This window comes from Morone saxatilis, unplaced genomic scaffold (genome assembly GCF_004916995.1).
Source record: "Morone saxatilis isolate NCDOM2014 unplaced genomic scaffold, NCSU_SB_2.0 Contig11, whole genome shotgun sequence".
Lineage (NCBI taxonomy): Eukaryota > Metazoa > Chordata > Actinopteri > Moronidae > Morone > Morone saxatilis.
Genome location: NW_023339663.1, coordinates 15,334,466 through 15,401,815, shown reverse-complemented (window position 1 = coordinate 15,401,815; position 67,350 = coordinate 15,334,466). Strand labels below are relative to the sequence as shown.

The window sequence follows — 67,350 nt, the reverse complement described above, 5'->3', positions numbered from 1 at the left end:
TAATCCATACACATGTGTTGCACATGCACTGAAGCGTGCATGCTTAGGTGCGTGTGCAACACAAATTCAGAGTGGGGGTAGTGTGGTGGTGGGTTTGTGTGTCGACCTATCGTATACTACTGTATATGTTGCACATGTTGTGAGTAGCTAATGAGGTTGCATTGATGCCAAAACCAAATTTTTGTGGTATTAACGACTGGGAGGTTTTATTCTGCAGTGTGGTTGCTCTATTTTTAGAGGACCTGACTCCCAGTAAGCTGCTCTGCTGTCAGAATGTGCACTTGGATAAAAGATGTTGCTGCTTTGCTAAAGAAGAAGAAAACCAAACATGCTGGATTTTCAATTACATGTTTCTATTATAAGACAGACTAATGTTGTGTATTCAAATGCATATTTTTGTGCTTGGAGTTTTTGTTAGTGAAATGTTGCAAGGTGGCTGATGGGATGGATATTATTCTCTTGTATTTGGTATTTATTTTAGTAAATAAATGAATAAAATAAATAAAGTTTATTATTATTATTATTACTATGAACTGTTGTATATGTATAACTGTAAATTATTAATTTGTTTGAGAGCATTCAATTGTTTATATTACAGTTCTATGTGAGTACAATAAACAAGCTTTAGAACATTTTAATAATTGCGATTTTAAACACTCTACATGGTAATGTAAGGTATGGCCTTTTCATTTTGTCAAGTATCATTTATAATAATAAGATTTTTATGAGAGTCTTCAAACTAAAAGCACTGGCAACTTGTATCTTGCTTAAAACATCCCTCATGTCAAACTAACTTTGTCTATTAAAACATGGCCATGAAAGTCAGAGACTGTGGTTTTAATGTCACAGTTTTATGCATGAAAATACTGAGCCCTTTATTTTCCAGAGAGCATTGGCAGGTATCACGCGCAAATGTTGAACAACGCCCCTCTAAGCAGGCTGAGCTGAGCAGTAGTTTGAGGAGGCATTGTGTCTGTCGTGCACACTAAGCCTTGTAAGTGTGTAAGATTTGGACTTGAAACAAAATGCCCCAGAGATATGGTTCAAATCCAAACGATGACATACAGCACAAACCGGGCCCGCCATTAAGAGTGAGTTTGAACCCTTTTCTTTTGAGCTTGCTGGCCATTAGCCTGATTTTTCCTTAGTATGATTTTTTTCTCTTCATTCCCTGTTATTATGTTACATCCTTAGTGTAAGTTGACAGATTGTGTTTTAACATTTGATATTTCGATCGGTGTGGCATGAACTTCAAAGGCGGTGCGCAAAGGTGTGCAGGATATATCCACTTCTCAGTCGAGTGCTGTTGAAAGGTGCAACCAAGTTACAGAACTTGTTGTCACATACAGTCTCTTTTACTGAAGCAGGGTGTTATTTTACCATGACTAGCTTAAGTCATAAATTTTCATAGCTTATCATTCTTTTATCAGGAGGTAGAATTATTACTTAATTGTTTGCTTTGCTGACAATTTAGGCTTGTCTTTGTGATTTAATTCATACATTATTCTGCAATTTCTTATTTTTTATATAGAAGCTAAGTGAATGCAACTTTGGTGTTGACTGTTTGAATTGATTTTATTATTGAATATTTGGTGCAAAAAACAGAACTCTATTGCAAGGATACTTTTTTATGCTAGTGAGCCTCAGAATATAGAATATGTGAACTCTGGTGAACGACAGGGCACAGAGGGGAATTTATTTGTTAATAAAAGATACCCGCTGATGCTCAAACAACTGGTTTAGGTCTGTGTTGGTGTGCTGATCCGTGTGAGTGACGGCTTTTAATTAATGGCCTTGTAAAAGGAAACCCAGGCGAGCCCTCTCTTCCATAGGCTGGCGGAATGAGGCACCCAGTGTTAGGGATGGTTTATTAATGCTTTGACTGGTTAGCCCAGGGTAAAAGGGACAATTAGCATTATCCGCTGCCATATGCTGCCCATTGAGCGTCTGACAGAGGCAAAAGACAAAAGCCCAGGCTCCTGTGTGAGGCTAACCTGAGATCTCCATGTAACTACTATCAACCCTGGTCACATGTGTAAGCCAGAAGACCCATGAGAGCCCCACCCTGCCCACAGCACTTTAATTACACACCCAGACAACAACACGCTGGAGTCCAGCTCACTCAGCAAAGCCCAACAGCACTGAGTCTCACTTAAGCTGCCTTCTGTATTGATATTATGTTGACGTGTGCGCAAGCGAGTGATTGAATTTATATACTTTGGTTGTGTGGCATATTTCCCATCAGCGCTGTGTCATAAAACAACCAAGTAAACAACCTTTGTGGCCGTAATTGCATCCACAGGCATTACAAACTGATCTTTGAGGAGTGAGCTGTCTTAATGCCAACATCTGAGTGCGATGCGTGGCCATTAAAAAAGTGCTGAGCACGGGACACATGGGCTTGAAATGTGCAGGTGGAATCTAGTTGGCAGGTCTGGCTCTGATTAGTGTTACATGATGGTGGGGTCATCCAGCCCTGTCTGTGGGAGGGGGAACTTGTTCAAACCTTCTTTCCTCCCTTGTCTTTCTCCTTTACCCTCACTCCCTCCATCTGGAGTGGATGAAGTCAGAGACCACATCACTGGTGTTTGGCCTCGAGTCTCTTTGATCCTCCCGCCCTAGCTTGGCACACACACACAGCTGTACAACAGCATGCCCATTGTGCCTCTCCTTTCACTACCACCACCAGCGTGCAGGTACAAATATAAAGAAAACAAAGCAGGCTTTTTTGTACCACTTATTTGATTTCTGCCTCTCTGGGAATGCTGTAATTTGCTAGGCATTTAGTCTATGCATGTAAGCGGGTATCATTATACTTCCATTAGAGGTTGAGTTGATCTGAAATGCAAATACCCCTGTTAATCCACTCCTCCCTTCATGAGCCTGATTGCTTGCTAGTCATTAAAGTGTTTGCGTGTGTTAAATCACATACTTTTATGTACCCAAATTCTTAATTGTGACGGTACTTTGCATTTGTGTTGAAAGTGTTTACTGAATGTCCGTTTTTATAGGTTTCAGCATCATCATACTTGGCAGTACTATGTGTGACAGCCATGCCTCTGTACTCTTTACAATAATCTTCTGGAAAGACCCCACAATGCTTTGCTGCATGGCGGGCTGCAGGCTATCACACTAATCACATTTATGTTTTCACGGCAGGTGTACGCACCATCTCCAAACTCAGAAGACTTCAACAGAGATTCACCGTCTTACTCTTCTCCTAAACCCTCCAGCAGTATGTTTACAGGCACTTTCTTTGGTAAGTACAAAAGCATATTCCCATGTTTACTCTGCAGATAACTGTGCGAAGGTGCAGTTGAATAGAGTTTAACATCATATTTTTATTCTTAATGTCCTCTTACACCACAGGTTTCAAAATGATATTCTTATACTTATTATTATCTTCTGTTTTGTCTACAGTAGTCGGCATTGAAGTAGTGTTTTTATTCACCTGGCTTTTTTTGTCTTTTAAGAATGTAATTTGCCATGTTCATGTGTTTTGTGGCAGTTATCACAATGAATGTGACATCAAAACTACTTTCAATACAGATGTTTTGATGTTACCAGGAGTTGTTTTAGAAGTTTATTTCAGTATGATTGACTCCTAGATCGAGACAGAAAAACAGACTTCTTTGTTGTTTTTAGCTTTGTGTTATCTCAGCTGTGTTCAGGACAGGGATCATGTTTCAGTCCCAAGACCAAAAAAAAAAAAAAAAAGCACTCCTTGGATGACCCCAAGTTTTAAGCGTAGGGTTGGAGGTTAGCCGCTGTCTGGCACTGTATCAAAGCTAAAGTGCATGTTGTCTACAATAAAATGCTGAAAAGATTCCTTTATTATCTTTAGACGGTACCCACAGTTCTTCTGACCCCTGGAACTCATCCAATGGGATCAGTCAGCCCGGCTATGGGGGAATGCTCGCAGGATCCTCATCTCACATGCCACAGTCAGGAAACTACAGCAGCCTGCACTCACATGATCGTTTGGTAAGCAGCACCTCTCAGCTGGTGATACCTCAGTGTGGTGATGAATTTTCGTTAGCAACTCTGTTTTGCATCACACTTAGGAAAAAGATCTAACGTGTACTGTTAAGCACATACAGCACGTAAATCCTTTTTCAGCCCTCCACCCGCTCAGCACAGTTGGAGTGGGTGTATGCGTCTTAAGTTGTTGTCTGGTTATTATCAGTGAAGACACTGCTGACCCTCTTTGTGTCAGTGTTTCATCTGGTCTTGTATGCCTGCCTGCCTTCAGCTGGCTGGGCATCACAGGGAGCCTGCAGATGCTGCCTACCCTCTCTTTATCTCTGCCCCCTCCCACCAGTAACTTTTGCTTCATCACAGCCTGGGAGATGTCAAAGGAGAATATAAAATTCAGTGAATAAATCAGCTCTTTCTTTCTGGCGCACACACATATGCATTTGTGACTTAAAATAGTGTTTCTGTTTCTCATCTTCCAGAATTACCCCGCACACTCAGTCTCTCCAGACATCAATGCCAGTCTTCCTCCCATGTCCAGCTTCCACCGGAGCAACACCAGCACTTCACCATTCGTCACCGCGGCACACACCCCATCCGCCAACACAGCCGATGGGGTCATGGGTACGTTCTCGTGTTAACTGTTCAGCTACCTGCTCAGAATGACTAATTCAATACCCCCCGGTGTAATCATTGCTGAACATCCATTCTGTAAAAAGTAGTGAGTCAGGCAGTTGGACAGCTGCTTTGTGTACCGTGACCACACTTCATTTGTCTGAGTTTGCTGTTACAAAGCCTCCCTCTGTGTTTTCTTAGCTGCTGCAAATCGGGGGAACGCCACTGGAAGCTCACAGACTGGAGATGCACTGGGCAAGGCTTTAGCCTCGGTGAGTTACAACCCCACATTCAACTTGGACTTGACTCGGACACTCCTGAAAAAACCTGATGATACTCGTACACATGAAAACACTCTCAATCTGGCTCTAAGTCTCTACAGTACACATCCCCTGCAGTCTGACCTCCTTTCAGGGTGTGAAGCTCTTGTCTAACTTCTGTGCACCCATACTCTCAAAATAATTTTAGATTCTTCTGCTAAATAAAATAATGGTCTGTTTCTGACTCTAAAGAAGGTGACCTGTGTAATCAGGCGAGGAATTAAGTGTTTTACTGACGGCTGATTAAAAAAGCCCAGAGGACATGTTTGTAGTTGTTTTTTGGCCTAAGCCTGGATAATTGTAGGCTTAAACTAAGAGTATTCAAGAAAGAGAATTGTACATTGAAAATGCTAAAGCCAGTGGATTACATTTCACTTTGGAAAACCAGCCCTGAATATCTGTGACATCCTGTAATGTATCATAGTAAGTGTTTAATTTGCTCAAAGAGGTTTATAATGGAAATAAATATGTCTTACAGTTCTACACACATCAGCTGATTGATAGACTATTAGTTTTAGTTAAATTCAATCTCTATTCGGTATAATGGTGACCTGATCATCTCATAGTTACAGTATAAGAGAGACTGTATAACAATAAACTGTAAGTTGGCCTGAAGGTTCACATAGTCTAACCTTGGCACAAGACTTGTTTCCGAGTATGATTGAAAAGAAAGCTTAGCTCAGTTTTTGATTTTCACCTAAGAGCGGAATTTGTCTATTAAATAAAAATGGAAATTGAAGAGAAACCATCCAGTAGTTTAACATTTACCTTGACCCTTAACATTTAATGAATGGACAGATGTGACGAAGACATACGATCTGTAACATATGCAGTAACCGGATTGGATATTTGATTTAGATTCTGCTTTATTACAAGCTCCTTTTCATTTTAATACTCTAAAACTTGATATTTTAGAAAAAATATATTGAAATATTCTAAAACATGTGCGCACGGACATATTGCTATTTGATTTTTACTACATTTTTATTTCGCACACCATTACACAAGCTGTCCGTGTAGGAGGAATATTTTTTTTACCAGTGTAAAGACAAAATATGAGAGTTTAGGGATGGTAATAACAAATTAAGTCCTTTATATTTGCAGACTCAATTCTATTAGCATGACAAAGCTGGAGTGAAATGGACACGGTTGGACTGGGGTGGGGGTGGGTGGATGGAGCAGGGGGCACAAGGGAGTTTATAACTGCTGTGGCTCAACTCCACGGGCCGCCCTTTGTAGAGCTTTTGTTCTCCGCCCTTTTAAATTGGCCGTGCTTATTGGCCCTATGCCGCCTGCGGGAGCGTAACTGATTATGAGGCGGAGCTTCATTTATTCCAGTAAAATGAGCCATGTTTCACTTTGAATGCACCGTTAGTAGCCAGTGAGTGAAAAGAATGGAAAGTCATATATTGCCGGGTCAGAAGTCACGGTCGTAAACGGCTTGCTTTTGAGAAACTAAGAAATATTTGGAAATGTTTAGAATCGTATTGGTTCCCAACACAGTCATGATCACACTATTAATCCTCCTTAAAAACACAGAGAATGAAAATGCTGTGCTGAGAGGAACACTGTGCTGAAAAACATAAATAGCCATTCTTCACTTTCACAACGGTCGATCCCTCCTCCTCCTCCACACTCTGTGACACACTTCAGTGAAACCTCTATCCTGGTACTCCAAGTTGATTGAAAAACTAAAGCCCAGAGATCAAGATTGAATAAGGAGATTATTAATAATGAGTGTGCTCCATCATCCCTGCAGAAGTCAAACGGTTTCCTGCAAGCTCAATTTGATCTTAACTTGGAGAAGAAATCTCTGTGGATCTGCTGTTTTTTTTCTCTGCTAATTATTCAGGATCCACCAGTAATACCCTCAGTTCTGTGAGACATGTTCCATTATGGCACAATATCCTCTTATTACGGAGGGGGGGGAATCAGGGATGTGTTTGTGCTTTAATCCAGCGTTTGTTTAAACAAATGAAATCCCTGTGGAAGTTCTGAAGAGGTAATCTCCTGGTTCCCTTGTGATTGACATGTCATCCTTAAACTCGGTGACCTCGGTGTAACCTAGCAGAGGATGCATGTTCACATTATAGCTACCGTGAATTGTCTGTTAAACTTCACTTGTGGCATCATACAGAAAACCAAGGCATTCGGCTTAGTTGTCCTAGAGAGTTTAGAAACATACAAAAATAAACAGCAGTTAAATCATACTAGAATCTGATATATGGTTCTTAATACATTATCTGGTGCAGTCTGAAATGCAGCCCTTGAGATTTACTATGGTTGGCTTAACGGGGTTTCCAGGTTGGGCGTCTGCACTTTTTAAAGCCACAGAGGAATAATAACTGGCCTGACTTGTACAGGCACTGGTTTTTATACAAGTGAAAAACAAATTGTTCCCCTGTAAAACTGAAGATTTACAAGTAACTATTAGGAAGAGAAAATGCTTGTTTTTAGACTCATTTTGTTTTAATTTGAGCCGGTGAAACACAGACTCCTAACTACAGGTCATTTTCAGAGCGCAACCTTAATTCAACCTGTTACACTTATGCAGGCTTATTTAATTGTTAAGATTTATCCATTTTATTATTCAGAAATGTGGAAATCTGAACTTTCATTTACTTCTTTGAATTTCACTTTTACTTCATTGCAATAAATAGTTAATATTTTGTTGGTTTCATCCATAGATGTACATGTAAAGAGCAACTTTTTATATTTTGTGTTACATATACAATACCAAAGATTAATATTTAAAAGTGTGGATTCACAATTGACATACAGAAATGGATGCAGAGTCAGACATCAAAGTGAATATTGTTTATGGTTCATTTTGTTAAGGCCGTGCTCTGAGCACAGATGACTAACGGCTCATATGTATGCACTGAGCATTTTTATTACATCCCTGGCAGTAAAATCCCCATAATTGATGATATATTTTTGGCTTGAAGATGGTAACAGCTGTAAAAAATATGAAGAAACGGAAACTAGTGAACTATATTTTATTTTTATTTACCACTGCTTGTGTTGCATTAATGATGAATCTTCTCTCACTCTCTCTCTCTCTCCTTTACTCAGATTTACTCACCTGATCACACTAGCAGTAGTTTTCCATCCAACCCGTCGACACCTGTGGGTTCTCCTTCACCTCTGACAGCCACAGCAGGTGCTGCCTCAGCAGGTACCGTGGTGACTGCTGCCGGCACCCCGTCTGGAAGGCCAGGTAGAGCACCAGCATTTAATCTCATGAGATATTATCTGTATAATTGAACATGCACTTTACCAAAACTACATTATGTAGGCTTTTTATAGACAAAGAGCCTGTAACAGACACACATCAGATTGTATTATAATTAGGTCTTGATCTGGAATAGCCATGCTAATTAAAAGGCATTCATGAATATGATTTTAGCTAATTTAATACTAATACTACCCTAACTATCCGGTGCATTAGTTGGATCTATTAAAGCCTAAGCAGAGTGGCGTGTGGAGTTTCCCTAAAACTTAATTTAATACCTCTTTTAGTCGTAAAGTTGCTCTAATCATTCTCACTCTCCATTCTTAATCTGTGCCAGGGCTGTTAATGCCATTTTCTTTTTACATTAATCCATTGTAAAAGAAAGATTAGTTTAGTCTGGGTTAAGGCTGCAAAACCATGTAAACAACAGCTATGACAAGTATTTGAAATGGTACAAAAAAAAAAGGTAATTTTATTAAATGTACAAAAAACAGTAAGCTGCTTTCTATCTGCCGTCCACAAGCACACAAAGTGATGGGAGTTGTTCTAAAAGCATCAAATCAAGTTTGTCCTGACTGTAACAATACAACTGCACCTTAAAACGGTACCTTACTTGCCGGTCCAGTGTCCACAACATGGGCTTTATTTACGTGGCGAGAGACCAACTTCACATAGACTCCCGGTGACATCACACACCAGTTTTGGCTCTCAGCTTTTTAGGAGGGTCTTTGTTCTTGTTCATAAATTTAGATCGAGCTGACAAGTGCTTTCAGAATAAGTGTTGACTGAGGCTGGAATCTAAGTGATGGAAATTAAGTTTTAATGACAAGGTCCCAGTGCAAATGAAAAAGGGCTGTGGCAGTGGCTTTTAAGGGTGCTTAAGGATTTGAAACTCTTGTTATGACAATGTTTGAAGTGGGTCTTGAAATACATTTTTGAAAAGCTTTTCATATTTAGTTAATTTTGTTACTGTTGTCCAAGTTTTTATGGCTCATGGCCCTACTTTGTAATAAGACACAAGTTTAGGGAGTAGATTTATTGTTACATATTGTTTTCCAAACAAGTGCTTGGCAGTTTGTGTTTTCATGTCAGCTTCGTTTTTGAGGATGGACAGACAAGCCTGCCTCTGAATTTTATTCATTGTGTGCAACAAATGCAGAGAATGAAAACAGAAAATCAGTTAATAAACAGCCTGTCTTCCAACCCATTCAGTGGCGACAACACCTAAAAGGAGGCTCCTATTTGTATGTTTTGGGTTGTTAAATACAGTAAAAAAAACCATGGATTGCCAGACATGTTAAAAGAGGTGAGCAAGTAATGGAAAGTGAATGAGTGGAGACAGTAAGGGAAAGCCCAGTGTGTTGTTTGAGCGGGCAGTTGTGTCATGTGTGGTAATGGAGTGGCGACAGCTGTCTCTACGTATGCCCCCCTCATCCTCAGCTGTTGCCCTGCCCCATGGACAGCTGTTCCCCCCAACACACACGCACACACACACAGACAGACCAGGCTGCAAAAGGCCTTGTTTATCTGCCAGTGGGCGAAGGAGGGTGGCTGTGACTCAGCTGATGAGGACTATGACAGCCTCACATAGGGAGATCCCCCTCTTGACCTATTTACAGTACAGCATGCCACACCTGGCAGCATAACAATGTCATTTATAGTCCATTAAGCTATTATACTGTGACACTGTGTTTGTGATGTTACTAGATATTATAATAAGTTTTTATGATGAAATCTAATTTATAAAGTGAACAAATTCAGTCATTTTTTATTAATGAAATTCATATATGTAAGAAATAAAAAATAAATACATCTGGGATTATAGGAAATTAATATGATTTTGCTAATTATTCCCCCTTATTACACTTCTGAGGTTAGAAAAAGAACGATATTTTGGAAATTGGCACAAAATTTGGCTCGCTGTTGAGAATCCATTCATCATTAGGATTACACCAATATACAGCAACATTACTCAAGAGCGGTTTGTTCAATTAGCCCTCTCTGGTGCACGTGGGGACTAGAGCCCCAGGCTAATTTTTCATAGCCACCAGCCAGCAGAGGCTCATGTGGAGCTCCTGTCTCATTCACCTGGGAGAAAGCTCAGGCACAACAGAGGCTGTTTCATTTCCTCTTCCAGAGTCACTTGTAATAGTCTGTTAATTAAAGTCTGATTTTTTCCAAGGCTGTGAGTCTATAGAAGACCACAGAAGTCTAGTGAGACATTTCCGTGGAATGACTTAATGGAAAAACGTATTTTAAACAGTTTCTTGAGGTTAACGGGGGTGTTATTTTTTCTTGTGTTTGTCAAAGAAATACATTAGGTGCTCATTCTCTTCTCTGTCAGTGTAATTGTGCTGCTATTGAAAAACATGGTGTCAAGTTCGGTTGTTTACTATGTGTTTGGTCTGACCACATAGGCCTTGATTTGTAAAAAACAAACACGGAACAATTAGGAATAAAAATATTGCATCAGTCTACTCACAGATGAAACTGTAGTAGCTTTTGAAATACTAAATATTAAATTTATGAATAAAGTTTGATCCCAGTCAGCGCTCCCCAGGCCCCTCTGCTATAAATGATTCCCCTCCTCCTGGTGTGCATTTTCATTGCCTTGCTATTAAGAGAAGTCAGTACAGTACCAAAAAATGTGTTTTGAGATACACCCTAAATGATAGATAACCAAAACAAAGTCTCCATCTGTAGAGTGTGCTACAGTGGGCTCCATTTAACAGGATGTAGGCTGGCCTTGGCACCCTTCCACCATAATAGACACCAGAAGAGCACTGAGAGTCGTGAGCTGGAGAGGCCCACAGACATCCTATCCTGTAAATAACCTGGAAAGGTTTCATGATTGTCAAAGCCCATTAGGGTTATTTGATGGTATAAACCATCGTCTCTTGTTGCGCATGGCAGACAGGTTATTTGGCTGATTGTGCTTCAGAAAAAGAGAAAGAAAGAAATGTTGTACTGAGACTGAAAATGTGATGAGCAGATGTGGATTCCTTTTTCCTTTGCACTAATTTTCACCAGATCAAATCATCTTGATTTGCTTTCCTGTACTGGCCTCTAGATTAACTTTTTGGCTCAAATAAATGTAGAAACTCCACTATGAACTTCTTCCAGTCAAAGGTAAATTGTAATCCGCTATAGAGTATATTCAATTTCTCCATAGTTAGATTACATGATTAAAATGTATGATTTTTTCATTTGAAATGAAAAGAAGAAAAGTGCCATAATAGATTTGGCTTTATGGGACATATTAGTATAAATGAAACAATGGTACAACAATGGTTTCCAGATGTAAACACAAACTGACTGCCAGTCAAATTGAAGTTTGACTGTCCAAAAGCTAAAGAGAAACATAACTCTGCAACACTAGCAAATATTGCGGAAGAGTATAAACTTGATTGAACTCAGATGCTTAGCATATTTCCTCCATCAAAAACTGATGAAAGCCACGTGCGGAAACATTCTTTAATCACGTTGCATTTTTTGATCTCCCTGATCTGTTTCTAGAAACTCAAATGTTTCCAGCAAAGAGTAAGTGTGAAAGAAAACTAGAGTTTCAAAATCAGACATGTCAGTGCTGCTTATTAACGTGCAGCCTACATTTCAGGGTGGAAGTGTGCTTTAGACAAAACCCTCCGCTGGCCAGGATGCAGTCCAGCCATCAGGAAGTGATGCAGTAGAGCACTAAAAGATAAAAATATCCCATATGGAACAACAAGAAACCAGAAAATTAGGATGTCAGTGTGTTATGACTGCGTGTTATTGTGTTTGTCAGTTAGGTTTTATAGTACTGTACTCAGCAGAGCAGGATACATCTATCAACCATGTTAATATGAGACTGAATCATCGCTAACACTGGCCTCCGCTACATCTCTTTCTATCTCATCAGGTACCAACCACTGGCCCCGCACGAGTGGACAGACCCCCTCCTCTCCAAATTATGAGAACTCCCTTCACTCGCTGGTAAGCTCCCTCACTTTAGATAAGTTACCCATGGACTGACTGAGCTAGCATTACTGGGAGATTCCTGTTTGACAAATGTTTTGCTGAGGAAGGTGGGGGTAGAAGGATAACCAAACCGAACAATACCTGTCCCTTGGGGCTTGCCATCTGTCCTCTACTCCGTGGGCCAGGACGGGGATGACAGTTGGGGGATGGGTTTAGTTAAGGGGGCTGTTGTGGGGGTGGCAGCTGTTTGCTGAACCACTTCTCCGGGATTCCTTCGCTGCCATGCGACCGGAGCTACAGATCAGCTTTCATCCAGCCTGCTACCTGATGCACATGTCATGCATTTACATTTTCTGCTAGGAGGTTTATTATAGGTCAAAATACTGAATTATAAAGCACTATTATGACAGAAGTACAAACTGATTTTCATGATAAATAGAAATGTAGCAATAAAGATTCATTAAAATAGTGTTTGCTCAACAGTGTATTTTCTCATTGACATTATTATACATGAAGTTATTAACTCACACGTGTTTGCCGCAGTAAAAAGCTTCTTACTGTCTGGCTCTCTGCTGGTCTGCCAGACATTTTGAACCCCAAATGTTTTGGTTGCTTTTTTTAATCAATTAAAACAGTTTTCAGAGACATGCTGCTGCATAATCCACATTTTAAACAAATGTAGTCTACAAAATTGCTCAAAATGCAGAACATGACTTTATAAGGCCGCAATCACTCCAGCGGCAATCTTATCACATGGCTCCATTCAGTCAGCCAAGTGCATGTGAGGACGATATTGAACATCACCATGTACATGTTTCCTCCCACTCTGCCTCCAGCTTTGTTTTGTCTCTTCATGGCCACCGAAGATAAGCGAGAGAACACAAGTGAAGCTAACAAAGCGAGTGAATGATATCAGATAACCTGAAAATTAGCTGCTGATAAAAGTAATGTAGGAACAAAATACACAATTCAGGTCCTGTTTGACATAATGTATAACATAAATGCAGCATAAAGTATGTTTGTACAACATTTTTATATGTTATATTTCACAGTTTTACACTTTTGGTGAATAACATTGGTAGATTAAGACTTGACAATACTAAATTTGATTCAGATACTCACTGACCCCTAAATTTGGACTATGGGTTATTCTTTTCAATGTTAACTTTCTCATAAAGTATATTCAGAGCTTTGCTTGTTCAAGAAGGTCCCATGGTGGAAATACATTTACTTTTTTTACTTTTTACATTTACACGTCACTGCATATTTTTTTAATTTAAGCTGTAAAAACAAAAAACCTTTTGGATGCTTAAACTTTATGCCTAAGGACTGTTTTATTGAAAAAATTATTCCACAAACAGGGAGCAAAGGATGATATTTTATCATGATTTGTTTACCAGTGTGTTGGAATAAACAGATGGATTACAGTTCCTAGGTAGCTGAGTCAAAAAATACTTGTGAATTTGGAAAGCCCCATTAGTTATAAAAAACAGTGAACAACTGTCCAAACATGCAAGTTGAGCCTTAGATTACAGTCAAAATGACTAATCTTGTTCGTGGGCCACCAACAGTAGTTCATATCAGGCTAATACTAATCTTTATCCATTCCTGTAAAGTGGCCTGTTGCCTCATATCCCTTGAAAAAGCAAAAGGCACAGCTGGATATAATGAATATAAAAATACAATAAAAAGTAATATGATGCTTTATAATTGTACCACTCAAGGGTGATACTGGACAACGGAGAAGGCCCTTTTTTTATCAACAACTATATTTATTACAACAAAGAAATAACAACACACACAACTTGGGAGCCAATGGTGTAAAACGTTTGTGCATTGTATTAAATATGATGTGGAGGATGTGAACCTTGTGTAACACCTCCTACAAACCCAAAGAAAAGACCAACACTTTAGAAGGGGTTATTAAATGTGCAAACAATGAACATTTTCATCCTTACAAAGTGAACAGTCAGCAGCTGTGTGCTTCCTTCCAAATCCTGCACTTCTTGTCTGTGTGTCTTTTACAAAAACAATTTCTATCCACAGGGTGTTTCTAGTATTTATAGATACTGATCTTTTTCCATAATCCTGTCTTATTCTTATTTGACTTTGCCAGAAAAACAGAGTTCATCAGCAGTTACATGAGCATCTCCAGGATGCCATGTCTTTCTTAAAGGATGTCTGCGAGGTACTCTTCAGATGGAGTCTTTACTCATCACGTGTCCCATACGTCTTTCTTCATTTTGTTTTCTCTCACAAGTTTGACTTGCAGTCCATATTCCTCAAAGTGAAATGCAGTTTCTTTTTCCTTTTTTGTGCCTGTTTTGCCATATTGTCATGTTATGTTGTCTTTTTTAGCCGTCCTAGCTTGCAGTAATCAGCTTAGGTGCAGATGTTAAATTCTAAATTAATTGTTGAAGCACTGCAAGTGGCTGTTTTGCATCTGTCATTTCTTTAAGTTTAACCGCAAAGGAAGGCATTTGTTGACTTTTACAACTCAAGCTGAAACGGCTCAATTCATCTTGTATTTGAATTGCCTTCTTTATCTTATGTTTCAGATGTTTTTTTGTTTCTTTTCAAGTCCACACCATACAATCAGTGTTTTCATTTTTTTTTTCATTTTTGGCCTAATGTGCTTATACTAAGCTGCTCTGTCCCTCTTCCCCTCTCTTCTCCCTCTCCCTCTCCCTAACCCTTCACTCTTCATCCCTCTGGTCCTCCCAGTCTCGAATGGAGGATCGTCTGGACAGACTGGATGATGCAATCCTTGTTCTGAGGAACCATGCAGTGGGCTCCACCGCCAGTCTGCCCAGCGACATACACAGTCTGCTGGGACAGGCACAAAATGGGCCAATAGCAGCCATTGGTGCAAACTTCCCCGCCTCTGCATTGGTTCCAAGTCGGACAGCAGCGATGGTATGAGAACTTCAAGTATTTAGATTTATATTTATTCAGGATATTGCATAAAGTGATGGAGAAAACATTTTTCTTTGGTGTATTCTTATATGTTATTTGTCCAACTTTGCAACACAAAAAGCTTCTGCCACCTGTTCAAAACAGGTCTGCTGCCGTGTATAAAAACTAGACATTTTCCACACATGAGCAGTTTTTTATCCTGACATATTTTCCATAAGTGTAATGGTTGGCCTAAGCCTCACCCTCCTTCTGAGAGCGGCTGTATACACAAGGGTGAAAGAAAAATGAGAAAAACAGGCGTAATGGAGTGAAGTTTTGCTTTGGATGTAGGAAGTGTTTGTGTGTTGCACTCCTTTTAGAGTTAAAATGTAAACCTTTTGAGAAACAGCGTTTCAGTACAAATCAAAATGTGTTCATCATTCTCCATCTGAGGTATTTCATTTTAAAGAGCCAAGAGATTTGAACACATCTGCAGTGGAAATTAAAATGGGGTGACTCGTCCAACTGTAATCCAGAGGTGTTAATGCATGAAATAATTTTAGTCACACACAGGAAAAAAAACAATAATTAATTAGTTCTAAGGAGTTCAGATTATTAAAAAATATATATTTAATTAACATTAAAGTAGAGCCATACAGTTTTTTTGTTTTTTTTATTGAATATTAATGAGAAACGGTATCAGGAACAGGATATTTGTCTGTCCAGGTCTACAACAAGCAATTTTTTAAATTGTCAATTAATTGCTTAGTCAGAAATGAGTGAAAAACCTCCCCTTAAATGTTCCTAAAGGCTAATATAATGTATTCATATTTCCTGTTTTGTCCAACCAACCCAAAATATTCAGAGCAAGCAGCAAATCCTCACAACTGGAAAACAGGAACTAGAGACTGTTTGGCTATTTTTTCTTGTAAAGTGAAACAATTAATTAATCATAAAAATTGCTGCTGATTAACTAATTGTTTCATCTCTAGTACCTTTACATTTTTCCTATTACCCAGCCTCAGGCTACATGAAACACACACAAACATACAACTTATTCCCACACACACAAACACATATTAATAAAAATATTTTCTCCTGAAGCCCATTTGTAATTTAATTCAACTAAAAGGAAGAAAAAAAAAGAGTTTCATTTTAGTTTATTTTTCACCAAAAGGATTTAACTTGTGTTTGGTTGGCTGATCATTAAGGCTGCACTGTATTTGTTCCAGCTTCTTATCAGGATTTGTTATGTCCCTCTCTGGTCTGTGGTCTCAAATCTCCTTTGCCAACATTAATACAGTTAAAGTTTCTTGTTTGTTGTAAGGCTCTGTGTTTTCTGTCTTTGGGTGTTTTCACTCTGATGCTGAAGTCACTGGATCTCGTTTTGTCCCCTCACACAAATTTTTCCGTGGTTGTCAGAAGAGCTCAGTTTGATGTATTTGTTACAGAGAGCTTGTTTGTGGCAGTGATGTTGACCGACTGCGACTGTGAGATAGAACATACTGTGTCTGCACTAACACAGCACTTCCTGTGTGGGAAGAGGTCCCCTCAGACACAGCTCACCAGCCTCGGCACGGCACAGCCACAGGCTTTTTACTCCGGCTGACACCCCGCCCTCTACCCCCTTCCACCTCTTTTCATCACTTCTTTTTAACAACCCAGGAAATCTGAATCGTTGGAAACGTGTGTCTGAACCCGCGGCCTCCACCCAAATAGAGGTCCTCAGCTGTATGGTAATCAGGCCCAGCCATGAAAATGGCAGCGTTCTTTTCTTGCCAGAGCCCCGGCTTCCCTCCTCCTCCTCCAGACAAAGAGTTGTTTGGACACCTGTTGAGAGCACAGCAAAGATTAGCGTAGCGCTGAAGAAGGGGAGGGCCTCAGGGTGGCGGGGTTAACAGAGGCCAACAGTGACTGGGGATCACATTCCATAAGAAAAGAGCGGAGTACGTCCAACCTCAGTCAAGATTTCCCCGCCTTTCTCTGGTTCTCAGAGGGGAAATCAAATAGCTCAAGAACATGCGGTAAACCTCAGGAAGGAGGGACTTTGTGGGAGGGTGGGAGTTGACCATTTTTATGTTTATGAATGTGGAGCAAATAACAAGGAAATGGTCAGACTGTAGAGTGGGTTCAGCTTGACATCTTTTGAAACAGAACACAGAAGGACATGTCTCATTTTAGACATGAGAAACAGACCTGGTCTCAGTTGTGTTTACAGAGAGAAAAGCCTGAGAATGTCACAGCAGCAGCATAACGTGACATAAACAGGGACAAATAAAGAGCGGTTCATAATGTGTCGAAAATTGGTATTTTTTCATTTTATTCAGTTACACAGGTGGCTGTGTGGCTTATTTTCTGTTTTTCACCCTTGGTTATGCATTCTACAAAATAATACTGTGAATCAAATCACCAAAGCATCCCCCAGTGTTTGGAATTACTTATTAGACCCTAAACTCTGTTTGCAACAAATAGCTTTTCATGTGAGTATTTTAAATATTTCAATGTATACAGGCTGTCAAATGCATCCAATCTAAATCAAAATTTCAAAATGTTTTACTAAAAAGTAAAAATGTCTGCTTCCTTTCTTGAAGATGTCCTTCCTGTCTGTGTTGCAGCAGGGTGGTGCCCACGCCGACGATGCTGCCAGCCTGAACAGCCACGGAGGCCTGGCCAGCGCCGGCTCCACATCCAGCACAGAACTCAACCACCAATTGGAAGCATTCAGAGGTCAGATACACCCCCCTCCCCAGGCTTATCAACTTATTATATGGCTGAGTGGCTCAGTGTATGAATGCTATCTTACCTTTACATTTATATTGTCTGCTACAGGTCTTACTTCAGCCCTGGCTGGCCAGGTGCCTGCCACCCTGGAGCTGAAGGTGGAGAAACAGGACAAGGATGAGATGCACAATAACCTCTCCAATGATGACAAGTCAGATGATGAGAGCGACAAAAATATGAGGACACCCAGAGCAGGCACACGCACCAGGTAAGAACAGTCAAAAATATGATCTAATAGTGAAATAATTTAGGGTTTAGCTGATATTTGGTGGGAAAAGATATTTACTGAAATCTGTGTATGTATTTAATGATTTTGTAACAGTACAGTTGGCACAAAGAGAGAATAAGGCCTGAGCAGGGACCTCGTAGAGAGATCTCCAGTCGATGCATAGTGCATTACATAATTTTGAACAAAATGTCACTATATGTATCTCAACGTTTTACACCAGCATGATGTCAGTGCAGAACTGCAACAACAACTTTTTTATATTTAAGATGCTGAAGTCTCTGTTAGCATCTTACAAAACCAATACCTTTTAACAAGGAACACAGAGAAAAATAAGAAGACAAAAGCAAACATACTAACGCTTATAGGCTGAACCTGGACAGGTACTCTCCTCCATGTTCTGGGTATTAATCTTGCAGCAGTTGTAATAAGTAGAGAAGCAAACAGCTGACACTGAATTACATGTAGCCCCAGGTCAAAAAAGTAAATCTGTGTTATGTTATATTGATTAGCTGTCACTAACATTAATGTGTGTAATTCATTTTTGTTAATTAAGTTGACACATTTAATGTTGTTAATGTTGTTTTACCAATGTGTAGTACTGTGGTACTTCGTAATCTAACTTGCCACTTAGTCCTTCAACGTAATGAGTTCACATTATTACAGATCGGTTGCTAATTATCAGCCTTGTCAGCATGCAGCCATGACACTGTTTCAGTGAAGATTAGTTTAAATTTTGTTGGGCTGGGTTGCCCTGTGGGTTAAAGGTGACAAAGATGAGCTACGTTGTGTTTCTGATCTCTCTTTCTCTCTCACGTCTTTTCCTGTCATCTCTTTGCTGTAATAAACGCATACAATCCCTCCAAAATAATAAAAATAAAGACAGTATTTTGTTAGTGTAGGTTTCTTATTTTGAGTCAGAGAGACAGGAAGACTTGTATTTTGTCTTGCTTTGTTTCTGTAGCCTTTAACAGTAAAACAGTTCTTTCTCCCACAGCATCACTGAAGATGAGGACCTGAATCCGGAGCAGAAGGCCGAGCGTGAGCGCGAGAGGAGGATGGCTAACAACGCCCGTGAGCGCCTAAGAGTGCGAGACATCAACGAGGCCTTCAAGGAGCTGGGTCGTATGTGCCAGCTGCACCTGAAAAGCGAGAAGCCCCAGACTAAACTGCTCATCCTCCATCAGGCTGTGGCTGTCATACTTAACTTGGAGCAGCAAGTCAGAGGTCAGTGTCCAGCTAATGAAAGCTTCACCCTAGCACTGTTGCAGTAACTGGAATGTCAGTGCTACATCACATCCAGAGAGGATACTGTAAATAAAGAGGAGAACTGCAGTAAACAGCTGCTCTCTGATTTATAGCAAGCTACTTCACTTACAGAGCTGCCAAAAATCGATCAGCCAAACTGCTGGGAAGCTGTTCAAGTCAGCTGCTGATGACATTTTTGTCTGATGATTGTATTTATAGATATTACAGTTAGTAATGATGGAGTAAAACATTGTATCATCATACTTAATCCTTCATTTACTCACTGAAATGCTGGATATTCATATCACTCATGATTTGGTGTGATAAACCGAAAATGAACAGATCAAAGCTCTTATTATTTGTGTTGTAGAAATGAGAAGGTGGAACAAATGTTTTATTCCTGTCTCTCTGGACCTACAGAGCGGAATTTGAACCCCAAAGCGGCCTGCCTTAAGAGAAGGGAGGAGGAAAAAGTGTCTGGGGGCTCTGGTGATGCCCAACAAGCCCACACAGGGGTCCATCCAGGCCTGACTGACACATCTAACCCCATGGGCCACCTCTGAGTAGCAGACAGGTACTCTCACCTCTATTTTCTACTCACTCCATTATTGTTGACTTAAGCAGTCAATTAATTGATCATCTTGAGATCCCAGCAAAGTCAGTATCGTCTTTAAACTTGTTTTTATCTTAAGGCTTTCTCTTCTTTACATTATTTTTTATTCTGTTTATAAAATGTCTTCAGTAATATAAACCAAAAAAGCAGCAATTCTTCACATTGAAGAAGTAAGAAGTATAATGATAAACGGCTTTAGTGATTAAATCAGTTAGTTGCAGATTCATTAATGTTGATTTATCTGTCTATAAAAATGTGAAACAGTCGAAATATCACTTTAAATTCAACCATTTGGTGTAATCTAATCTTGAACCTAAAATATAAGACTATTACTAGAATTTGTTTGCGTGATTACTGATGTACACCTCTGACCACTGTGTTCCTCTCTCCAGATCAAACTGATCCGGATCATTTCTGTCCCGTTTGAGTCGGTGACCTTGCTTCCCCAGCGACAGACAGGACTCACAGTTTGTGACACCAATTGGAGGAGACAGACCACTTGAAGCGAAACTACAAGACTAACACAATCCAATCCTAAGATTGAAGAAGAACCAAGCGTCCAGCTCCCTGTGACCAGTTTCCATCTGCAAATTTCTCCCCACCAAGAAAAATCTTCAGCACATATCACTGTCTGCAAGAAGTGTTTTGCTTCTGAACAATCAGAGACTCCGCAATCTCCTCCAACCGTATGTGGAAATTGCCTTGTGCCTAAACTGAATTGACGAATGCATTGTAACAGCAATTGTTTTTGTTTGTCTGTTTCTTTTTTTTCTTCTATTTATTATGTTATTGAGGTATAAAGTGTATGTCTAAAGGGAAAAGTTCAGTAAATTCAAAGAGAAGTAAGCAGCTTTTCAGTTGATCTATAGTTTGCCAGTGTCACCGTTAAAACTCAGCACTCCACCCTGGGAAATTTTTGGTGAGTCCAAGATGAGGGGAAAATATTTGGGCACTGAGAAGATTAATTTATTGGCCAGTCTAGAGTAATATTTATACCCAACTGAAAATGATCATTAGATTGTTAGAAATAAAGACGTAAGCGCCCTATGTTTAAAAAAAAAAAAGAAGATATATTATTTATATTTATATTTTATTCAATCTGCTACTGGCCACATGTATAACCAAAACTACCTGTTTGTTTCTGAGTAGTTTAGAGCAGTTTTTGTGCTACTGATCAGCAGAATAATTGTCCCAACTACATTAGCATCGACAATATTGTCTATAAAGGTGACGACGAAGACGAATGGCAAACTCTAGGTTTACTAAAAAAGCTCAGATTTAGTTGTTTTGTTTGTGTTTTTTTTCCCTTGGTAGTGAGCAGTGAAAATACAGAGAGCAAACTATTTGCAAACCTTAGCATTCCCTGCATATTTTTAGTGTCTTAACTAAAGGAAAAGGTGACTTTATTGTCCTTCTGTTCCTTTGCCATATAGTGTTAAATGTAAGCAGCGACATATAGATTCTTGTCTTTGTTTAGCCTCCTGACTGTTACATGCTCCTGAAGTCAGCACAGAGGTGGCTTTTTTTAATTTCAAATAATGTTTTACGCCACCAGCTAACCAGAGATCGCTTGATGAAGGTAAAAATTAAACGATGACCACATATTCTCCTGGCCTGATGAACACGTCACTTAATTTTCTTTCTGTTCATATCTAAAGACATTTACATTTCAGATGCAGTTATTCTGAGTAGAAGTTTGTTTTGCTTATTTGTGTTGTAACAAGTAATTTCTTCCAGCATTATAATGTCCGGTTACAGTCAGCAGAGAGGACATCTAAGTTATTTTTTTTTTCTATACAAGCCGTGAGATACTCAGTACAATAAGACAGACTAGATATTTCATGGATTTTGTCGAATATCATAGAACTGTAGCACAATAATGAACAAAAGCAGTTAACAGGATTTTCTTTTATGTTTCAAGACATTGATCATGGCTTTTATTTTGTTTTCCCTATCAGTGTGCATGCTTTACCTTTCTCCTTTTCTTAAGTCTTTGGTCTTAAGACTTGCTTTATATTCCATTAATTTCTTTGTATATTGTCTTCTATCATTATCTACACCTTAAACAAGACTGCCACATTCAGAATGACTATTCTGTACAAAAAAAGGGACTTAAATTAGAATAAAAGATGCCACACCAAGAGTTTACATTAAAAAAAAATTATGATTTGTTTTGTTTTAGTGGAAAAAAAACCTAAAATGTTTTTGTGTATTCTCTGACTGATAATGTGGCCTTGTTCTTCATTTCAGTATTCCTGAGCTTGTATTCATGTTGGCAGACTTTGATTGAGGGTATAATGTATGCCACTTCCTGCTCTCTTTCCTTTCATTTTTTTAATTTCCTGTTCTTCCTATATTTCTTTGCTCCTCTGTTTGCCAAGTTAGACTTTGCTGTATTCCCAGATGCTTTCCCTTGTATAATATATAAAAAAACAGAAAATCAAAAGGAAAAAAAAAACCATTTGGCTTATTTTTCACTGTAGTTAGTCTTTTATACAATAATACTGTAAGAATATTTCTTGAATTCTAAATATTACTCTTTCTAGATTTTTGAAAGCAAAAGTTTTGAGTAAAAAGTTTCTTACTTTATTTTACTATATTAGATAGTAAAATGTACGGTTATTTACAATAACCTGTCCATTATTACAGGAAATTTACAAATGGCATCTCAAGAACATAGCTGAATTGTTGCTCGTAGTCTAGTGCTTAAAAAGGCTTTATACGAGCTCCAGATTCCTAAAAGTGCGACCTCCATCTTATTCTCCAGTCTCCGTTGTTGATTGATAAACGATTTGTTCTTGTGTCAAATGAAAAGGTATTGTCGATGCACATCAAAAAACTGCGTCAACGAGAATTTGAATTTTCTGTCTTTTTAAACAGAAAAACACAATGTATATAACATTTATGTTGCAATAAATGTGCCATCTTTTTTTAAACTCAATTGTATGTGCATTTATTTCTCTCGCTGAGCAAACACATTTCTTTATGTTTCCTTTCCATATTTACATTTTCTCCTCTCCATAAAGTTTTATTTTATGAAAAGGCACAGGGAGGATGAAGTAAGATGTGCTCAGAAACATAGGGGCTGATTTAGACTTCTTTATTGTTTGTTTTTTAAGACATTTCTACAGTGGATTTAGGCCAAATGAGTGTTTTATAGTATGTAACTCATTTTTGAAAATAATACCCGTGGACCATTGTAGTCTGTATGAAAAGTGCTATGAATATATGTTTCTATTTTTAATAAAGTGTGATAGAAGCCTACTGTCCATGTGATGTGCTCCTACTTTGTTTTGCATTTAGATTTTACACAGAATGAAGAAAGATGAGCTGGAACTAAAGTGCAGGAATGAAACTAATGCAAGTCATTCTGACAAGTACAAACCCAAACTGTATTTCCTAATAAACGTTTTTGGTGAAAGCGGCTTCTCTGTAGGCTGCAGTTCTCAATCTGCTACTTGTGCTGTGACTGAAGTTAATGAATCCCAAAAGTGTTGTGAAAATGCTGCTCTATACCTGGAGGACTGCTGTGCTGTAAATCTTCGACCCCGTACATCTGCACCGAATTACCCTCATGCAGATGCGAGCATGATGAGTACTCATCGCGTCCTCAGAGGTCTGATCACAGTTCAATATTCTGACAGAGGTGACACAAAACTGCTGACTGCTGTTCTGCCTGTGGTGAGCTCAGTGATGCAATGTAAATCATGACTGTCATCTTTCAATATTCTCTGCAGGGAAACAGAACGTGTGAGTGTGTTGGGCTGTTGGTGGTGGGTGTGCATGTTTTCTGTTGCAGTGGGACCACCATGTTTGAAGGCTGACTTCCTGTCATGGCTGCTGGGCCAGCTGACAGAAAGTCCTTGGCTCACATCCTTGAAGCCCAACCAAAGAGCCTGCTGCTCCTCCTGCTCCGAACAGTAAGATCATCCGCCTCTCTGCTTCTTTCAGAATGCATGCTGCACTAAATTGAGCTTTTCTTTCAAGTGCCTTCCTATTTTCCCTGCAATTTGTACTAAATTACAAAGTTCTTTCCAGGAAACTTCCTGAAAATGAATACAGAATTATTAGAGGTTTGCAGGCTCATTAAAAAATGTTACATTTTTGCTTTTGTTATTTCTTTTCTTCAGCTGCACAGCATGCATGAGACCACAGTAAAATGTCATCAAAATTTGCCATAGTCAAATTAGTGTGATTTAAATCAGAAGTAGATCAGCTCTGCTTAAGAAATATAGAACCTGCAGCTGCAACCTCACGTTTCCTGTAATATTTAGTTTACTGTGTTGTACTTAGTGTTATATCTGTGCAGAGGAGTGTCATATGGATTTGTTGTTGCAAGAATCTTTGGCGAGGAGTCACACAGCCTCTTTTCATCTCCAATGTGAGTTAAATACTGAAGTTCAGGTGCAGTTTTCAAACCAACAACAGCATCAGGTTCACCTGCAACATGTAACTGAAAGAGTCCGGGTGTCTTGTTTCTGTGTAGGAGAGGTGGAAGGGTATTTTACATGTCTGTGCCCAGGGGCCCATTTTCTCTTAATCTGTCCATGATACGATCACAGTATCTTATGGACAAGAATAATAAGGGCACATTGGTAATTTAGGAGTTAAGGATGCAAATGGCCTCTGGGTAAATGCTGTTTCTGAATGGATGCTCTCAGTACCAGCACTCTAAAATTCAATCATACCTTGTGAGATGGAAAACATTATCATCTGTCTTGAAAAAGATCTTTCTTCAGTACTATTGTAGTTTTGACTTCCCACTTTAAGAGGAGGAGATTGTTACACCCAAGAATCTGTAGTTCTCCACCTGTCAGATGTCCTGACCATTTATGACCCCTGTGGCTCTACAGAGGTCCACGACTACTTTCTTTGTTTTAGAAACATTAATCTCTGAGCTGTTGGCTGCACACCAGTCCACCAGGGATGAAACCTAATTTCTGTAAGCTGCCGCTTTACTGCTAGAAATCAGATCTGCTAATGTAATATCTTCTAAAATCTAAACAACTGCATAGACTGAGACTGTAAAGGGTAGTTATTTCAGTGGTCACTTTTGGCTGCTACATCAGAAATCAACAATGGAAAAGATGAAACTGAATGAGCTATATGTGTGCATCTATAATATCTCCAGTCCAGGTCTGTTAGGAATAGTTGTCACTGGAAAGTCTGTGGTCCTTCTTGTGATCAGGATAAGACTGAGCTGTGTACTGAGCATGCCCAGAGGTCCCAGCTGTGGCACCTCAGTGGAGAACAGAGCTCTCATTGTGTGCCGCTGTAACCCAACACAGTGGCACAGAGCTCAGATTAAAGGCTGTGGTGATGCTCGGCCTCTCTGTGGACACAAATATAAACAGTGGGCCACTACAAAGACACTGGGACAGCTGGGTCTCCAGTTTAATGTAGTTTATGTTGCAGTGGAAAGGTTTATAAAAACAGCTTTGAGTTTATAATTTATTCTGTCATTGTCAGTGCTGGGAAGTAACATTTACTACAGAGTATTGCTTTTTTGAGGTATATGTACTTTGAGTATTTTCATTTTATGCTACTTTATATGTCAACAGAGTGTAAAGTAGTTAAAATTAATTCCATCTCAACCAGCGACAACATTCAAATGTTGATGCATGAGTAATAATGATCCTAATGTATAATATGTACAGAATCAGAATCGTTTTAATTGCCAAGTAAGTTTACACATAGGAAGGAATTTACCTTGTTGTATGCAAAACAATAAACATAGAATAATATAAATAAAGATACAATAGAGACAATAAAGAGACAAGATATACAAATATAAACAGAGACAATATCTACAATATGATCATTATTTAAATAAAATTAACAAAGATCCATACAATTTGCAGGTTCATTCATTCATTGTGGTATTTCTACTGTTTTACTGAGTCCTTTTTTATCACTCGTCATTTTATATGAACATGGACTCCAGACTGTATAAAATGAGGTTAAAGGTTCTTGTATTGGGGCATTGTATCCAGTGTAAAGTAACACACAGATGACCAGAAAAATAAATTTATTTTTTGCTATAGTGCAGATATGATATCAACGTTCTCATAACAAATCAATACTTCTATCTTTTACATATTTCCAGTTCCTAAATGAAAATGTTGTCTGAACACAAGCAGCCATGCAATAAGTTGCATAGTTACAATATTAATATTACAAACACTTTACAATATCACACAAACTCAGTCTCAGTGCAGTGAAATCCTGCTCTTGCTGCTACCTCCTTTAAGCCCTCCTACCTAGATATTATTTATCACTGCTCAGTGTTGTTTGCTTAGTCCTGCACTTCCTCTCTGTACAGACACACACTCTAAATTTCTAAAATAATCCTCGCTCTCCAGTATACCCCAAACATTTTTCAACAGGTCTTCATCCCACTCAGCATAACACTCGCCACACTCCCAACCCTGCCTGTGCACCAGGGCAGATGGGCATTATCTGTCGGTGATGCGTTTACTGCACTGTTTCATGTTAGCTGCACGCAGAAAGTACCACCAGCACAGGTCCTCATTAATTAATCCCATTCAGGTCAGCTTACTATCCACTAGATGACGCTCTCGCTTTTTAAAGACACGCAGCTGCAAATTGCATTTATGCAGAGTGCAAACAATTAAACTTACAGTGAGGTTGAGGCGAGCAGGTACGTGTTAGAGCATTAAATAATTAATGAAACCATCAGTTTGAACAATACATCAATATCCATTTATGAACTTAAAGTAGGGAACTTATTATTTTAATCTCCAAATATTGCTGAAATATTCCACAAGGTTGTTTTTGGCTTATTTGTATTTCTCCAACATATATATTAGGATTACTATCTACTGGGTCCACCCATGTACTGTGTTTGTTTCGCATAGTAAAATTATGACTCATACCTCAAAACTTATGAACTCATCTTGTATTTATAATAAGGTTTTTTTTTTATGTTGGCTCAGTTTCTTCCAAACACAATCAAACAGGCGTGCATTACTGTCTTTGCTGGTTTAAAATGTAATAAACTTAGTTCAATTCTTAATTCAATTTAGAAGTAAATTATAAGTGTTTTATATTGAGCTGATTTTAAAGACTAACTCAGGTTGAGGGGTGTAAAGTCCCACCTACAACTTGCTCCCTATTGCTTTTCAGAGCCTCTCCAGACCCTGCTGAGGTGAGCTGAACCGAGCCGAGCTTGGCCGGTCCGAACCGAGCCTGGCCTGGGATAAGCCCTAGCAAGACTACAGGGAGGATTCATGATGTGAAATCTGTTCCTGGACCAGCGGACTGGGGTTTTTCTTTTTGGGGGTGGGCGGGTTTGTGCGCTTGTTTCAGGAGGCGGAGCGGCCCGGAGGGTCGGACGTCCTTCTCAAACTGTCCTACTCTCTCTGTTAGAAAACAACACAGGACTCTATAAGTTCTCAGGCGGTGGTGTGGGCACTGTTGCTCAGCCTTTTTTATCTTTAAACAAACGTTTGAAACCTGCGATAAGTGAACCAGAGAGAGAGAGAGAGAGAGACGACGCTGGTGAGTAAACTAACTGTGTTCATTCAGTCTGCTGTGAGAGCCGTTAACAGCCGTTAAAACTCAAACAAACTGCCAAACAAAACTGAACATTTAACACCAAAAAAAAGGACAATTTAACTTGCTATAAAGTGAGTGACTCCGGGGATATGTGAAGCTTTATGAAGTATTACAGTAAATCTCAGGCTGGTGGTGTGTTTGCGGCCACCTGTTGCAACTGAGCAGCGATGTAAAATGTCCACAAACTGCGTCAACTCTTCTCTTGTGTTAGTTTGTTTAAGTTAACCAGCTACTTTAAGATTGAACTGTCTGTAGTTTATAACTCACACACTCGGTGCTGTTGTTTAATTGTGTTTACAGTTGCTGCTGTACACTCACGGTTCATTTACCTGACGCTCCAGATTAGTGAACCTCCATTCATGTTACGTAACTTTATAATATTTTCCCACAGTGTAAATCCTCGCTGTCTTGAGTGATTTAGTTCAGTCTTTACATCCACTTTGTCCTCAGCTGCTTTTACTGATTAGTTTTCTTCATGTAGTCATGTGAGACACTCTGGGGGGACACAGACAACCCCTAGGCTCACATGAGGAGATAAAAATCTGCTTTGTTAATATCTTTTGCACAGTCTGAACCTCTTGCACAGATCAAAGCCAGGGCCTTGACATCTAACCTGTGTCCTGTGCCGACCTCTCTGCTCTGCAGCACAGGGGTCATTGAAGGCAGCACTGCCACTAAGGAGGACAGTGGGGCTGCTCAGTGAGGGTTTCCTCCTCTTTTTTTTGCAGTGAAAAATACAGTGGGAGGGAAAAAAGTTGCACACTTGTTGAAAGCCTTTGTGCTTTGGATACATGTGACACCAAGGATAAAAGAGTCTATTGTGTCGCCTTTAGCTTTAATCTGTCTTCGACGGCACTTCCTGCTGGACGAGACACTTTACCTCCTCTTCCTCCTGTGCAGGCTGAATAGTGTGAATCTGACTAATTCTGACTAATTGAAGCACCAGGATCAACCAGTCACCACATTCATTGACTTGTCACAGCCAAGGCGAGGGGAATTATTCTCATGTGAGTGGCCGACATGTATGAAATAAATGGTTTCATGCATTGTTGATGGTTATTTATGTCTTGTTGATTGTTTATTTTATGTCTTTTCTATTACATAGAAAATTTATTTTTTATTGCCTGTTTGCACCGTGGGTCCGAGAGGACTGACATTTCATCTATGCTGTATGTATAGCATACTTGACAAATAAAGTTAACTTGACTTGACTTAATGGCAGAGGCGGGCCACCATACCTGAGATACAGACAGCCTCGGCTAACTTTTAGGAAATAAAATGTTACACTTATACCATTTTATTTAACAAGATGAGTACGTTACCACCTTGGCTAACCAGTTTTTTCGGGGGAAATCCTGAAATCTTCTATCAGGGTACATCATCGTCATTTTGCATTGTGATATTGATCTCTAATATAGTTTCTGTTTAGAAGCTGTTTCAGATACAATACGGGACAGACAGGAATGTCTGCATATAAATAAATACCTGACAACGCTATGCTGCTCATTAGTTTGAGACAACAATAAAAGATAAATCTGCTCCAGCTATATATTATCATATCTCCCAACCCTACATGGTGCTGTGCTCAGTTGTTCATCGGTCGGTCCGTTTCATGCCAGTGTGCTGTATCCTGCTTTTGCCTTTGTTGTCAGTCTTATCAGTGTCCTTCTTCCAGGCCCATCTTGGTCCGGTCTTTGTATTGTAACATCAGGTAGAATGGGATGCTATCAGCAAGGCAAACAGGAACCTGTTGAAAGCCCTTTGTTCAGTGAAACACATGGTGGCTGCTGATGGCTTTGTCTTCACCGACTTCCCAGGCATAAATGTGTCTAAAGAACATTGAGCGCCTTACTTTAATATTTGTACACAGTTTGATATTTATTGCCAGCTGTGCGTTCTCACAATCGTGCTGCAAATCTGTCAACCTTGACAACCCTGCAATTATTATAAATGTGACAAAATCGAGCCTAATAAGATTTTGTTGCTTTCTTTTCATGGCATTTCCCATGAGCGTGGGCTGAAATTACAATGTCATTTACAAGGATCCACAACACAGTGTGTGCACACACTCACACACACTCCAAAGTTGTGTAGATCTGTCACAGATACAGATCTTTTCTCAGGTCTGATTCATGTTGGAGTTTTATCTTTCAGTCCCTTTTTCTTAACCTTTTAAACCTATATTCTTTGTCATGCCGGGTAAACAGTCATTTTGTGATACCATGTCTGTTAGTCACTCGCCTGTGAGGCCTTTCTCAACTATACCTGGTCATTTCTAGAGTTAGAAAGAGTGTGGCTGAAGTTGACTCAGAGATATTATGGGTTCAGAGATGTTTTAGGCAACATAGTGAACGTATTGTCTCATCCTTCATTCGGCCAGAGCACATTAGTTTGACATAAAATATCTCTGTGGAGAGAAAACCGAACATTAAGAATGCTAAGACGAGTAAAAGAAATGAAAGCAGACAACGTAATTAAATGCAGCACGGCTTTAATGTTCCATTAGTAGCTGAGTGTGGATCTGGGAAACATTTACTGAATAATGTAGTGTCTCATCTCTGACTAATACAGCCTGTCTAAACCTTTGGTTGCAGAGGTGGTCCACCTGATCCAGGGAGAGGGATTTGTTTTCCTTCTGCATTCCTGATGGAGTCGTACAGAGTGACTGGCATTCCTAACAGTGGACCACAGCGGGGCCACACTCAGCCGTCCCGCCCCTCCAGGCCCCACAGTAATGGAGCTGGTACATACGGTCTCAGCATCCGTGTCCAGGGTATAGATGGACATCCCTATGTAGTTCTCAACAACCAGGATAGGGGTTCTCAGTCCTTTGTCGACCCTAACAGTAATGGGTATATCGACACGGAGGGCTCTTTTATTGAGAACTACGACGAGTATGATTTCCGGGGAGGAAAGGAGGCTGGATCCAACAGCCCCTTCATGGAGTACAGGTCTCAGAAGATGATGCATTACTCTGGTCCTCAAAATGGTGTTGCAGATTCCCAAGGAAAGAAACCATCCAGCCTTCTGAACTTTCAGAAGCATCCGGAGATACTGCAGCCGTATGATCCAGACACCAACTCCCTGAACCTTGATACTTTCCACAGCCTGCCTTCAAGGCCTCTGTCTCTGCCTGAGACTGGGAACCAACAGCAAATCTCCAAATCTGCTGTACCTGCACCATCCAACGCCAAGTCATCAAGTGTGGACCAGAATAAACCCCCTACCCAGCAAGAGAAAAGGCAGCTTCCATCCCAGAGCATGAGTGAGACGGCCCTTTCAAAGCCTCCGTCCCAGCGTCAGTCTATGCCTCCGTCCCAGGTCGCTCAGCCTCAAACCAGGACACTAACACAAGTGGCTCGGCCGCAGTCCAAACCTCGTTTTGCCAACCTGAATCCACCTCAGTCCAAGCCAGGCTCTAAAGTTCAGCAGCAATCAGTCCCTCCAGCCCAGCCTCAGCCGTCCACTGTGTCGAGTCCCACGAGTGAGCATAGCAAGACCTCGTGCAGATCCCCCAGTTCTATGAGCAGCGCCAACTCCAGCCTGGAGCGCACCCGTCGTGAGCCTGATGTCCTTCCTCTACGCAGGACTGACTCCAGCGGGCCAGTTCTTCAGTCCTCTTCCCGCTCACGCCACTCCTCCTCATCTTCGACCTCTAAGGCTCAGGTGGATGAGCAGATGGACGCCCTGTATGCAGACACCATCAACCGCCACGAGAACCGCCGCTACATCCCCTTCACCCCCGGTTCAGGCAGAGACATTGACACAGGCTCCATTCCTGGAGTCGATGAGCTCATTGAGAAGTTTGATGGCAAAGATGTCAGCCACCAGCGCAGGGGCAGGGCGGGCCGCAGGAACAGGATCAACCCAGAGGACAGGAAGCGCTCACGCAGCGTGGATAGCGCCCTCGGCCTTCGAGATGGCTCTGGCAACATGGACGGGTTTAGCTGCCAGCGGGGCACATCCATGGAGCATGTACTGCGGCCCTCGCAGCTGCGGCTGCAGAAAACAGCAGGTCAGGACTCCTGGCTCACGGCTGTAGATGGTAAGGTCAACTCCAGGGCTTCATCTTCTCGGGCCACCAGTGCACCCGGCTCCCCCCAGGACACCCCCCAGAACACCATCTCTAAAGGTGTCAGCTTCATACAGGGTTACAAAAAGCCACAGACTCACACATCCTCAGTACCATTCACTAGTAAAGAGAGTAAGGATGATGCCTCTTCATCTGGAAAGGTTCCGACAACATCGCTGTCAACATCGCTGTCCAAGCCGTCTTCCACCGCAGGCAAAAAGCCCAGTACAGACGCAGATGTTCAGGTAAAAGGCCGGAGAGCTATGCTGTAGCATTATGGTTTGATCTTACATTTAGAATCTGAAATGTCTTTGTTTTAACTTGTGTCTTATGCTGTTTACTTAATGTTAGTAAATTTTCCAACAGATGATCTGTCTGTTCAATCTAATCAAAATCAGGATCTGTCAGATCTTTGCTTTGTTAAGAACTTATTTCATTTAGATTTTGCTCTCATTTGCAGGCGACACCTGATCTTCTGAAAGGTCAACAGGAGCTTTCACAACAAACACACGAAGAGACAGCAAAACAAATTTTGTTCAATTACCTTAAGGACGGGTGAGTAATCTTGACTTTCGTTATCTTTTCTATTGTTCTTGGTGTACCGTTTTTTAAGTTTTATTTGATCATATTGATAAAATAAATATTGTGAAATTGTTTTAGTCTTGATCACTGGCTGTTAGCTGAATCATGAACGGAGCATATTGTTCACTCTAAAACTGAAAAATCCAACATGTTGCACCATAAGGCCATGCATCATAAAGGGAGAGACTGTTCTGTGGGAGCACATAAATGGTTTTTATCAGAGTTGGACTGTTTGTGATAAAAGTGAAGGAATGTGCTCTTCTTACCCTCCCATCCAGGCTGTGAGTGATTCAGCTGTCTGGAGTTTGTTTTCTTGCAGAATCCCACTCCCTCTGCTTTCACTTTGCTGCAGTGTGAAATGAGGGGAAGACGTTCTGTTTGCTTCTGTAATCAGACACTTATTGCTCCTCAAAGAAAGGCATGTTGGGTTAGAAGGTTAACTGAAGTTAAGGTTTTAAAGGTGCCAAATGTGATGGTTTGTGGATTCTTTTAATTAAGGTAGCGAGCGATGCCAAGAACTGTTTTAGGAGAATGTTAAAGTTAATCACAATTGCCAGTTAAACTGCACTTTTCAGCAGTTGCACTAGTTGTGTGTGATTATACAGTTTTCAGGTTTCTACAGTGTCGTACAGGCTTGTGGTAATGTAGAAAAAGAACAGGAAACTGCTTGGGTGTGTCGGGCCACAGGTCAGGAGTCACAGGACAAAGGAAAGGAAACACAGATGGAAGTGCTGGGGCTGAAACTGAGCTACATTCCCAAGACCCAGAAGACAAACATTCACCAACAGGGGTTATAAAGGTTTAATGAAAATCATCTGTATGAGGAGAAGAGAGATTTGGGGGAGGTTTGGCTTTCTGTGTCAGCCTTGAAATTTATTGATATAATATATCCCTTTTGTCATGTGAAAGTGTTGTAACTCCAGTTTTGTGGATTCTGGTGTTTTCACTTTAACTGAAGGATTATATGTTGTTCTCTGGGTTGAGAAAATCCTCCCATCTTTGGGCTTTCAAACATCTGGCAATAAACTTAGAAATGCTCAGTGTTTAATGCTAAAGACAAAGCTGCTTTTCTTAGCTCCAGAGAAGTTGATGTTCCTAAACATCAGTTTCAAGGTATTTACTGTCCAGAGCAGTACTGTTATTGGTTGATATGTGTAGATGTGGCTGGTTTTGTGACCAAATGCTGTGAATCTATGCTTCTTCTGTTTTTCAATAATTGATGAACAAAACTACTATTTCATGGTAAATGTTTACTACATAATATAATCTGTATTATATTTTCAGAATACCAAGCAACAAGCAATCCATAATATTTTTAAAAAGAAACTCTCACAATCTCTCGCCATTTGCATGATATTTATATTTCAAAGCATTAGAAAGATATTTCTTAATCACTTAATGGTTGCCGCAACATTTTTAGCTCTAGTTCCTACTAATTTACCAGGTGCCATAGTTTGTTAGATGGGTGCAATGGAGCTGTTTGTGCTGGGAGGTGACAAATCAAAGCAGCATGATCCCTCCTGACCCTTTATAAGCTGGGAATGAATGACTCTGTTCTCAGAACAGTCTGGAATTAATTCCTGATCCCCCAAAACACTGAAAGAAGTTTTCTTTTACTTTTCCCTTTAATAACGTGTTAACATACCTGTGTGTCTGCAGAAGCAACGACAATGATGAAATGACGAAGAGAAAGGTAAACCTGGTCTTTGAGAAGATACAGACGTTGAAGTCTCGGGCCACGGCAAGTTCACAAGGCGACAACAAAGTGAGACATTGTGATATCGCTGTTTTTGTGCACCGATAATTAACAGCTTATGAAAAAAAGGTTTTCATTCAAGTAAATTCATTCTGCCATAACATCCTGTTTGATTCCAACCACTAAAGGAATGAGACCTTTAAAGTGTGCGTATTATTTCAGGCTCTTGCACTCAGACTGTTTATTTGCACCGCCAGCTATTCAATATTTTTCCTATTTTCATTCGGAATTGATCAATAAGAAATAACCAACTGCAAAAAAATCTCTCTTCCTCTCAGTCCCTGGACTTTGCTACACAGACCAAAGCTCTGCAGGAGCAAAATGCTGAACTGGAGAAAGAAATGGTCGAACTGAAGAAACAACTTGAGGTAACAACAGTTTAACTGAAACTGTGCCTCCGAACACCAGCCTGTTCATGTTGCCATGTCAGTTTATTGCTGAATTTTTTGTTGTTTGAGAATATGCTTTAATCAAGGGTTTGGTTGGAAAGTAGATCTAAGGGATTACGGTTCTGCTTGTTGAATTTAAAGATATATTTTGGGACTACGGCTGGATGTAGAATTGGCTAAGCTTAATACAAAGGCATATTTTCATAGACACAATAATAGAACAAACAGGCTAGCCTGTTCAAAACCTGTAATTCTGTGTTGTGTGTGTGTGTTGCAATAAAGTACGTAGGAATTCAAATTCAGTTGTTTACTTTGTATTAAAAGTTAAATAATTGAAACTGCAACTGTTGGGAATGGATTTATAATAGGGGAACAGTTTTTGTAAATGTTACATGCTGCTTATCCATATAGTTGGAAACAGATACTGCTAACAAATTCTTAAAGCCTGGTGCAAGAGATGTATGAGACTAAATGAGTGTATGTACATTGAAATGTCAACATTAATATTTGTGTCTCACCTGCAGAAGAACCAGGCTGACAAGAGGACAGCAGCAGGTTTGAAGGAGCTGCAGCAGGAACTGGAGCAGAGTGCAGAGGAGTGCAAGCGTCTGAAGGAAAAACTAGCCAAAACAGAGGCCGAACTCCAGACCACAGTCGAAGAGTAAGTGCAGAGTGACGGTGCTGGAGAACGACCAGTGATCAGTGTGCATTAATCAAATAGCTTAGCTTTATTTAGCATTTCCAGAATGTTGTATTTTATTTGCTTTGAGGCAACGCAGCAAGTTCAGCTCCCTTTACTGGTATCTTCATCTTTGTTGTACACCAATGAACACAACTGGCAATGATTGTGGTGGGAAGCGGGTGAGGGATCAGGTTCTTGCACTAACTGATCCCTACTGATTTGTTTGCAGGTAAAGCGGTGTATCAGCAAAACCATATAAATGTTAACACCTCCTCAGGTCATATAATCATAAATAATAATTATAATTAGCTAGAGGTGTTACTCATCAGCTGTTGCAGTACTTGACATTTCATGCTGAAACCAGTGTAGGATGTCTGTTGATGAAACCACTCAGACTGTTGATGGTTACTGAAGTGGTCACCATGTCAGTCTTATTATACAACCCATTGTGTCTCCTCTTGTTTGTTAGGTTTATCTTTCACCCTCCATATTAATGTGAGCCTGGTGACTGATTTACTATTCATTCTGACAGCGCCAACTGTCCAGCTCAGTTTCCGCCCTCTTATACCTTATACAACTATTATTGTTGGACTGATCTCAGTCGGTGTCCAGAGTGTTGCCTCCATGCAAAGCTTGCTGGTTTTGTTTGGGGTTCTTCAGTTTTCATATGAAACATGAAACAGATGAAAAATGTTTTTTTTTTAATCTTGCTCTTTTTGTGGCATGTTGCCCTTCTGTATTGGGCCTTTCATTTTTAGAATATAAAGGCAAAATGCTGTATTGATAGTAAAGAGGTAGACAGGAAACACGAGGGCCAGTAAGTTCCCCTGGCTGGAATCAAACCAGGGACGTTGCAGAAACATGGTCAGCATGTATTCTTACAGCAGGAATAGATGTTCTGCTTTAGTCTACGTGACTGTATGGTGATTTGTTTGAGGTGCCTCACATCACTCATCACCCTCCCCCTCAGTGTTGTCGTGTAGAGGCAGTTTAGACATTATTGGTTTGCCATCATCCTGGTATTCATTTTAACCTTAGTGGTCTGTAGGCCTCACTTTCAGACCCAGCACAGGTGCTGCAATTTGTATGTGTGAATTAAACTGCAGGTGTGCGGGTGTGTACGTGCATGTCTACAGCATGTAGAGTGCTTGTACTGTGTTGTGACATGTTGTATCGTTTGTCAGGCTGTTCCAGGTGAAGATGGAGAGGGAGCAGTACCAGACAGAGATCAGAGACCTGCAGGACCAGCTGTCAGAGATGCATGACGAGCTCGACACTGCCAAGAAGTCAACCTCTGATGGAGAGAAAGACATCATTATGGCGGTAATGCACAGTGTTCATTGTTCTTACTGCTCGGCAAAATAAACATCTAAGATTTTCTTTTTCTTCTATCTTGAGTACTACTGGTACATAAAACCATTTGGTAAAATGTATCTTTGGAGTGAGTTAACATTAAACCCTAATGCAACCAGTGTGTCTGGAAGGTGCTCAATGATTTGTTACATCCTGTACTACGGTAAAATATTGACATTGTTAGTCACACTGAAATAAGACAGAATGCATTTTAGTTTGCTGAAAACCTTTCCAATAAACCTTAACAACTCCTTATGATGAAGGCTTTATCTGAAAGATTTATCTCTGGAGACAATATAAAATAAACTCAATCAACAACCAAGCCAGGGAATAATTTTGATCTTTAAACGGTTTATTAAATGTGGTTGCAGTGAGAAAAGTCTGTGTAACCAAAGACAAGAGCAAACTTAAGGGTCACGGTCAAACTTTGGGGTCAACCACAGTCCGATTCTGCAAATTCTGAAATGATAAAGAATTACTAAACTGTCTTAATTTTCCACAGGAGATGATGCAACTGAAGCTGGAGATGCAGGAAGTTCTCCTGGCCAAGGAGGAGCAGGAGGAGTTGCTGAGGAGGCGAGAGAGGGAGCTGACAGCTCTGAAAGGAGCCCTGAAGGAGGAAGTGGCCGCTCATGATCAGGAAGTGGACAAGATGAGGGAGCAGTATGAGAAGGACATAAGCCAGCTACAGATGTCTTTGGAGGAGGCCAAGCAGGTAATCAGCCTCCTGGTTGTTTCCTCCCTCCCTCCCTCCCTCCCTCCCTCCTCATCTCTTCCAGTTAGACAGTGTTCCCTCCTCCTCATTTCCTTCCCTCTCACCCTCCCCCTATTCCAGAAACACACCCTGTCACAGAGGAGTGTGGAGATAAGCACCGCATCAGGGGAGCTGCAACTGTGTCTGTGTGTGTTTTGCATTGCAAGTTGTGCCATATGTTGGTCATCAGAGGTTGGGGCCGCTGCTTTGAAGTGACGTTATTTACACCTTTACACCATTTCACATCTGTGGTGCTGAGTATCAACATACTGAGGCACTGCTTTTCTACTGCAGGAGATACTGTATCCAGACTAAGCTTGTCACTTGAAATCAGCATCACAAAAGCAGTGGAAAAAGGAGGCAAAGAGGCCTTGTTTCATTGGCCGACTCCATTGTATTTGAAAAAAAAAAAAAAACTTTAATTCAAGATGTCAACATATGAATTAGTGTACCAGGTGAAGCTCAGATGGAAAAGGAAAGTCCTGAGTATAACAAGAATTTTAAATTATTTTCATCCAACAGCAAAAGATCTGCACTTAGCATACTACTCTTCAGTCTTCTTTAGTGAATAATATATTCTCAAAACATTTGATGCCTCACCACTGTATGTATATGTACAAAGACAAGTTAGCAGTTGACTTTTCAATATTTACAGAGTTCCTCCCACAATTCTGTTAACCCTTTAAATTCCAGTTGTACTTGTACATGCATAGATTTTTCCCGTAATAATGTGGTGATTTGTGCATATCTGCTGTCATAAATCAGTGAGGATTTGGTTTTGTTGGCTTGCAGAGAAATGAGGATAAAGATCTTAAACATCCCAGTTTTTAGTGTCATTTAGTGTGTTTAGTGTATGTAATTGCACTAAATAAACAAAGTAATTTTAACACGCAGATCAGCATAGGATAGGATATTCACATATTGCAGTGAAAAGCTGTACGGTTTTGACACAAGTGGACAGTAAGCTCAAGTTGAGTGTCAAGAGTTCACACACTTGAGCTGTGTCAACAGAGCAAGCTGATAAAATGAAAACAAAACACTATGTAACAGTTAAATGTAGCTCGTCATCATTTTTCATGGGAAGTGTTTCTTTCTTGCCAGTCAAGTGTGGAGGTGTTTTCTTATCTCAGCTTATTCCTCTAGGGAGGAACATTTTACAGGAGGAATGATGTTTGATGATAACATTTGGAGATATTTGGAGACATTTATCTGTATATGAGACTGTTAGGAGTTGCCTTACTGGCAAGGTTGCTATTGTAGCTTAAGTAGCGAGTCTTGATTAAAGGGTCAGATATACTTAGGACACAGTTCTGTTTTTACTGCACTGACAAGAAATAAAATTCTGAAAAGCTGCACCTCAGAATTTATAAATCTATTTTAAGTGTTATTCGGCACCATTTGGAGAATAGTACCAGTAATGAACCATAAATGAACGATTAGAAGTACCATTTCTTGTATGTTGCATTAAGATGAAACATACATGCCATGACGCAGGATACTAAAAGGACTGAAGACACATTGTTTTCAGTAGGTCGCCGTGTGACTCACATGTGTCCTGTTTATCTCCAAGAGACTGGAAGTTGTGCTTGTTCTCGGCTTCCTGTAGGCCTGGTGGGAGTCCACAGCAGCACTCTGCAGCAGGAGTCTATGAGAACATTTCCTTTTGTCAAACAGAGGTACTGCTCCCCTGAGGGAGTAAGTCATCAGGGGTTTACCCTCAGTGCTTTGTAAACACTTGGCGAGATGAAGTCATTGTTTGTTTCTCTTTTAAGATATAAAGGAGCCCTCACTCGGCAGAGACTTGTGATCGTGTCCTTGAATTAATGTTCTGTCCTCAGGTCGGACTTTGTGAATACTTTGTAGATTAGAAGGCTGCATGTCAATTATTATTGTTATTAACATGAACATAAATTAATCTATACCGTGGCACCATTTATTCTTTACCTCAGTTTATGTCGGGGCAATGTGCAAACAGGTGATAAGACCTGATACATCAGCATTAAAATACATACTGATATCATTTTGTAGTCAAACTGCAAAATAAGCGTTTTGAAAACATCCCAGTAATCAATACTGAAAATACAATGTGTGAAATACCACATAAAAATATAGTGAGTCCACTAGTTCACAGCATGAGGGCAGTTGTCTGAGCTACAAGTTATGAGAAAGTCTGACATTCAAATTGCGTATTATCTCATATACACTTCTGCTTTGTGTGAGGCTGTCAGACAGAGGAACAAGAAGATCCAGAGTGAATTATGCATCTTTTCTGCCCCCATCTCTAACCAAACTGCTGCTTCCCCCCATTGAGTGGCCCTGACGTTTTGCGGTGACCAGAGCAGACCATGCGAAGAAGAATGCTGGAAACTGGAGCACTAAATTGTTCTGTACACTAGTTAATTGCAGTGGCAAGCCTTCACTAATCTAATGAGCTGCTGTTCCTGAGTTGCGTCGTGTCCCCTCTTCTTTCTGTGCCCTGAAAGAGTGGGGGTAATTGCGGACCTCAGTCGATGATGAATGATGAGTTTGTTTCACACAATAATAGCAGCGGGGGTTGGGACATGCTGAATAAGTGGGTCAGTGTGCTGAAGAAAAGGGGATGCGTGGCTGACCCCCTGAAAGGAGCGGGGGGCCTGTTTTGTGTCTTAAATTGAAAGCTGCATTGTGTTTTCCATGAGGTGAAATCTGTGGAATTTCATCAAGAAAGTCTTGGTCACACTTTCTTGAGAAGATATGAATTTGCTTATTATAAGCACTACTTATCTGAGTTCTTAATGTTCTGTAACGAAAGACGTCTGCACATTTGGAAGTGGATTTGATCTTTCGTGTCAGCATGCGCTGGTATGCAAAAAATGTGGAAAGATGAGGTGCGGCAAGTAGAGAGAGGGGTTTGTTTCCAGGAATGTCGGGGTCAAAGTGGAGAATGTGCACCCGGCACACCTCCTTTTTCACTTGGCTCCAGCTCTGTGACAGTGCACCCACTCCGACCTGCGGGAGAGACTCGGATCTTTTCATTTACGCCTCTTCAGGGTGCTGCAGTTGCATCTTCATCTCCGCAGCACTCCAGATTCTCAGTGTTAGAGGCTTTAATAGGTCTCAGCCGTACTCTCCCTTCCTAACTGTAAAGACAGAGCCTTGCCCTTATCACACCATTTCCAGCTCTTGTTATGTTTCACCTACAGCCTTGAGCCGCAGTGTGTAACACGGCCACATTGTTATCACGCTCTCATCTGTAACCTCAATCCCAAATGCTGTATTTTTTCATTTCCTAACTCCACAGTTTCCACACAAGACTCTGCAGTGATCTCCCACTCACCTAAATGCAGTTCATTTTCTGGCCTGTGTCATTCTCTCCCGTATCTCTGCCTGCCTCTCGAGTAATCTCTGCCAGTGTGTGAACTGAAGTCTCACTGTCTGATCATCAAACTTGCGTAGCCCAGAGAAGAGTTCTCCCTCAGGCTTGTTTTGAAAGTAAAGACTCCCGCTTGAGTCTGTGTGTTTGATGATAGCGCTATATTTCCCAGCGTAGCTTTAGGAGCTGATGGAGGAAGGAGACGCCGAGCAGTGAGCGAGGAAGGAAATGATTGAGAGACTTTCTGGATCTTGACAGCGACAGCGAGGAATTAACTGTTTATCCTTGTTGAAATATTAGGTCTTCTAGGTCTTCAAATAGCTTTAATGATAACTTTATAGACTGATGACATTAAACACTCGCAGAACAGGCCCTAAATACCCAGCAGTTCAGTCAGAAAGGGGTTCAGTTCAGAAAATGTCCATATGAAACCAGGTAGTGGTGTTTGTTGTTCCTTTACCTGTGAGCGCAGATGTGGTGGGAGCCTAATCTGCCAGAACAACTTGCAGGAGTCAAGTTAAATATACTATCTGCTATTGAGATGACCAAGAACATTTGAGACTAGTGGTTAAAATTCAGTACACGAGTCTGGGCTTCATTTTAAATGAGTAAATTGTTGGATGAGAGCTCCATGTTTGAGTTGTTATTCGTTGTGTGGGTTGTCGATTTTGGGCGTTCCTGCTCTCGTTCTCAGGTTTATTCAAATCTTGTCTTCTTTGGCCTTTGGCTTGGAAAACAGGAACAGGAATTTTCTTCCCTCTTTGTCTTTCTGCTAAGACTTTGATTTGAGTTTTGGCACTGTGAAGCATGGACTTTAAGGTCTGAGTCATATTCTTAATTCTTAGAAACTCTTTAATTACAGTGGTAACACTGTGGTACATCTGGTACAGTAACGTATTTTCTGCCTTCACCTTGCATGATCCGATTTTACATCAAAGGAATGAATTTAACATCTCTCGCCTTCTATTTCATGTGCACTTCATCATTTCACCTGCAGCTATCTCTGTGTGTAACACTGTTTTATGAATACATGTTTATGTGAGGTAAATGGTAACACTTTTCTTAAAAAGTTTCATAAAAAATAAAAGGCAGATAAGATGATCTTAAAGTTGTTAATATCCAGAAAGCGATGAGATCACAGACCCCAGTTTGATCAAATCTGGTCCCAGGAAACACAAAAATTGCATCTCGATATAATACTGCACTGACTGCAGGAAGTGTCCTTACAGTCTTGGGTGTTCGCAGGGAGTGAAAATTAAACTAGTTTTCCTAGGCTGTCCTGAGACCATGGAGAACCTCTGACTTCAGATAGTGTGTTCTCTTTCTTTATTCTGTTGTCTTAGTTCTTTTATTGTCTTACAACAATAGATGCACTGTGATGAAGGTGCATCAAAACATTGTCATACCTCATTTATGTTTATATGACTATTGTATTTGTGGCCGTAGTTAACAGCAAATTATGTTAACAGCAAAATCCCAAAAAGTCAAATTGACAGATTGGAGACATCAGTGTCTCTTAGAGCGTCTGCATGGTCACAATCTCTCAAATTTCAGTAATTCTCTGTTATATCCAGAGACCCCTGTGAGGCTGCAGTTTGGCTTTGCACAGAGATTCTTTAAAGCAGGTTTCTGTTTTCAGTTCTCCAAGGACAAGACAAGATTTGATTACCGTCTCCCTTTGACCAAAGAGATGCCAGTGCTTCTCAGCTGTCGAGTTTTAATTTCTACTTCAATCCTTCCTTTTAGTCCATGACAGGCCTTCTGTTCCAGTTAACCTCAGGTCTCTGTACCTTCTTTTATGAGGAATGCTGTTGTATTTGTAACACATACTTTGTGCTGGCAAGGTAAATCCAGACTTTTCCACTGCCAGTTTTTTTCTGTACCTGATATGAGGGCTAAGTTAAGATAATGTGATACCGTATAGGAAACGACTTGTACTCTGAATGACCTTGGATAGTTTTATTTTATTTGGTCATGCTTGGCAACAAAGGCTTTTTTTTTTATTGTTGCAATGAGTCTACATCACTCCCTCTGTCAAAAATCTCTAACCCACGATAAGGAGAAACAGGACCAGTGACTTAGTTTTACCTCCCGCCACCCAAACACTGAGCAGCTGACTGGCCAATAAACAGAAAATACATGTCTACAACACTCACCATGCTGCTGGTCTTTTTTCAGACAGACTTAACAGGAGTTAAAAGGCTTATTTTGGCCTGAAACGCATATTTTAACATCTTTGCAAAGCTCTAATCTCTTTGTTTAGACTGACATTGTGAGGGCAGGAGGTAATAACTTGTATTTCAATCAGAAGTCAAGCAGAAACAGAGAACTCCTTTAAAACATTATGTTTTTTTTTTTATGTCACTTGTAGTAGTGCAGAAACAGCAGGTGGATGTTAAAGCTTCGTGTGTTAAAAGTACAATCTGCAGGTGATGGTGAGGTGGGGGTTAGGGTTATGCAACGATTGGTCTCACAGAGAGAATCGTACAGATCGGTTTGTAGAACGCAGAAGGAAAGTTCATTGAACAGATGTGGGTGATATATGAAATTTGTGAATGAGGTGACATTTGACAGCACAGGAAAGAGGAAACAACTGGGAGGCTGGAAACGTGTAAGTGAAGAGTGACAACAGGAAGAGCAGGAAAGGGAATTCACTGTGGTAAAAAAGACAGAGGAAATGTAAGAGAAAATGTCTTCCTTATGGAACTTCTGCAGAAGCTTCATTTGGTATCAGACAGTCGGTTTGTCAGTGAGGGCCCGTCACAGTTAGCATGTTTTTGCAGCTGCTATAGAAGGAAGTCATGTGTTTCAATGCATCCTGGTTTGAAGTACTTGCAGTGCACCAGTGAATTTAGAAAAATGGAAACAGCTTATCATCAGTAATTTAACAAAGAGCATAATGCATTTGTACATCTTGCCATCTCAGTGGCGATGTTGCTTTACCCCATATGGGTTGGGCACCATAGAATGGTTTTAAATAAATAAAATCAATCAAGCAATCTACACATAGAGCATAATGTTTTAGCGTAATAGTTTAACAGGATAAACACACTCATCACCAGAAGAACTGGCAACCTTTGCACAGCATGTTATTTTTTTGCACCATTTCTGTTGGATTTTGTGGAACATATGTTTTTAGAGCTTTCCAGATGGGAGAGAAAACATATGGAAAAAATACCTCCAACATGTTTGTTTAGCAAAAAAGAAAACAAAGCACATGCAGAGCAACATCAGGAATGGGGAGGGGAGAGCTATGACAACATGTTAGCAGCTGACTCTGTGGAAAATGTGGTGGTGTTTTGAAAATGAATCTATGATACCCGATAATAGGATTAATCTCGCCGACCTTTATAAAAGTTGGTGTTGATGATCAACACACAGCTTGGTTGTTAGGGTTTCTGTTGCAGGTTACTTGCAGCTGTATTTATTTTTAGAACATTAGCTCTTTTGTTATGCTGGAAGCTGATTTGGTGCGAATAACCAAGACATCCAAGATTTCACCACAGCACACAACCTGGGGCACATGCTTACAGCGTTCATGCCCTGCTTCAAAGACTGCACAATGTTAGTTAATGTGCAACTTTAGACAAACAGTATGAGTACACACACGAGTCAAACTTTGAGTTCGGGTCGAGGGGGGAAAAAAAGGACTAGCGCTTTGATGTTACTACATATTTTTGTATGATATTGTACTAATACGCTGAAGTCGGCTTGTGCTGTCAGACTCGTTGTATTTGTATTCAAAGAGGCGATAAAGAATTGTATTAAATAGACAAATTAAACAAATCATTGTCTAATAGCTGATAAAGTGATTGTTTAGTTAATACTAATCCTTCAGTGATTGTTAGGTATGTTTTAACACCTTTAATGAATGATTAACTTTTTGTAATGGTGAATAAAAAAAGTAAGTGAAGCCTTATGAGAAATTGAAGAACTAGTGTTTAAGAAATTAGTCAGCTAATATAACTATATAATACATGATTGGTTCTCTTAGAGGGGACATTTATGTGTTTGTCTTACAATTTAAGAATAGTTGATCTTTCCACAAGCAGTTTTAACACTTCAGTTCACAGACATTGTCACTGCATCCCCTCCCACTTCCTCTCACATACAGCAGCAGGGTCTCTCTCTTGCTGGCTGGGTGGTTTTGCCCATGTTTTCAATTCATGTGACCCAGTGTGGGAAGTGGGACAGGCAGAGAAGTATGGGCGAACTTGTTGTGTATTTTGTTAAAATGGAGCACTGACACTCTCTATCAATGCTTTATTATTGTTGTGAAAAGCTGTGTTTAGCTTCACATCCCACCCAACCCCTTTTTCTATTCCTGAGCTGCCGCCCTCAACGCAGTCACGGTATTACCAATAGAACCACATGTATTACAGAATGTTTTACATGGGTAGAAAAATGAATGTAAACATGCTAGAAAATGATATCAGAATTAACTTGATGGCAATAACATTAACACTGATGCAGATTTGGGGGCATTTCAGGTTATGCCCAATTATCAGTTTTCTTTATAAACTCATGTATTAAAGTTTTGGTTGCCAAATCTTTTTCATAGCAATATGAGGAAACTGCTATAACACAACATGACACAAGAGACAAAACTGCAGATGCGTCGGCCTTTGCAACAGCAAATGTATTACCTTTATGGAAATTATAATGTTTAGTTTTGGTTGAAGCTGCTTTAGAGAGGTGTCATAATGAATAAAACATAAATGCTAATTTCTTTGGCTGATCTTGAGAGGGTGAACAATGTTATCTCTGGATTTGGCAGCATTTAGTCTGTACAGGGTTTTTCGCTCCTGTGACCAACTAAATGACCCAGTGAGGTGGAGATGAGGGCGGCTCTGTGGTGACAGGGGAAACAGGTCTGACTAGCCTGCCACCACTGAAGCAGGGAGGCAACCGTCAGAGGTGCCTCTATTCACGCACAGTGACGACAAGACGAGCTGACCAACGAGTGTCTTTCACCTTAGTCACAAAGGGTATTAAGGGGTGATGAGTTGTAGACTTTGGATTCCTGCAGAAACTAAATTTTGCATTTGTAAATAAGTTACCACCTCTAAGACCTCAAAATCCCAGTGACACTAACTACAGTGCTGTTACGTCATAATGTTGTTGTTTTTTTGGCCATGCTTTTCCTGATATATGTCCAAGAAGCCCACGTTTTATGATCTTGCTCTTCCTGCTGATTGTGATAAAAAAAAAAGTAAAGAAAAGGGTACTGCTTGAGAATAACTAACCAGTTCAGTTGTGTTGATTCATTTATTTGTGTCACATTTCATCAGTGTGTCACGAGCTGGGTTACAGCTCAGTCAGTTGGTTTTTCAAGGCAGAAGGGTGCGTGTGTGTTTGTGTGTGTTTGTGTTGTTGTGCTGGTGTGATGTGTTTCTGTGTGGCTGTGTTTGTGTGTGTGTGGTGTGTGTGTGTGTTGTGTGTGTGTGTGTGTGTGTGTGTGTGCTTTCTTGTTTCTCTGCGTGCACCTACTGTGATGTACTTGGATATTAACAATGTGCTTTTACCCTTTTGCACACATCTTTAGTGTTTAATGAATTGAATTGTTAAGCCGTTTCAGCTCTGTTTAATAGTGAAACAGTAACTATAGATTTTACAGGTGTCGTCTGAAGTGTGGGCATTCCTCGCCGTACTGAGATAAACAGGAAATTGTCAAACCAGTTTTCTGACATTCCATGTCAATCTCTTGTTTCTAAACAAACCTTTGGAAGTCTGTTGTCAATTGACGCTGTAACACACACTGTAAGGGTGTCATCAAAACTGAAACCTGTTATCAGTTGTATCATCAGTTTTCTTTGTCTCTGTCTCTCACACACATATGTATTTCCCTCTGTCGCCCAGTCTTACTCTCATGCACAGTGCTCCACCCTAAAATTTCAGAGCCAAAGCACACTCTTCATTCATACATTTTGGCGCTGGGAGAGCTCACAGGACTCCCCGTTAACCCTGCCACTGCCCTGCTAGAAGTGCAGACTACCACTGTATAAGTTTTATGAGTGAATCTCTAAATATTTCTGGCTAGGTTGTGGTCACAAGATGCATCTAAAAAGTCATCTCACAGCAGTATTTCAGGTGGAAAAACTTTTAATCTAGTGACACAGCATGTCTGTCTTGCTCACCTGCTGAGTTTGTGTGGGCCTCAATCAGCAGAGGCTAATGAGAGCTCAGATTTAATTGCCTCGAATTTGTGGCTTATTATGAAGTGTGAGAGTAGTATTACAGAAGGACATTGCTATTCTGTGTCTCCCCAGCAACAAATCTGAGAGAAACTAAGCACTTCAAACAGCTTTTTGTTGCATGAGGCATTTGAGAGTCTCACATGTTCCATCGTGCATCGTCGTTCCTCTTTCTGTTGAGTGTCACAGACTCCTGCCTCCTTTGTACTGAAGCCTCGTGTCCTGTTCTGATCTACAGAGCAGCGCAGCAGTGGTCCGTGAGAAGGCTGAAGTGGAGGCAGCCAAGGGTGCAGTGGAGGGCCAAGCAGGACGTCTGTCCCAAGAGGCCGAGCGGCTGCGCAGGCGGGCACAAGAGCTGGAGAATGAGGTGGCCAAACTCAACCGCATCATTGATGAGGCCAAGCTACAGGAAAGCAGGCTGGGTGACAGAGTTGGCCGACTGGAGGTGAGGGGTCAAGGGGTTGCGGAACTGCAACTGATGCTAGTTTTATTATATTCCTGTAGCATATCATACTATATAAAAGTATTATGTCCACTTAACAGAGAGAGAAAAAGCAATTGGAAGAATCTTTGGCTGAAATTAAGGAGCAAGAAGAGGAAATGTCACGTGCCAATCGAGCGTTGACCATTCGGTTGGAGGATGTGCAGGTGAGATTAGCACTAACACTAACACTGCGCTCCGCTGCATGTGTAGAAATGTATTAGAGTTTGACACCTTTAATATTGTGTCCTTTTACAGAGGAACTTAACCAAACTGAGCAGTGAACACAAGGAGTTGGAGGAGAGGCTACAAGAGGAGAGGACTCAGAAGGAGCAGTTCAAGAACATGAAGAACGACATAGAGGATGAGAGGAGGTTGTTGGACCGGACAGTGGAGAAACTCCAGAGGGAGGTGAGTGTACTCGAGTCTGAAGTACAGTGACATTCATCCCTAAAATTGCTGATCAATTCTATTTTATTTTTAGCAAACAGTTGAATTGTAGTTATTAAATAGTAAGTTATTTAAACAATGAACAAAGTACTCATTCAGTTTCAAAGTTGTCCAGAGAATGTTATTTTTCTCTCGAAGAAAATAAAATGTTCCTTAGGCACTCTTGATCTAGGAGAAAGGATATATTGAAAGCTTTATTTAATCGTTTAATTGGTTTAAAATTCCAACTGGCAGAAAAAGTAAAAGCAAGTATGCCTGAAGAACATTTTCTTTTCAATGACCATTAAAGTGTTTCGCTTTTACTTTTTAGAAAGGAGAGATTTGAAAGGATTCTTCTCATATTGCTTTCTGTCTTTGGGCTGTGCTCTTCCTCACTGTGCCTGCAGATGAATGATATTGTGGATGCGTCTCAGTCATCCACCCGGGAGCTGCAGGAGCAGATTGACATTTATAAAGAGAAGAACCGTCGGGAGTTGACGGAGCTGCAGAGGCTTCTAAAGGAGCGAGGACAGGAGCTGGAGAAGTACCTGCTGGCTACCAAAACCCTGCAAGAAGAGGTACACTGGTCTACGTCAGCCTCGTCTAACGTAATCGACACAGATTTAAACGCTGACACTGCTTTCATGGCGAGAGTGGTCAAATCAAGGCCATCATTAGTCAGTCCAACTGAGCCCTCCCATGGAGACCAGCAGATGACGAGCTATTGTTCTCACTCCGCCAGTTTAACCTCCCCCCCTCAACATCATCCTCTCCTTTCAGAGAGCGATGTCATCACTTAGGTATTTCTGCTCCCTGCTGCCCTCAAACCCAAAACATAGTATTAAAGTGAAGACGTTGAGCTGAGTCAAGCCGCAGAAATCACTGCTCTTTATTAAAATGAATGTTTACACTCAGAGCTAGAATTAAAATGGAAATGTGGGGAATTCCTTTATAATGCTTTGATGTGTGGCCATAACACCATCATGGTGAAACTGACCACTCTGCATTGTTTTTCATTCAAGTAATTTATCCTTGTCAGCACTTTGGAATGTGAAGAAGGTTTTTGTTGAAAGCAGAAATAGATTAACGTGAATCATTTATATTAGAAAAGGCGTTTCTTATGTTATTTTATTTATCTTATCAAATATTTATTTAAGAAGGTGTGGTAGTTGAGATTGTATTTAAGGTGACCATGCAGAAACAGTTATATAGTTCAGTGAGAGCAGAATAATTCAGGACATTGTGACATATATTATAGTTTGTAATACAAATAACAGTACTTAAAAGATCCGCACTCCTAGGTTTCCATCCATCTGCAGTTTTAGACCTTGTGAGTTATAGGCTCTGTGAATAAGATATAACTCATTGTCACACTAAATTATCAGGTTTTCTGCTAATTTCAGACCCAGAAGCAGAAAATGCAAAAGGATGATTTTTTTTGGAGGTGTATCGCCGCAACAAATATAAACACTTTTTAGTGAGTTAATATGTTGAGGTTTGATGTGGTTGCGTAAAAAGAAGAATATCTAATACCAAAATGAGGTGGTGTTTTTGACCTTTCGTTTGCTGTGAAACAGTGTTTAGTTTTGTGCTGCACACTTGGATAAAATGTACGCCAGGAGCACAGCGGTCATGTGATACACGTCTCTGCTTCACAGGGAAGTAACAGTTGTTAGAGGTAATGTGCCCTAAAAGGAAGCAAGGTGCCAATTAAGAAAGAGAAGAAGATCACTGTAAATAAGCCGATGTAAACAATACAGTTTTTGTTTTTGTTTTAATCGAGGAAGTGTTTGTAGAACGTTTTGAGGTAGGTAATACATTCAGTGTGTTTCATTGGCTTTAAAGATACACACAATGTGCCCTCACTCTAACCCTGTAAACAAAACCCTGTCTGTTTATAACTAAAAGTCCACTGGGTACCTTTTTAATAGAGGTTTTGGCAGGCTATGCCCTGATTTAAGCTCAAGAGGCTTCCTAGCAAAGAAATAAAAAGAGTATTGACATTTCCTTCTCTGGTAGGAGCTTTTTAGTGGAACCTGTAGTCATTACTTTCAGCCTCTATCTGACATTCATAACATGCTGCCATTTTTACTGATCTGGATGTTCCTGATGAGGGATTTCAGTGTATATGTTAGGACAAGGTCGGCATTCTTTTTTCCTGCCTTCATCCATGGTGATGAATCTTCGTCCAGCTGGTGCACAGGAAGAGGGGGATGTCAGTATTGTGATATCATTGTTGTGAAAGCTGTGCTGGCAGGATTCACATCCACCTCCTCCACCTCTCCTGAGAAACTGATTGCTCTGGACTTGGCCTAGTGAGTCCACTTTTCCAGCTGCTCTCAAATGCCCTGACCATCTCCACCCATGTAAACTCGGCAGACTATCACTAAAATTACAAGTGTAGGCCCCATACATTCTTCTTCTTTCTTTTCAAGACACCTGGCCATGAAGGCAGCAAAAAGAGCAGTAACTAATAGCAGGTTTCCCTCCCTAAATCTGCTTAATTTCTTTGTTAATACAGAAATGTATTTATATCCAAACTTGATTACAGCTATTCAGGAGCTTAAGAGAGGAAGCATGAATATCCCATTACACCTATTACTAAGTCTTTGTATGCTCCATGGCTTAAATTAGGTCTTACTTAAGTATTTACATGATGAAATATGAAACAGTTCTGCACTAATGGCCAAATATTTGTTCTGGGTGAGAAAGAAGGGCAGATGATGAATTTTCATTGTCTTAGCATTAAGCAGTGGGGGCAATTTTCCAGCTGTGGGGGGCACTGCTGCTGAACGAACACAGGGGGAAACACTAGCTGCACTGGGTTCATTAGTCACTCAGGGGAACCATATAATAATTTCCCTAAGCAGTAACAAAATTGTTGGTCATCGCTACAGCGGTTAAATGTGACAGGAAGTGTGATGACACATTGAACAGGGAGATGGACTTTCACAAGGAGAGCCAGGTTTAATCCACACTTACTGCAGGAGTATTTATAACATGCTGAGGGTCCTTTTAATGAGACGCTGACCCCTACTCAACCAGTTTCACTGATCTTAAGGGATCAAAAATGTATCATTGGGTATTCTCTGTTTGATGTAGAAGAGGATTTAATTTTTCAGGTGTAAAAGTGTTTGGATGCATTTCGTTTTAGTTGTCACACCAGGAAGAGGACCTGCGGCGGTGTCAGAGGGAACGAGACGAGGCCGTGCTCAGGGAAAAGACGCTGGAGAAAAAGGTCCAAGATCTGGAGATGGAGGCTGAGACAAAGGCCAACTCTAAAGAAGAGAAAGCTCGACACATCAAACTCATGGAGGTACATAATAATGTTAAATAAAGCCGCTGATGTACTTGAACGCCTCAGTAAACCTCAGTTGTCTATGGTTAAGCTAAATATTGATTGAAAATCGATTCCGATAACAACGCTCACTCACCGGACGGACGTAACCGCTTGGTTTTGCAGGATAGGATTGCTCAGCTGGAGTTGGACCTGGATGAGGAGCGTCAGAGTGGAGACCAGCTGATGGACAGGATAGACAGAGGAAGAGAGCAGGTACAACACACGTACACACATGCATTCAACACATTCTCATTATCACTGCTCACCTGTGTCAGTGACCTGCTGTCCATGTTCACTTAAGTTCACACAGACGTGTGTCTGTTCCATCTCAACCTGTAAATGATATCCAGATCTCCTGTTGCTTTGTGTTCCACCTCTAACATCATGACCGCAATCACTAATCTCTGAATGAAACCAACATGCGATCTCCACAAAACAGGCTCAGGTCTCAAATACAGTCTCGAAAGAGTCAATTCACATGATTCACATGCAGGTTGATGGGTTATATCAATGCTCTCTCAGGTGTGTGTGTATCTACATATAATATCCACACTCCACAAATCCCCAGTTTATTTCTGGTCAGGATAAAGTGGACGGGTTATTGCTTTGTAAGATGATCTTGCATAATCATTCAGGTTGGCGGCCTGCCAGCGTGGTCTGAGAGCGTCTATCCAATTTTCATGCATCAGCCACAAAAGACCCTTCTTAATGCACTGCCCGAGCCAAAATATGCAAGCTGCCAAATGTCTCAAGTTTTCAGGTTGGGGAGTTCACTTGGAAATTACGCTCAGTAACTTCACCTCGAGAACAAATCCAGTTCTTGTGCTTGAAGTCAGTTTTTATATCCTCGCAAGCAAATGCTCCAGTTTTCCTTCCTCGCTGATAAAGCTGCTGACGGAGGCACTGTGAAGTAAGATTTAGATAAAGTACATGTGCCTTTAGGATTGTTGTTTGTTCATGGGAGAGTGCTTACTAATCAGAGGGAGGATGTTAGTGCTCGAGTTTTTGAAATAACACTGCTTTATTGCAACCCTACTGATTTTATGCTAATGTGTATGTCTCATAGCACAGTGGTCAGAGTTTCATGGCACCTTTGCAACTCAAAACTATGAGCTCCAAAGACAGGCCTGTGAGATTTGGCTTGGTTACAGGTGCCTCTCAGTCTGGAGCTGACACAAATTCAAAGGTTGTGACCAAAATTTTAAATTGATGTGCATAGCGACATGAAGAGAGGCTTAGCGTGGTTGAGTAGAGTTTTTAAATCTCCTTAAATGGTTTCCCTTTTAAAAAATTCCTGGCAATGAGAAAAAAGCGGCATTGTGACAAAGTGGCATTGGTTCAGCATGAGGCTGAGGTCGGTTGTCAAGGCAACACTCGAGCTTTGTGCAGTCAGAGTGGAGTAGGTTGAGTGCTGGTGGTGTGTGTTTTGCGAGCGCGCACACACATGCGGGTATGTGCTGGTGTGTGTGCTCTAATGTCTGTGGGGAGGAGGGGGTTGGTGTATGGCTATGGGGTGGAGGGGTGGTGGGGTTGCAGCAGAGGCAGCAGGAAGAACACCTGCGTCTCTCCTGGCACCAGGTGCTCCTCTCCTGTCTAAATGAGAGTAATCTCCCCTCTCCTCTCCTGCCGTCTTTCACAAAGCAGATTAGTTTCGCTGTATGTTCCAGTCTGCTGATTCAGCTCCCTCAAGCACTGTGCTGGGTGCACCAGTTATAGGGGCCATCGTTCATCAGAGCAGCCCACTGTCACCCACTAATTGGCATAAAATATCACCAATTCTAAGCTCCCCTCACAAAGAAAGAACCATCACCACTGTATCGATTAGTTTTCATCCTCCCTTTCTTTTGAACTAGGCTATCACTGGACAGTTATGTTCATGCACTGAGGCCTCTGAGTTTATTTAGTGGTTAGTGAGTGGATAAATGATGACACCAGATTAGTATTAAAGGAATAGTTTGACATCAAAGGGATATACTGTTATACACGTTCTTGCCCAGAATTGGATGAGAAGATCTATACTACACTGTTATCTGCCTGTTAAATATAAGGCTAGCAGCGGTTATCTTAGCTTAGCATAAAGACTGGGTACAGGAGAAAACCGCTTACCTGGTAACAAAAACTAACCTCTAAAGCTTATTATATTCACATAACCCCCTTATGTTTCAGTTTTTGAACAAACAAGATGCCCTGATTAGGGAGGCAGATTTTTGTTACCAGCCTAGCTGTTTCCCACTGTACCCAGTCTTTATGCTAAGCTAGGCTAACCAGCTGCTGGTGACAACCTTTAATATTGAATCATCTCAAACACTTGACACAAAAGTGTTGCTTTAAAAGCTAAAATTTTAACTGAAAGTCTGAAAGCACACAGCTATAGTTTCTCTACAGAAACTACTGCCATTATTGTTTTCCACTACTTCCCTGTCACTGCGAGTTTACATGAAGATCTCAACAAAAAGTGGAATGAAGCCAAACAAGAAAATCCAGCTCACCAATTAACAGGCCCTCTGAGCATTAACTCTTAATGTTTAGCATTTTGACTCACCTAGCGCTACAGTGGTTTCTGTTGCTGAGCGAGACTCAGACAGTATCTCGGATAATAATTGTCATCAGATTGTGTGGGACTGTAGCGATGACAGTGTCTGGACTCGGCTTGACAGGTGGAGCAGATGAGGAATGAACTCCTGCAGGAGAGGGCTAGCAGACAGGACCTGGAGTGTGACAAGATGGCTCTGGAGAGACAGGTACACACTCTCCTGTCTGGAGGAAAACAACTACACACACAGTGTAACTCTACAAACTTACAACAAAGCACCAACTCATTTCATTCATATGTCTTTTCATCATTTTCATTTGATTGTATCCATTCTCACATCAATTTCAAATTCATATTTTTGATACGCTGATATGATTATGTAAAAACATACATTTGCCCAGTTGAGCACCTCACTACCTCTCTCTCTCCGTGACCTCTGCAGAACAAAGACCTGAAAGGCAGAGTGTCCCATCTAGAGGGTTCCCAGAAGTCCAACAAAGAGGGCCTGGTAGCCCAGCTGGAGGAACGTGTACAGGAGTTGGAGGAGAGGCTGGAAGGAGAGGAAAGGTGAGACAAATTGGGAATAGAGATGAGATGCTCTGTGGTTGAGGTGATGGAAGAGGAAAGCTTTAGGGGGAAGGTTGACTGAAAAGAGAGGTTCATTAGGTTGGGTATGACAGCCAGGTAGTGACTTCTAGCTTTCAGATGAAAGTTGAGACACTGATGGATTTAAGCTACAATGTTAGAGTTTATATAGGAGATTATTCAGAGGGAACATCCGACTCTGGGTACTCAAACCCTGTAGAGAATCTGACCAGCTCTTAATCCTTTTGAGTTTTAAGATTTATGCCAGTCAACGATGTGCTGCATGACATGTATGATGATGCATCGCGCTGCATGTGTTTCAGGGAGCGTGCCAACCTGCAACTGTTGAACCGCCGGCTGGAGAGGAAGGTAAAAGAGATGATGATGCAAAGTGAAGAAGAACAACACACAATGCAAGATCAAAAGGACCAAGTACGTAATACAACACTCTAATGTTCAGACTAACAGCCATTAAACTCAATTTACTACAGACTTTACTACTAATAGTCTGTGAGTCAGCCATATAGTGAAAATGCTTTGTTGAACCCTTTTTTAACCCTGTGTGTGTTGATTCTTCTTCAAGTTGAATCTGCGTCTGAAGGCCTTGAAACGGCAGATGGACGAGTCTGAGGAGGAGATCGACCGACTGGAGCACAGCAAGAAGAAGCTGCAGAGAGACCTGGATGAGCAACAGGAGGTCAATGAGCAGCTCCAGAGCCAGCTCAAAGCTCTGCGAAGTGAAATCAGGTAAACAACAACAAAAAAAACAAGAAAAGGTTTTTTAAAAAGATATTCTTAGTGTCCTAGATATAATATTGTTCTGTCTCACCCAGGCGTAAGAGCTCCTCTGCCCCGCTGCTGAACAGCCTGCACGACGACGACGATGACGACGATGACATCAGCACTGATGGGGAGACGTACTTCAGCTCATCATCGGGGTACAAACGCTCCTCGAGTCAAGACAACATCTTGTCCTCCTTCACTTTGTAAACAAACCCTGAGGTCAAGGATAAAGCTGCTGTATATTCATCACTGTTGGACCAAATGGCTGGAGATCCGTGCCATGTGCTTTTGAACAAAACTGTAAATATTACACCAAAACATCTGTGTGAATATTCAGAGACTGTAAAAATCCACTTCAACAGACTTAACACAATTCTCCTGGATATTAATTCTAGGTACAATCTCCATAAATTTACTCAGTATTAATTGAATAGCTCTGAGATTGATGGATGAAATCATCATTTAGTCTGTCTCGTAGAAATTGAATGTATATACTGTTTAGTCTGGTAATTTTACATTCACAAATTTAGTCATGTAAATTAGTTCTATTCTGAGTGGATTTTCCTTGTTAACGAATGGATTACACGTGCTTGTCAATGATTATTTAGCATTAGTAAACTTGAAAATGCACTCTTTAATGCACTGTAAAGCAACACAACCAGTACTGCCTTTGTAAACAATATGAAGTTATTAACCCTTTAACTTTTTTTATGCCTATCAAATATGTTAAATTTACATACAATATCTGAATATTATTTTTTGTACCATTCAGTCAAATAAAATATATTTACCTTTTTTTTTTTTAAAGAATGAAGATCAAATCTGAATGTGTGTGTGTGTGTGTGAGCAGTGCCAGGAAGTTTCGTTTTTTTATTTATTCTTGGTTGAATATACAAAATCCTGACTCAGTGAGGGTTTTAGGGAACAGTAAATGAGGGACCTTGTACACATCCATTTTTATACAGTTTTATATGGTTTGATGACAAATAATAGATCCATGAAAATATTATCAACAGCATTGAAACATTAGTTATCATTATGTCACACAGCGTACTCCAAATATTAGCCACATCACAGTATTGCTTATACATCTACTGGAAAAGGCTGCATCATACGAGCATGTGGAAATGAGCTTTCTTTAGTCTTTTCTGTGATTACTGATTCTGAATCAGACTTCAGTGCCGAACAAAGCCACACATATCAAAAACCATTTCATCTCTGAAGACAATTATTATACTGGAAACACTTTGATTTAACTTGGTGATTTCTCGCTGTTAATACTGAACATGTTTAATTCTTTTTGTTTAATGTTTAACATTTTCATACATAAGGCTGTCCAGTGCCTGTAAGAATGTGCGGCCCTTCTTTAATTTTCCTTGAACTAAATGAGGGAATTTTCTTCACATGAGATAAACTGACAATTAATGTTTTTACTACACTGTGATGATTTGCACTCTCTGTTGGCTCTGCGCTGAATATGCCCAAGTCCGACGCCTGTGGAGGGAGAGTAGATTGAGACAAATTAGCACTACCTCTCTGTACACATTTGTATGTTGATAAATCCTGCTGAGACTAAAATAAACTTACTTCCAGTTACTCTCAAATGCTTTGTCCTTGTTGAATTATTCCTGGCAACTGATTTTAACATTTAAGTGTCCCATCCAGACAATTATTTGTGAGTTGTTTTTCTCCTTTACTTTTCCTTCATTGAAAAATTAATCTATTTATCAATATGCAGATATTTATTGATTAAGGAATTGGATATAGTTAGTTTTGCACAGTGGTGGAGGAAGTATTTAGATCCTTTACTCAAGTAAAAGCACCAATACCACAGTCTGACTACTCGATTAAGTAGTAAAACTACTTAAGTATTATCAGCACAATGTAATTAAAGTCTGCAGCATGGCCCTTTACACGGTGTTTTAATGAATATATATCACAGAACTATTAACGTATGCAGCATTAAGTTGGAGCTGACTATTTATATGACAATTATGATCATTTTTCTGTTTCCTTTTTAAAATAAGCAACAAAAAACGACCTGTCGGTCTAGTTTCTAGATGATTTCAACCTTTTTCTGGCAGAAATCTGAGATAAGAGTTCACAGCTTTACAATCAAGAAAAATGCCACCTCAGTCAAGAAAATCCATAAAAATATTAAAATAATTAAAACAGCTTGGTGTTGACTCACTGCAATGGCAGAATTTTTTACTTCTTTTAAGAAAATACATGACAGCACTTAATATACACAAATTACTTGTACTATGTAAAATGTTAATCTACAAAGTAACTCAAGCAATCAGATAAATGTGGAGCAAAATATTGCTCTTTGAAATGTAGTGGAGTTGAAGTATCATATAGCAGGAAGAGGAAATGCTAAGTAAGGTGTACAAGTACCTCAGAATGATACTTGTACACCGTACAGTACTCGAGTAAATGTACTTGTACCACTGGTTTTGACTGAGATGATTTGATCAGTCTAGTGATCACTGACTTCACTCATCCTCCGATAAAATCTCTGTGGGGTCAAAGCAGCTGTGTCAATAGCAGCTCTTTATCTTTAATTTCGTGCTCAGCGGGTCAGTATTTTTCCTGCTGGAACGAATGAAGCAAATGAATCCAGTGTTTGGGCCTGATCACCTTTCAGTGCAGAGCTTTGACCTCCTTCAGTCTCTGGGGGTTGTAGAGCAGGAGCACACGGTTGAAAGTGTATTTGTAATTCATTCAGGTTACATTGTAGAGTCTTTTTTCTGTCGATCAATGTTAAAAATAACAACATTAAATCCACTTTTAGCGAGTGTTTTAAAATAAAACATGAAAACTGGTGCAGTCTGCCCCAGTCAGAAAACTTTCTTTATATTCACTTTTACAGCTGACTACAGCAGAACAAAGGGGTGAATAGACTGGGCTTTCTTGATCTCACTGGTTGACGGGCTATTGTTGGCAGGGCATGACCTTCATTTGTTGCTATTCTATCTGGAACAAACAAATCAACCTTTCAAGTGCCACAACATTATTTTTCTCTCTCTCGTGCCAAGCCAAGCAGGAAACTAATAGGGGCTGCAGACTGCACAGCTTAAGAGGGAAAACTTGTGTATGCTTAACAAGGTGATCATTCTTGGGATTCCTTTATGTGCTTGAGTGACTGCAACCAGAGTGAGTGCTGAGGAATAAAGAGTTAGACAGCTGAGAGAGAGTTGTCTTGGAGGGATCTGTGGGTGTTTTCTGATGTGAAGGGGGTAGATTAAGAGCTTTTTCACACGGAGCTCTCTATTTCACAGCACTAAATAGGAAACATACAAGTTTTACAAGTCTTACTGGGATCTAGAAACATCTCAGGCGGTTCATTGTAGGCGAACAGAAAAAATAAAAACAGTTTGTGGTTGTTTCCGTGAAAATGTCACAGTGCCATGCTGCCCCCTAGCTGTAATAAGGCTACAGTAAGTGAGTAAAGCTTTATTTATATAGGACTTTCAAAGATATCTGCTTTCATTGTTTTGGTTCTTTCCTAGAAGATCAGATGATAATATGTGCATTTGGAGTTTTGTGAGTTAATTGATGTAAAACAAAGTCCTCACTATCAATGGAAAGGCTTGCTTCTGTGCTTTATTATTTTCCACAGATATGAACATTAGTAATGAAGTGGCAGACAGTAAATGGTTTGTACGTGGGAGGGGTGGCTGGTTTTTATCTGAGCGGTCAGACCTCTGCAGACCCAGAGGGACCTAAACAGGGAGGTCTCCCACTCAAACAACCCACATACCTCCCAAATACTTGATGATTAATAGCTTGCTATAAGGCTTTTTAATTTATGGCTGGTTTACCGTATAAAGGTTGATGACCCACTTGTAAGTTCAGTAACTCAATCTTATTTTAAGATCAACACACAATTAATATGTTTTCATTTTAAGAAATACTATCAACATTACTCAGGTGGATGCCTCAATACAGCAGGTCAAACCTGCTTTCAGGGCTTTTGTGTTTGGAGTCACTGTCAAGTATCTCAGCTCTTTCATGATCAACACATAGTTTCATTATTTAACCACAGAGTCAATTTCTATAAAGTAATGTATTCAGAGGTTGCAATTAGTTATGTGAAGGACTACTTAACTTATATTGGCTTTTTAAATTGCATTAAAATTATTTCCAGCCAAGCATCTTGATACATAGATTCTGATTAATTAACAGATGATCAGATTAGTAACCTATTAGCTTACTTTGCAGATTTCTATATCAAAGTATCAATAACAGGCCTGAGCTATACAAGAGGTAAGTGAGAGGGGAAATAAGATAATTCATTGCTTACACAGTATAAATCTTCACATGTATCTCTCAGTTATTGTGTCAGATACTCTTTTTTATGACACAGAAATGTCAGCAAATAACCTCTCTAGCGTCCCCCCTCTCTTTTGAATTAAATCACTTAGATCACTGAACATGTGCTTAATCAAAGGCTGAGCTGTCATTTCCTTTTATTTCAAGCCTTTCCGTTGGAAAAACTCTTGAAAGGGTAAATAGTTGGACAGTAATTTTGGAAGATCTGCACTTCTAAAGCCTCAGCTGAACTTTGGAAGTCAGTTTTACACAGAACAAGGACTGTGGCATTTGTCCCATGAAAAAATATTAGGGAAAGTGTGGAAGAGAGACAGTAATCAATAACAGTTTTTGTTTTAAGACACATTTAAAAAAAATGTGAAGCTATTCTTTACACATTGAGTACATCGAGTACACATTGCTAAGAAAAGAAGTTTGCAAAGCAGCTTCGATCCATGTGAGCACAATGTTCCTTGAACAGAGCAAAGCTATTTTTTGAACCATCACTAAACTGTTGCTTAATTAAAGGGACACTTCACCCATTTGCATTAAGCTTTGTATCGTTAGAAACCCAGTCATATTTTTGAATGGTCGTGCACCATTCCCTCATTTTCCCCTGAGACGGAGAAATACGGATTTTGAGTGTTGCACTTCCTGCTTCCTAATTGATTGTTTATGCAAGCAGAAATCAGATCAATATCGCTACAATTGCAATCTACTGGAAAGCAGGAGTTCTCATATTCTGTACGTAGAGGGGGTGAGACTACAAACACTCTTTTCTCGGTCAAATAGGCACCAAATTCAAAATTTATGTTACATTTCGACTACATATATAACCCACTTTCAATAAAGATTAATGTTTCCACGGGTGAAATGCTTCTTTAAGGTTGCAACACAGTTCTGAAAACAGTGCGTCATTGTGAAGCTATGTCATCTTATCACAGACAGCACATTTGTCTGTCAGCAGTTGTAATGTTTTTTTTCTGTCAAGCAGTCACTAAAACACAAGTCAACCTGAATTCCACAACCACAATAACATTGAACAGACAACAGCTATTGTTGCTGGTTTCAACAGCAAAATCCTACACAAGCAACTGCTACCGCACAGGAGAGAAGGTCAAACAGCTTCTACTTCGACGTGCAGCAACAAACAATACACACAACTTAATACTGGGACACATTATTAATTAAAGTACTCAGATACGTTTTCATACATGACTTTTACATGCAGTGGTGTATTTGTACTGTGTGATATTGATATTTTTACCCAACCTTCTTTTAGTGTTGATTCTGGTGGCCCCCTGTGGATGCAATTGATAGTGTTTCCACCACCTCGTTTCATTGATTTCAAGGGGAATCCGATTGAATGACAGACGTTAAGAATAATTACATAAAAATAGCCAGTCTTCCTGCTGATGGTCTTGTTTGTTTATGTAGGTCAAATACAGGCATGGGTATTAAATTGAGACTGTTTCATAATCAGTTCAAAACTCTGTGTAGGTTTAAGTATTATAAGCTTAATGTAATTAAAGTATCTCAATGCAGACAAGTGCAGTTTCTTCATAAAGTAATACCTATGTATTGATTTAACAATGCAATTGTTTTGGCTTTTTTTCTTTAGAGACATGAAGCTTAAACTGAGGGGGCAAAGCCTAAGCCCCCTTTAGCCCCCTTGTGGCACTGGGCCGTATTATAATATTATGTAAGAAGCATTTTACTGCAACTAATGTCATTATTGATCAATGTGCTGATTATTTCCTTAATTAAACATTCATTGTTTGGCCTGTAGAAAGTCAGAAAACAGTGAGAAATGCCTTCACAATGCTTATTTTGTTCAGTCATTACTCAGTTTACTGCAATCTAAGACAAGTAAAAGCAGCAAATCATCACATTTAAGCAGCTGGAATTATGATTAATCAACTAATCGTTTCACCTCTAAAAAGATCTAATGGGCAGTTCAATCTTTACTAAAAATATTTCCCTCTGAATTGTAGTTGAGTAAAAGTATAAACTAGCTGAAAATGGAAATACTCAAAGTTCAAGTACCTCCAATTTGTACTTAGTACTTTAGTAAATGTACTTAATTTAACTCACATACAGGAGCTTTGTTAAGGAGCAAAGTGAGTGTAATATATTGCTCTTTTTCAGTCATATGCACTCTATATACTTGTTCTATATTTGGTCCATGTACTTGGTCCATTTACTATAATATCATTCTTGTCAGATCGGCCAAGTGGAAATTAATCCAGCACTGAATCTAAATCTGATAATGAAACAGTGAGACTACAATCATGACAGGAAGTGAATATCATATGTTTATGGGAGAGGATTTCCACATGGATTTCCACATGACATGGGCTTTGGACAGAGGCCTGGCTGTGTGACTGGCTCAGTGATTGCAGAAGTAAAGAAACACCATTTGTTTGATGTCTGGTAAATAATTAACCACTTCGGCTTGTAGAAATACCTCTTATATTGTTCTGAGAAGTTTTCTTTTCATATTTGGTGATGTACTGTGACGTTAACTAACTGCATACTACTTAAAATAATGTACATCTGAACAGGTTCTTGTTTGGCAACTTCAGACTTTAAACGTGTTTCTCTGTGACTCTGTGTCTCCAGTTTCTATTAAGAGGGAGTGACTGCAGTCCATTCATATGAGGAATGTGATCTGTCCGTCAGTATGATTGTCTGTCTGTCCTTTAAAGACATTATAGGACAGGATGAGGTAGTATAAACTGATGAGCATTAATTCATCGTGTTGAACTAGGAGATGTTGCAGTTGTGAGGCAGAAGGTAACAATAACATTAAAAAATAATGTTTGCCGTGTTGTCTTCCTTTTCATCACTATCCACTATCAACAGTATTAATAATTTATTGGCCAAAGCGACTCCTGTATTACAAGACACCTCCTGTACCTTTAGTATTAACCAGTTTCTGACTTTATTTAATTGGAAGAAAGTATTCACATCATTTACTCAACTAAAAGTAGCAATACCACACTATAAAAATACTCCATTACAGGGTTAACCCTTACCCTAAGTACTCATTATACAGAATGAGCCCTACAGTATGAATGTGATATTGTTATATAATTGGATCATCATTAATATTAATATGTAGCCTAAGCGGTTCTTAGATCAGTCAAGGTAGCCCTCATTTGAACTACTCTTGAAGAAAAATCATTCAAGTCTAGTTCAGGTTTGCTGTGCTGGTGTGAGTTTAAAAAAGCATGCCGGCATCCTGGTGAACTTACATACACAGAGCAGGTCTGAGTCGGTAAGCGGACCCAGAGCAAATGAAATGATTAACAGTATGTAAATGTCAGCCATTGATCAGGCAGTCTGCAGACGTTACATGATCAACATTGAAGTCAGAGGGAAGTAAGACAAAAGGTAGTGGTCAAACCAAATGTGATTACCAATGGAGACAAAGGGAAGAAGGGTGGGTGTGGGGTTTGAAAGGAAACAAACCAGTGGGGGAATGTGAATTTTCTTCATCACTACTTTATATAGTGTTGAGTTAATCTGTACAAATACATTACATGTTATAAAATAATCCTGTGCTTTGTGTGTAACTAGTATCTATAACTGTCAAATAAATGTAGTGTAGTAAAAACTACAATATTTCAAGTACAAAGTAGGATAATATTTCTTTTGATAAAAGGTTAATATGATAAAACAATACCAGGTTAATAAAAACTGTGAAGTAGACTATGTAGTAGAAATATGTTTTGCAGTTATTAGAGAGACACATATTTGCATTATAACCACAGCAGAGAAATATTGTGAAACTCCTCTACTGTAAACAGTAACCGGCTCCTCCTATTAGCCACTCCTATTGATAAGAAGTGCTCCACCTGTCCCAGCCCGAGTAAGAGGACCCGCCCTGTGAAAGTCCTGCTCTCAGGGCAGGAGGCACAGACCAGGGAGGCGGCTGAAATGTGGCCCGACTGGTCTGATGGGAACTCAGGCACAGAGAGAGCAAGAGTGTCAGAGTGAGAGAGGCAAGGAGGTTGCTGAATGACTGTCAAGCCTGTCAACCAGGTGGACTTAGGAGCAGTTTGGCTGGAATTAAAACAATGACATATTTGTGTTTGTGTTGCTGAGTGTGGAACTGGATTGCACCTGATCATCACTGACTGAGAGGGAACCTCGGGGGGCTCTGTGGACTCCACAACTAGACGTGACAGAGTGGAATTTCCCTCCTCTTCCCTGGCTGAGCCGGGGGCAGATGGTCGCTCTGAGAGTTTGAGCAGAACTCAGGAAGGAAAGTGAGGGAAGGGTGGGAGGAGGTCCAGAGAGGGAGAGGGAGAGGAAGAGAAGCGAGGAGTGGACAGAAGAGGAGACATGCTTCGCTACGGTTCAGGACGAAGTGTTTCCACCACCACCACCACAACAGAGGACTCTCCAGAGCCTTCAAGTGAGGTAAGAAGTCCCAGAGAAGTCAGAACTCTGAAAATCTTCCTCTACCTCCCCCCCTTCTTCTCTGTGTTTTGCAAACAGTCCTGTGTTTTTTGTTTCCCTCCCTCATCTGTTTTCCCCTGGTTGCTTTTAACTCTGCAGCCACTTGTTTCTTGTCTGTTTCCGGCCAGTGAGACAGATTTTCTGGGTCCCAGCTAACTTTTTCTGTCCACTGATCATCTGAAAGTTCATGTTGGATATAGGTTGTGGTCACTTACAAGAGCATGTAATGGGAGCCGTGCAGCAGGCAGGGCTGTCATGTTTATTTGAACAGCTCTCTGATAAAACTGGCCTTTGTACTGAACCGGCCTTTAAATGATTCCCATTGTTTTCTGAGGAAGAAAGAAGCTATTATAATTTAGTTAACTGAATATGATATGTGTTCATTACTGAAGGGAGGTTCCTGAAATAATGTCTTTGGAATAAAATCTTTCAAAATGTCTCATTTTAAATGTTTTGTTGTTACTCAAACTGTGGTGTAAATATTTGGATGTGTGTTTCTGTAGCAAAGTTTTACATTTACATAAACTTTGCAGCTCTGTTGTCTTAGTCTATAAATAAACCCACAGTAGTGGACAGTTGAGGTCTGTGAGAATTGTCAATTGTTCCACCACCTCAGTTTCAGTGATGTTTTAATTACAACTCTTCTCTCTCCTCTCTCATGATGACATAATGCAAAAACTCATTGGCCTGCAGAACATTTTTTTATTTGCCTTTTGTCTGTTTGTTTTTCTCAGAGGAGGATCAGACGCCTCAGGTTAACTCTACATGCGGGGGATCATGAAAACAAGAAGCCAGGAACTGCAAACTCAGACACAGTAAGTCGTATATCTCTGTCACTGAAACTCCTACAATTAACCATGCTACATACTGCCTATAAGTCTTTCTTGACAGCTCTATTTAGATAAAGGTTTAATGAATAGAGTTAAATTAACCCTTAAATTCCCTCTTTGTTTCAATAAACCAACTGAATGTGTGTGTGCCTCTCTCTCACACACTAAAAAATAGCGATATGGGAGAATGATAAGCACCAAAAATACAACATTAATTCATCATAAAATACAAATACTAGCATGAAAGATGGTGGAGCAACTGAGATTTTTTTTTCGTCTTGACCAGTTACACAACCATGACAGGAGGGTGTGTGCGTGTGATAATGCACACGCAGCTGTTTCACATTTACTTCAAAGCTCAACTCTGACAGTAAATCTGTTCCATACAACAGAAAATATTTGAAATACTTTTTATGTTTAATATTTCACAGAGACACCTGAGACACCTGAGAGCTCAGTGGAAACAGTATTGACTCAAACATTAGTAACCAAACAAACATAGCTCATAAAAATGCTATTTGCTTATTGGAGTGCATAATTACACTCTGTACAGTATCAATGTCTGTTAGTGCACATTGTGACTGTACTGAGTATGTTGCAGGCTGTGTGGGTGTTTGCTGTAGGTTGCTCTGCCCCTGCCTTTGTTTGTGTTCAGAATTTGTGGTCCAGAGGCTGCTGTCAGAGTTTAAGTGTGAGAACTGAGTGAGACTTTACTCATTGTTGGCACTGCAAAGGTTTTTGGACATTTTAACTGTGCATAACAAGGTGATTTGTTTTGTATGAACCTTGGCCAAGGCGTATGGTGTTCGTCTAGTTACCACACATCCACACTGATAGCACACTGCCGTAATCTCCCAATGTGCTTCCCTTTGGGAGGGTGTGACCATGACTATTGGAACTGATGGTAGAGGACAGTCTAATCAAGAGCGAACACAAACTGGAGGGTAACACACACATGTTCTTGTGTACTTCAGTGTGTGTTCAGTGAGGACCCTGCAACTGTGCAGCTCACTCTCCCTCGACAGACATCATCAAGGATTTTAATGTGGAATAACAGCAGGATGGCAGTTAAAGTATAATGGAAATGATGGGAGGAAATGTAGAGAGTAAATAAAACAGTACATAAAAATCAAAACATAATTAGAAATGGCCTTACAGGGGGAAACTTCTGTCCAAAGGTAACAGAGTCAGCCCCAGCACCTCTGAAGGTCACTAATTACCATGGTATACAGTATCTTGTTTGTTTAATCTGAAGCCCAATGTACTGAAAACTTGTAAAAAAAATTAAAATTTGTTGTTTTATGGCAGGGGGTTATGTGTAATTGAGCTTTAGAGGTGGTTGGAGGCAGATTTCATTAGAGCCAGGCCCTTTTGCAGTCTTTATGCTAAGCTAAGCTAACTGCTGTAGCTGGTGTAGCTGGTGGCAGCTTCATATTTATTATACAAACATGAGAGTGGTTATCAATCCACTCATCTAACTCTTGGCAAGAACTCCAATTAAAAAGTATTATGGTGCCAATTTGAGTAACATTTTTCACTCAATAGAAACGAATTGAAATTATAAAACAAGCTGATATATAATTTGCTTGTGAAACTGTAGTACCGTGTGGAAAAACACGACCATGAAGTCATGAAGGGGAAACTGAAGGGGAATATCAGGGTTCAAGAGGGTAACAACTCACCTCTCCAGGTCCTCGTCATTTACTCATTATATGCATTCAGCGCTCAGCCCAGAGCTCTGTGCAGGTGTGGCAGTAATTGCTGTGACACGTCACTCTTGTCCCTTACAACAACATTTAGCTCAAATACCAGCAGTGTTCAACAGGCTTGATTTGTCTGGTTTTTAATACACTTATTTAGACATAAAGCATCCATGTTCTTATATATATAAGAACACATTTTCACTGAATTTGTTCATCTTTGATCTTACATGTAATCTTAACTCAAATGTAGGTCAGCTGAATCTTTTTGAGCTTGTGTTTTTTGTGACTTTGTGACAAAAAAAAGGAAAAGAAGGGAAGAGGGGATCAAGGAGGAAGGAAATGACAGAAACATCCTCGGAGATATCCACAGATATCAGGTTTCAGTAGGAATGTTGGTTAAGATGGTTATTTGACATAAAATTAGAAAGGGTGTATCCTGCAACCTGAGACGACACAATCCAACCAGTGACCACGGCCTAGATGAGATATAATACATCTGCACCATAGCACACACAAAGAACAGACCTATTTGCTACATATAGAAGTTTCTACACCTACATCCTTGGATTTCATCTCCACAATGGCTGAAAGTCTCTTAAAGTGAGCAAGATTCAGCCCAACGAGCTACACGAGAGGGTCTTTGTGTTGTGACTTCAAATACAGCTTTCATGTTTGTGTCGGAAATAAAGAGCTAATCCAATCGGGAGAGTCCTTCACAATGCTGTCACATGATACTTAGTCAGTTTGTGTACAACACACAAATAACACAGTGTTTGACAATGCACTGATATATAGTTCTTTCAAGGGGGGGCGTCTTGAAGTTGTTGTTTTTTACGTGCTTACATAATCAAGGCAGTCAGTGACGTCTGTAAGGAGGTCATGCTGCCTAAGGCAGCAGGACAAAAGAAACCCAGTGTGCTCCTCCCATCAAAATGACAGTTTGAGCTACAAGAAGCAGGTAAACATTGTCCACCAGTGTGGTCAAACATTGGCATTGTAAAATTCAAAGCACTGTTATTCTGAGCTTTCAGAGAAGGAGGCTGCAGTGTTGTTAAAACATAAAGATGTTGGCTGTTCTTCCCTCCCATCTGCTGGAATTCACATCCGCCTATTAGTGGGCCCCCACCATTTCTCAACGCCGTGTCCTCTGTAGATTAAGTGGTGGAGAAATGTGAGGCTCGGCCTTGTTCACGAGACAACACTGGCATCTTTGTTCTAGTTCCTCCTCACTCTTATCTCTCTGAGATGTTAAGAGTCTTTATCTGGTTAATAGGTCCTTAATGTTTAGTCTATCTATCTATCTATCTA

At 40.2% G+C, this 67,350-nt stretch overlaps 3 protein-coding genes across 10 annotated transcripts in view; all 3 read left to right on the top strand.

Moving 5' to 3' along the window:
• The window catches only part of tcf12 (transcription factor 12), a 75,566-nt gene extending 52,437 nt beyond the window's left edge, over positions 1–23,129 (top strand). For 2 of the 5 annotated variants that reach the window (XM_035682271.1, XM_035682275.1), the window contains 12 exons: positions 3,160–3,259; positions 3,845–3,984; positions 4,458–4,599; positions 4,792–4,862; positions 7,986–8,130; positions 12,044–12,117; positions 14,827–15,018; positions 17,589–17,724; positions 17,827–17,986; positions 19,002–19,231; positions 19,673–19,826; positions 20,258–23,129. In XM_035682271.1, coding sequence (XP_035538164.1) covers positions 3,160–3,259; positions 3,845–3,984; positions 4,458–4,599; positions 4,792–4,862; positions 7,986–8,130; positions 12,044–12,117; positions 14,827–15,018; positions 17,589–17,724; positions 17,827–17,986; positions 19,002–19,231; positions 19,673–19,815 — 1,533 coding nt within the window. In that variant the 3' untranslated portion in view covers positions 19,816–19,826; positions 20,258–23,129. Of the gene's footprint in view, positions 1–3,159; positions 3,260–3,844; positions 3,985–4,457; positions 4,600–4,791; positions 4,863–7,985; positions 8,131–12,043; positions 12,118–14,218; positions 14,291–14,826; positions 15,019–17,588; positions 17,725–17,826; positions 17,987–18,986; positions 19,232–19,672; positions 19,827–20,257 lie in introns of all 5 variants that reach the window. The other 3 variants (XM_035682274.1, XM_035682273.1, XM_035682270.1) reach the window with 3 other exon arrangements.
• A 4,097-nt stretch (positions 23,130–27,226) lies between these two features.
• Positions 27,227–56,332, top strand: cgnl1 (cingulin-like 1). 4 transcript variants are annotated; one of them, XM_035651704.1, is made up of 19 exons: positions 27,227–27,386; positions 30,038–31,760; positions 31,976–32,070; positions 33,757–33,862; positions 34,132–34,221; positions 34,767–34,903; positions 36,109–36,247; positions 36,783–36,992; positions 46,816–47,022; positions 47,121–47,225; positions 47,317–47,469; positions 47,895–48,065; positions 50,642–50,803; positions 50,951–51,040; positions 53,485–53,568; positions 53,803–53,927; positions 54,269–54,377; positions 54,529–54,692; positions 54,779–56,332. In XM_035651704.1, exons 2-19 carry the CDS (start codon positions 30,090–30,092, stop codon positions 54,933–54,935), a joined length of 3,975 nt encoding a protein of 1,324 aa, XP_035507597.1. In that variant the 5' UTR covers positions 27,227–27,386; positions 30,038–30,089; the 3' UTR covers positions 54,936–56,332. The 4 variants fall into 4 exon arrangements, with proteins under 4 accessions (XP_035507597.1, XP_035507595.1, XP_035507598.1 ...); XM_035651702.1 differs by having other exon boundaries at positions 36,780–36,992; XM_035651703.1 differs by lacking the exon at positions 27,227–27,386 and adding an exon at positions 28,297–28,450 and having other exon boundaries at positions 36,780–36,992.
• A 6,665-nt stretch (positions 56,333–62,997) lies between these two features.
• LOC118320921 (rootletin-like) overlaps positions 62,998–67,350 on the top strand; it is a 16,158-nt gene continuing 11,805 nt past the window's right edge. Inside the window, exons 1-2 of the mRNA XM_035652046.1 lie at positions 62,998–63,470; positions 64,244–64,324. Coding sequence (XP_035507939.1) covers positions 63,393–63,470; positions 64,244–64,324 — 159 coding nt within the window. The 5' untranslated portion in view covers positions 62,998–63,392. The remainder of the gene's footprint in view (positions 63,471–64,243; positions 64,325–67,350) is intronic.

Coding starts and splice junctions, on each gene's coding strand:
- cgnl1 (XM_035651702.1), top strand. CDS start 30,090: ATGGAGTCGTACAGAGTGACTGGCATTCCTAACAGTGGACCACAGCGG. Junction 32,071..33,756: donor TTCAATTACCTTAAGGACGG/GTGAGTAATCTT, acceptor GTGTGTCTGCAG/AAGCAACGACAATGATGAAA. Junction 53,928..54,268: donor AGGCTGGAAGGAGAGGAAAG/GTGAGACAAATT, acceptor CATGTGTTTCAG/GGAGCGTGCCAACCTGCAAC.